Below are 72,089 nucleotides of genomic sequence, written 5' to 3' on the forward strand. Positions count from 1 at the left end.
GCTAACAGCTGCAAATAAAAACATGCTGAAATGCATCCAGAAAGTGTGGGAAAATAAAGAGTGACAAGGTGATGCAAAGAACTCATTATATGATATAAGTCTGATTTCTTTCTTCACAAGGTAGCATGCTTTGTGGATAGGGGATAAGCAATAGTTGTGATATCTTGTGTCAGGTTTTTAACGGTTTGAGACTTTACATTCTGACAGATGACCTTGAAGAGCACAATGCTGAATTTATTATGAATAACGCTGGCTAGAAACCTGTTTGCAGAGATTAATTATTGGTGGTTCATAATCAGAAGTGTGTTGTAGGCACTGATGTTCGATATTTTTCATTAGTACTCTGAAAGATGAAATGCAAACAGTTTATTAAATTCACAAATCAAACTACATTGGGGGAGCTTACAAGCCAGACAAAATTTCATGTTCCAGTCATTACCAAATTACAAAGTCTTGGTTACTCAAGGGAACCCGGACATAGGATGGGAAACAAGTTTGGAATAGCTGTTTCACAGAAGGTATTTGAAGGATTTAAAGGAAATGTACTCTTAACCTGAATCAGAGTTGATACATTGTTGCAGAGCAGCTGGTTGCACTTTGAGGTTCATAGGAATAAAACTATCCTAAGACACAAGTTATTTTTTCACCCTTTACTATTGCTGTGGTTTAAGCTAAAGTCTTGCATAAAGTTTTGGGCTTTTGCAATATAAGAAGGATGCTACGCAGTTGAAGGGTTTCCAGCGGAAACACTGAAACGTACAAAGGGAGCTTACTTATATTTGGTGATGACAGAAGAATTGTCAAATAAATTATAAATGGCTGCAAAAAAAGCAGACCATTGTAGGCTGGTATCTGAGCTGTAAAAGTACAAGTATCTTTCTACCAGCTCACATAGATGATGCAAGAAATAAAGTACTAAACAGCAGTTAAAAGTTTGTAAAGCTTATTCACTGAAATGGAAGAACTACATTGTTTAAACATGAGTTATTTGAGAACTAAGTAGCTTTTCAGTTTGGAAGAGAAATAGGTATTGCTAAAATAGATATCATTAAATGACATGGGTATTTTTAAATTTTCACTGAAGAAAAATGAACTAGGAATGATTTGTTTTCTATCATTTCTGTCAATAGGAACTTTACTCTGGCTGAATTTACTTTGGAAGGAATCATAAGAGATCACTGACAACACTTCATTCTGCAGAAATTCAGTACTTTTTAAAGATGTTTAGAGACCCATTAATTCTGTGCAGTTTTGATTCATAACCATTTTCTAGCAGGAAAAAATATGTTCCAGCCATTCTGACTGAGAAGCACCCTAACCTATGTGCATGAAGTAAAGCTGTGTGAAGGAAACTGTCATCCATAGTATGATGTAAAATCTGTATGTCTGGCCCTTTGGGTGCCATTGTACAGGCAGAAAATCTAAAGGGGAGTTTAAAGCTGTAGTTACATGAAAGGGTAAAAAAAATCTGTCTAAACCTCATTTCTTTGCCATTGCCACTATTTATTCAAGAGACAAAACGGCATCGTTCCAAATATCCTGTTCCAGGTGTCCTCATGGTTTGTGTGATCCAGTTTAAGACATGCTTCACCTTACCAATCTTTGGGTCAAGAAGGATAAGTAAGTGCAGGGAGAAGACTTCTAAGATTTCCCTCTTTTTTGTGTGAAAATTGCAACAAAATTCAGATTTCAATCTTCTGTAAATTTGGTGAGCAAAAAGAAAAACCTTTTTTCTTCAAAAACTGTCAGAAATATGTATCTGCTCTTGAAGTTTCACTTTGATGGTATTTTTCTGACCAAATATCTAGACAGTAGCTGGGTTTGTGATAAGAACATGGGCCTATTATAAATAAATATATATTCAGACTGACAGACTGTGAAATGAAGCAGTTCTTTTAATTTTCGTTTGGTTTTGGACATGGATTATGTTCTATACATTTATGAATTGAGTCAAGAGGCATCTTCATTACCATACCAACTACTTTCTCATGACTTCTTGATTATGTCAGTTTAGATCTTGCTAAAATAATAAAAAATATATCCCAAAGAGAGATAATCCATTTCGTAGCTTTTATATAAGTCAAAATATAAATATCTTAATAAGTAGATTAAGAATTTTTTATAGCTAATTCTTAATCAGCCTTTTTTTTTTGGGCAGTGGGGTGTGAAATTAACCTGGAAGATTGATATTTGCTTGCAATGTTGTAAAAAAAAAAAAGAAAAAGAAAAAGAAACCCCAAAACATTCTATTTAACCTTCTATTTCAATTTTCATTCGAAACAACAACTTATTAGTCATAATGTACCTACAGAAATGGGCAAAAAGAGTTCAGAATGAACAATAAATATGTTTTCTTATGATGATTTGGTGAATGAAAAACTGAGCACAAACTGGTTATGTGCACTTGCAGCCCAGAAAGCCAGCCATACCACTGACTGCATCAAAAGAAGCGTGGCCAGCAGGACATGAGATGTGATTCTCCTACTCTGCCCCACTCTGGTGAGACCCTGCCTGCGGTAATACATCCAGCTCTGAAGTCCTCAGCACAGAAAATATGGACCTTTCAGAGTGAGTCCAGAGGACGGCTACAAAGATGATCAGAGGCATGAATCATCTCTCCTGAGGAAAGGCTGAAAACACCCTGGTTGGAGTTATTCAGCCTGGAGAAGAGAAGGCTCTGAGCAGGTGTGTGGGCTGGAAACCTGTATTTCTCTGGAAAGGACATCGTTCTCTGATGCAAAACTGCCCTGTTCAGGCTCCACAACACCTTGCTTCAAACTCAGACTTACTTTACAGTTCTGGGGCAGCAGCCTTTTTTCTATTTTGGTTTTCTGTCCTGTGTGACCATCTTCTTAGTTTTCCTTTCCAGTCCATTGAAATCCACAAGTCATTGGATCCTTTCAGCATCCTGGACAGGACCCAAAGCTCCCAACGACACCAGGTAACCTTAGTCTCTCCAGATCTTTCCAGCAGAAAGGGACAGCAGCACCAGCAGCCTGACTATGGCAGAGCTGGGACCTCTGCATTTCCAGGCCCTCTGCCCCATGTGGCAGGTTTCGTCCCAGCACTGCCAGAGAGGATGCAACACCATTCCTTAGACTTCTTGTCCACTGTTACCAGTTCACCAGTGTTGCTTACTGGGGGACACACTTTGACCTCCCTCTTCTGATTGACATACCTGTACAAGCCCTTCCTGTTATTCTTTGTGTCCTTTGCCAAGCTCAGCTCCCAATATACCTTGGCCTTCCTTTCTATCTCTGGACTGGGCAGCGTCCTTATATTCTTTCCAGGATACTGTTCCTGCTTCTCAGCTGTTGGAATGCTGTGGACACCATCCTATGCGCCTTGTAATTGTCAAGGTAAGCAACATCCACTCTTTTCCTCTTATCCATTGAAGCAAGTCATCTCATCATGGAATGATGTCAGCTTCCTCAGGTACTATTTTGTATTTATAAGTTCATGTTGGCTGTTCCATATTAATCTCTTGTCCTTAAAAAGCCTGAATGTGACTTCCAAGAGGTTTTGCACAGTGGTCATCCTAGATATTAAGATGAAGCTGACTGGTCAGTAGTTCCCCAGCTCCTTCTTGAAGACAAGCATTACATTTGCTGTTTTCCAGTCACTGGGAACCTTTTCTAGTTTCTGTTCTATTATAAAAATCATAGAGATTAGCCTTGTGATATTATCAGTCATTTCCCTGGGCACCTTTCCAGCCTTACTGCTTGCATATGTCTGATTTAATTATGTGGTCCTTATCTCAGCCTTTCTGTACTCTGGATAATGCTTTGCTAGCTGTCAAAGGTGAGAAATAGCTTTAAACTGTGAACACTGAGACATGGCAGGTAATTGAGGGTAAGGAGGATGGGCACTGAATATCTGAAATTGAAAGTTTAAACTCTTAAAGCAGGAGCCTGCTGCTTGCTAGCTACCAGCAGTATGAACTGGTGGTAAACTTGGTAACACCTGGACTGAGCTAAAATTGTACATTCTGTATGTCCCAGGTGATTAAGAGACAAAAGACAGAACTAGTAGCTGGGGGTCTGATCATGATTTGTGCTTCTGTGCACTGAGTATTTAGACCGGGAAACCTGTGGGTTACAAATAAGGGTTCCCAGAAAAAAAACTGAGGTTGGAAAGAAAAAGTTATCTTAGAGAGAAGGAGTCTCAGGAAGAGAAAGGTGAACACCCTGGTTCGAGGAAAGATGCTGGCAGTGGGGAAGATCCCAGAAACTAGAGATCTACATGAGGATAAGTGCTAGGTGATGTTCTGTGACGATGGCCCGTGACCCATAAGCTGTGCCTGTAGGCAGCTGCACAGCACAAACTCCATGACTTTCTGCCAAGCCTCCTTGTGCCAGCAGTGTTGTCCCTGAGGATATGGGCAGTCAGGACCTTGAAACCGGAGTGCTGGTGGTGGTAAGCAAGGAGCCTGAAGAGCTTGAGGAGCTTGAGGAGACCAGCTAATCTGTGTCATATTGTAATCCAGGTCAATCTTCCATGAGAAGCTGCAAACAATGCCCCTCAACAACAAGAAATCTGCTCTTCTGGCATCCTGGACTGAGATATTGATGTTTGCATTGCTCTTCTCCCACAGGAACTCAAACTCTGCAGTGTCATGGCCACTGCTGCAAAGCTACCCTAGACATTCACATCAGCCACATCTTCCTTCTCCGTGAAGCAGCAAGCTAACTGGCTTTTTGATCACTTATGTCAATAAGCTTTTTCAACACATCTACAATGGACTGATTGCAGTTAGCACTATGCCCTTCTGGGAGATTTCAAGTGATCAAAATTCCCACAACTACCAGGCAGAACATATGACTTCTTTTAGTACTTTTTCAGATTGCTTCTTGAAAATAAATTAATATCTTATTTAAAAAAAAAATTGATAAAAAATTTAAATTAAAATTATTTAGAACCTGTTCCAGTAGTGAGGGAAGCTGAAGTCAGAACTGAAATTCAGAGAACTGTGAAGAAGAAATTATAACTCCTGAAAGGAAATCCTTCTTAAGGAGCTATTTATAATGTAAAAGCACTTGCAAACTTCTGCTGCAGTACATTTTAGGAAGACTTACAGATGTAGAAGACAATAGTCTGTGCCTGAGCCAAGACCATTTACAGCAGAACTAATAATAAATATCGCAGTGCTCTTTCTAAAAGTCAGTGTACCATCCCTCATGTCAAATATTAATATTCCTCTCCAGACTAATACTGCCATAGGTTAAAACACATCAATACAGAAGTTCATGGCTGCATAATGCAGAGTGTAATCCTGAGGACATTCTTTAATAGCATCTTTAGTTTTATAAGTACTTATACTGTACTGCAACTATTTAAAATTTCTGATGAAATTGTATTTTACTGTGAACAATGGAGAGTGTCTCAGGAAGATGTAGTAGGAGAGAACGCACATTGCAGCCTGTGTATATGGAAAGATATCCTTTCGCATGAAAAAACATAATAATAGGGGAAAAGTACTTTTCTCCTTAGTTAATATTTTTTAGAATTTTTTTATCTTTAAAAAAATGCGTTGTGGATTGTATGTATGTCAAATTATTTGAAGAAAATATATTGTATCAATCTGTCCATGATATAGCCTATCAAAATTCCCTTTGGGTAGAACATCTGATATTTTGTTGATGTAAGGTTTTTCAGATGATGGTCATTAAATACAAATATACTTGACAAATAGACTGGGTATTTCCATGCTCAGAAAACAGTACTTTAAGTAATTATCTACCATAATGTGGAGAGGAAAGTCACTTTTTCCTCTGGACTGATTATCAGCAAGTTACATTTTTGCCAACATTTATTTTCTGTGGTGTCGTGGTTTAAACCCAGTCAGGTAGCTTGTTCACTCACACCCAGTGAGTGGTGCCGAGCTGACAACAATCGAGGTCCGTGTCCGTCTCCCCCCCCTGCCTCCCCGCACCGGGGCTCTCCCCTTCCCCGCTCCCGGAGGAACGGGGAGGAGGATCGAGAGAGTGCAACTCCTACGGGTTGAGACAAAAACAGTCCAGCAACAAATCACCACCGCTACTATCAGCTACAACAATGATAAGGGAAAATAACAAGGGAAGAGAATACGATACCACCGGCCAAGAGAAACGAGCTCCACCCGGAAACCCCTGTCCTTCCGGGTCACTCCCAGTTACCCCTCACCCCGGGCATGACGTGCTGTGGTATGGAATACCTCCCCGGCTAGCCCGGGTCAGGCGCCCCGTCTCTGCTTCCTCACAGCCTCCCCTCCTCCCTGGCAGAGCATGAGCCTCACAGAGTCCTTGGTCAGGGTAAACATCACTTAGCAACAACCGAGAACATCGGCTTCACCAACACTGTTCTCAAACTGGAAGTCAAAACACAGCACTGTACCAGTTAACACAAAGGAAAAACATGACTGCTACTACGGAACCCAGGACATTATCCACCCCTTATTCCATACCATTCACGTCGTGCTCAGATCCCACATTTTTCAATACACCATCGCTCTCCCACATATATACATCCATATACATACAGACCAAGAGGAAAAATCATTTTCTTAGTGCATGGACCAATCCCTATAATGCTGCCGAGTCCATTCGGTCCATGATGTTCAAAGTTCATTCTCTGTTGGGATGATGGCTGGAGGGAAGTCAGGGCCAGTCGCTTGTGACCTGGAGACATCTAGTTGATGGGCTATAAAAGCATTACACAGCAGGCAACAGCATACAATTGAGTTCACTGGCTGTTTTCCCCTAAAATCAAATCCCCTTGAGGTATACATCGGACTTCCCCATCTTCCCGCATTACCCACCAAGTATATCCAGGTCCCTGAGCAAAAGCAATCCCACGAGTGGGTTTGCCTTTACCTGAAGCAGGAATTACCCAGACTGTCTTTCCCAGCAAATTCTTCATATACACCACGGGAACTTTGTCCCCCTCTACAATATGTAACAGTTCTGACTGGGCTGGGCCAGCCCTGTTGGCAGATCCTCTGGTGTTGACCAACCAGGTGGCCTTTGGTAAGTGTGTATCCCAATGCTTGAAAGTTCCCCCACCCATCGCTCTCAGTGTAGTTTTTAACAGCCCATTGTACCGTTCGATTTTCCCAGAGGCTGGTGCATGGTAGGGGATGTGATATACCCACTCAATGCCATGCTCTTTGGCCCAAATATCTATAAGGTTATTCCGGAAATGAGTCCCATTGTCTGACTCAATTCTCTCTGGGGTGCCGTGTCGCCACAAAATTTGTTTCTCAAGGCCCAGGATGGTGTTCCGGGCAGTGGCATGGGGCACGGCGTATGTTTCCAGCCACCCGGTGGTTGCTTCCACCATGGTAAGCACATGGCGCTTGCCTTGGCGGGTTGGTGGCAGTGTGATATAGTCAATCTGCCAGGCCTCCCCATATTTATACTTCAACCATCGTCCTCCATACCAAAGAGGCTTTAACCGCTTGGCTTGTTTAATTGCAGCACATGTTTCACACTCATGAATAACCTGGGCAATAGTGTCCATTGTTAAGTCCACCCCTCGGTCACGGGCCCATCTATATGTTGCATCTCTGCCCTGATGGCCTGAAGTGTCATGGGCCCACCGGGCCAAAAATAATTCACCTTTACGTTGCCAATCTAAGTCCATCTGAGCCACTTCAATCTTAGCCGCTTTATCCACTTGTTGGTTGTTCTGGTGTTCCTCAGTGGCCCGACTCTTGGGTACATGGGCATCTACATGACGTACCTTCACCACCAGGTTCTGCACCCTGGCAGCAATATCTTTCCACAGTGCAGCAGCCCAGATGGGTTTACCTCTGCGTTGCCAGTTGCTCTGCTTCCACTGCTTCAACCACCCCCACAGGGCATTTGCCACCATCCATGAGTCAGTATAGAGATAAAGTACTGGCCACTTTTCTCGTTCAGCAATGTCCAGGGCCAGCTGGATGGCTTTCACCTCGGCAAACTGACTCGATTCACCCTCTCCGTCAGCAGTTTCTGCAACTTGTCGTCCAGGACTCCATACAGCTGCCTTCCATCTCCGATGTTTTCCCACAATACGGCAAGAGCCATCAGTAAACAAGGCATACTGCTTTTCACTTTCTGACAGTTTATTATATGGTGGGGCCTCTTCAGCGCGCATCACCTCCTCCTCTGGTGACATTCCGAAATCTTTGCCCTCTGGCCAGTCCATGATGACTTCTAGAATGCCTGGACGACTGGGATTTCCTATTCGAGTTCGTTGTGTAATTAGTGCAGCCCATTTACTCCATGTAGCATCGGTTGCATGATGTGTAGAGGAGACCCTGCCTTTGAACATCCAGCCCAGCACGGGCAGCCGGGGTGCCAGAAGGAGCTGTGCTTCAGTGCCAATCACTTCCGAAGCAGCTCGAACCCCTTCATAGGCTGCCAGTATTTCTTTCTCAGTTGGGGTATAGCTGGCCTCAGATCCTTTATATCCCCGACTCCAAAAGCCGAGGGGTCGACCTCGAGTCTCCCCTGGAGCTTTCTGCCAGAGGCTCCAGGTAGGACCGTTCTCCCCAGCTGCAGTGTACAGTACATTTTTTACATCTGGTCCGGTCCGGACTGGTCCAAGGGCTACTGCATGAACTATCTCGCGTTTAATTTGCTCAAAGGCTTGTTGCTGCTCAGGGCCCCATTTAAAATCATTCTTCTTCCGGGTCACATGATAGAGAGGGCTTACAATCGAACTGTAATTTGGGATGTGCATTCTCCAGAACCCCACTGCACCCAAGAAAGCTTGCGTTTCTTTCTTATTAGTTGGCGGAGACATTGCTGTTATCTTGTTGATCACATCTGTGGGGATCTGTCTACGTCCATCTTGCCATTTTATTCCCAAAAATTGAATCTCCTGTGCAGGTCCCTTGACCTTACTCCGTTTTATGGCAAAACCGGCTTTCAGCAGGATTTGGATTATTTTCCTCCCTTTCTCAAAGACTTCTTCCGCTGTATCGCCCCACACAATAATGTCATCAATGTATTGCAGGTGTTCTGGAGCTTGCCCCTGTTCCAGTGCAGTCTGGATCAGTCCATGGCAGATGGTAGGGCTGTGTTTCCACCCCTGGGGCAGTCGGTTCCAAGTGAACTGGACACCCCTCCAAGTAAAAGCAAACTGTGGCCTGCACTCTGCTGCCAAAGGGATTGAGAAAAATGCATTGGCAATATCAATCGTGGCATACCACTTGGCTGCCTTTGACTCTAGTTCATACTGAAGTTCTAGCATGTCCGGTACGGCAGCACCCAATGGTGGTGTGACTTCATTCAGGCCACGATAGTCTACTGTTAGTCTCCATTCTCCATTAGACTTTCGCACTGGCCATATGGGGCTATTGAAGGGTGAGCGGGTCCTGCTGATCACCCCCTGACTCTCCAGTCTACGGATCAGCTGATGGATGGGAATCAGGGAGTCTCGGTTGGTGCGATATTGCCGCCGGTGCACTGTTGTGGTCGCAATTGGCACTTGTTGTTCTTCAACTTTCAGCAACCCCACAGCAGAGGGATCTTCTGAGAGACCAGGCAAGGTGGACAGCTGCTCAATTTCCTCAGTCTCCAAAGCAGCAATACCAAAAGCCCACCGGTACCCTTTTGGGTCTTTGAAGTACCCTCTCTTGAGGTAGTCTATGCCGAGAATGCATGGAGCCTCTGGACCAGTCACAATAGGGTGCTTTTGCCATTCCCTCCCAGTCAGGCTGATTTCAGCCTCCAGCACAGTCAACTCTTGGGATCCTCCTGTTACTCCAGAAATATAGATGGGTTCCACCCCTTGACAGCTTGATGGCATCAGGGTACACTGTGCACCGGTATCTACTAGAGCCTTATACTTCTGTGGGACTGATGTGCCAGGCCATCTGATCCACACAGTCCAGTAAATCCGATTGTCCCCTACCTCCACCTGGCTGGAGGCAGGGCCCCTCTAACAGTCGTCACAGCATTGGACACTTAAGTCGTGTTGAAAGGGATTATTCTTCTTTATCACAGGAGCTGGAGTAAAATCAGCTCTTCCACTCCATCTGGGAAACTGATCACCAGAGACTGAAGCCGTAGCTCTCATGGGACGATCAGTCTTGGCCCTTGCTCCCCTCTTCAGTTCACTCACCCGTTCCTCCAAAGCTGAAGTAGGTTTTCCATCCCACTTTGTCATGTCTTCTCCGTGATCCAGCAGGTAAAACCATAGGGTACCCCGTGGCGTATACCTCCTGTATCTCCTCTCTTGAATAATAGGACGCCTTTTGTTAATAGCTGAGACGTGTGTTGGTACACGTGAGGAGCCGGATAAATCAGATAGATTGTCCTTCAATTGTTCGATGTCCTGGGACAGTTTTTTCACAGCTGAGATGATGGAAGGGGTGAGATTGTCTTCGAACTCTCGGAGTTTATGAACCATTTCATCCACTGTTAGTGGTACTATGTCATTCCAGGTTACTGTTGCCAATGAATGGGCATATGATGACGGTGCATTCCGTGTAAGTTTTCGCCACATGGGTCGTGTACATTCAACTTCATCTGGATCTATAGGTGTATCCCCGTTATTCGGCTTGATGTGATAGAGCATCTCTACGATGGCCGATTCCCTCAGAGACTGGATGCCTTTGTCTATAGTATTCCACTTGGCCGAACGACTCGTAACATCGTCCTTGTACGGAAACCTTTCTTTCACAGCTGCCAAGAGCCTCCTCCAAAGGCTGAGGGACTTTTTCTCTCTTGCAATTGCTTTGTCAATTCCCCCTTCTCTAGCAAGTGATCCCAGCTGCTTGGCTTCTGTACCTTCTAGTTCGTGACCATCAGCCCCATTGTCCCAGCATCGGAGTAACCAGGTGATGATGTGCTCCCCTGGTTGACGGGTAAAATCTTTTCGCATATTCCGCAGCTCGGTTGAGGTCCGAGGTCGAGAAGTTACCTCTTCTTCTTCTTCTTCGTCATGTGATGATGACTCCTGATCAGATTCTGGACCGGGTGGTGAATTCATTGGTTCTTCATCTCGCTTCACCCTTTTTGCCTCCTTTTTGCTTGTTCTCTTGCGTACAGGGGCAACTGATATTGGTACAAATTGGTCCTCTGGTTTGGCTGCAGTGATTATCACTGTGGTTTGAGTAGCAACTGTACTTGTTACTGGGGGTGGTGTAGCTACTGTGCTTGGAGCTGGGGTAACCGCGCTGTCTGTTGCAGTTGAAGTTTGAGCAGCTGCTGTACTTGCCACTGGGACAGCTGTGCTGTTCATTGCAGCCAAAGTTTGAGTAGCGACTGTTGCTTTGCCCTCAGATCCGCCGACATTCTTTTCCTTTTGAAGGTGCTGGATAGTGTTGAACAAGGCCCTGTAAGCATAGGCCAAGCCCCAGCACGTTGCCATGATTTGTCCATCTCTCGTATGGCCAGAATGACCACACACCTCATTTAAGTGTTTTACTAATTCTTCTGGATTTTGCAGTTGTTCAGTAGTGAAATTCCAAAGTACTGGAGGGGCCCACTGACCTAGATACTTGCCCATACTATCCCACACACCCTGCCACTCATGGCTGTCCAGCCTCAGGGAAAATCTCTCGGTCCTCCTACATCGTCGTTTGACCCCAGACAAGACCCAAACCTGAATCTGCTTAACTCTTGAAATCAGTAGTGGGTAAAACACACTCTGTATGCGTGTTAGCATGGTGATTCCCATCACCATCAGCAAACAAGTCTCAACAGCATTAAAAGGCCATTCAAAAAATTCAAAACTCTCAAATGTAAATGGTCTGGGGGGACGACTAGGAGGGTAAAAGGATGTCTCCTTCCCAGGTTGAGCACCTGAGAAGGAGAAAAAAGATGTGTAATTGCTAAGCACCTCCATCATATACCTCCCAAAGTATAAAGGTGGTGACCACACTGGGAACATAAGCCAGATCAATTTCATGATCAATGATTCTATTGTATTACAAGTCATTACCATAAAGTACAATGGGATAAAAACCTTAGCCCAAGCCCCATACTTGAAAAACACTAATACAGCAAGTACCGGATGGACGTAAGATATCATATACTGAAACTGTGAGATCAAGAGGAACAACCTTGAGAGCCAATAAATCAGCATTGTGACGAGTGACTATCAATCCAGTCAGATCTGTTCTTATCTCAACCCTTCGAGCCCCACGTTGGGCGCCAAAAAAACTGTCGTGGTTTAAACCCAGTCAGGTAGCTTGTTCACTCACACCCAGTGAGTGGTGCCGAGCTGACAACAATCGAGGTCCGTGTCCGTCTCCCCCCCCTGCCTCCCCGCACCGGGGCTCTCCCCTTCCCCGCTCCCGAAGGAACGGGGAGGAGGATCGAGAGAGTGCAACTCCTACGGGTTGAGACAAAAACAGTCCAGCAACAAATCACCACCGCTACTATCAGCTACAACAATGATAAGGGAAAATAACAAGGGAAGAGAATACGATACCACCGGCCAAGAGAAACGAGCTCCACCCGGAAACCCCTGTCCTTCCGGGTCACTCCCAGTTACCCCTCACCCCGGGCATGACGTGCTGTGGTATGGAATACCTCCCCGGCTAGCCCGGGTCAGGCGCCCCGTCTCTGCTTCCTCACAGCCTCCCCTCCTCCCTGGCAGAGCATGAGCCTCACAGAGTCCTTGGTCAGGGTAAACATCACTTAGCAACAACCGAGAACATCGGCTTCACCAACACTGTTCTCAAACTGGAAGTCAAAACACAGCACTGTACCAGTTAACACAAAGGAAAAACATGACTGCTACTACGGAACCCAGGACATGTGGTTATATGAATACTTGCAAGAAGTAAGTAAAACATTATGGTGACCATAACACAAGCATTCCTTGCACTTGCTCTTCATGAGCACCAGCAAAAATGTGGTTGTCTGATCCAGATGTAAACGTACCTGGTAGCAGTAGGGAATGTGTCAGCCACGACTATGATAATAAGTCAACTGCAGTTTTCAGGATAGGTGCTCTGATACATAAAAGGTATAATACCTAAGCTGTGTGTGTTGGGATCATGAGATCACGTGCCATAGTTCAGAATAGCAGAATATAACTTAGATGAGATGAGGAGCAGTTTATTCCATTAGCTGTACAAGAGATCACAAAGCAGCAACATGAAAAAAATTCTGCTAATGTGATCTCTGCACAGATGAGGCAGTTACAGGCTTTATATACCTTTAGGGTTCACAATCTGTTCTTAACCAACCCTGTTGAAAAAGTAAGATATGATAAATAACAACAGTGATTGAAATCCTTCAGGTAAGGAGGTTCCAAACTCCATTGCTTTATTAGTAATACTCCATTCCTTTATTAATAGTGATTCATTGCTTTGTTAATTAAATCATGCTAACTGCTAAGACCATAAGTTGCAAATGTTTCTTAATCAAGAAGGCCTGCAAAGGCCCATGAGACATTAACCGTTTTTTCTTCCACATGTCATTTTGTAGCACCTTCATTTTATTTAAACTCATCCTGTGCTGCAAAAGACTTTGTGTGAGGAAGTAGATATCAGGACAGATGGATCCTAATAAGCTACCTGAACCTGTAACCTTAACAGAGATTAAACAATCACATATGTATACCACACATACATGTTTGCTAGAGGTAATTTCCTTGTGCTTTTATGGTCAGCAGGTAGTAAAGAATATCAAAAGAGTATTCAGACTATTGTTTTTCAGCTTTATCTCTGACTTCCATGTTTCTGCAGATGAGCTGGTAGCACTGGTAATATAAAAAGTCATGACCTGCAGGGACTGTTACCAGTCTGCATCAGTTTGATACAGATACATCTAGAAAATTGTATTTTAACTATATTTCTGATATTTAATGGAGGGTTTTTTTCCCCCTTCCTTAATAATCCATTGCATCTTTTTTCCCTTTGCTCTTCCCCCTTCCTGCTGTAGTGATGGTGCTACCTCTTAATCAGGCAATTCTGGAGCCAAATGCAGATAAATTGGGTTATTCTTAGAAAACGAGATGTTCTTCTCAGGTCAGTGAACTCATGCTTTTGTTTGTATTACACTTATTGACCAAATTACTCAGTGGATATTCTGATGGGAGCTTATATTTATTTACTGCATTTGGAAAGTCAGTTGGCAGCCCACAGTTCATATACTGTCTCCTATATAAAAAATTAACTTGAATCAAACTGCTGTCTGGTTTCAGAAAGAGTGTTTCTTTTGTATCTGACTTGCACATGATATTAGGAACAGAAGTATGGAGTGAGAGGCACTTTCCAACTAAGAAGATCAGAGTGAAGCTTCAGAGCCTGTGGACAGTGTTATTTCCAGGTGCTTTTCAGAGCTCCTTTGCAGAAATTGTTTCTTTGGATAATTTTCATCCTAGCCATTTACTTCTTCTGGAAATTGCAATGTTACTCTGCCTTTGTCCCTGTAAATACATTTAATAGTACTTAAAATAGGTTTAGATGACAAAACGCTAAAAAAAACTTTGAATTTAACAGCAGATCTGTGTTGAAGTCCCCTCAAATTAGGGTCAGTTGCTCTGGGCTTTTGACAAGATTTGCAGCCAGCCAGGAAAATAACAATGGGCAAATACTGTTAACTGGGAATAATTCTAACCATAAAACTGATAATTGGTAATGACAGATATAAATGTGCTATTCTAATATGTTGAAATCAACGTAATAATACCTATGGGGATACCTGGCAACATATTAAAGGATAACAATGATCCTTCTAAAGTCATTGTTAGAGATGTACACTGTGTTCCTTCTCATTCATTTGGCTTTGTAGTTTTCCTTCTGTATTTGTTACACATTATTTTTACATGCATACTTAGCACATTCTGAAGAGTAGCAGAGAATACTTTCCATAGCTGGTGATAATGATTAGGAGATCAAACAAAAAGTGTACAAAGATTAAAAAGACAGAACTCATAAAAGCTCTTCCGAGTGAATAAGGAGGCATATGATTTGCTTTCAAAACTGTGCTACTTACTGAGCTGTCTGCATTATGTCACATTGATACATCTAATGATTAAATATTAAAAAAAAAAATTTTATGTATAAAAGATTTTTTTTTTAATCATCCAAACTGTGAATTCTGTTTAAATAAAAAAGCTCTTTCAAATGCATTACTCACTAAGATTTTACTTTGCTTCACTGTCAAAGTTAGAAATACTAGAAAATGCTAGAAAATAAAGATATTTTCATCTGGCTGACCTTAAAGAAATCGTGTCAACTGTCTCTACATCTACTATCTTCAGTAGTACTGAAACTCTGGGACATTATTTGGGTAACTTACTCATGTGATTCAGGTGACTGTAGTTTCATGTTGAGGGGACTCTAGGTTTACACCCATGGGAAACGATATCTTCCAGTTTGATTTTTTTTTTCCTTCAGTAAGTAACTTCTTTATTCCTTAATGAATACAAGTAAACATATTATCTCACTTTCTTCCCCCTCCCACCCAAGCACTGAGGTAGTAACTTGGTTATCTTTTTCTCTACAATCTACAGTCTCAGTTTTCAAAACCTGTTATTGTCGTTCAGGAAAGTTGGAGGACTCATATCCTTTTTTGTTTCATTCTTCCAGGAGCAGCTAGAAAGGTCATGTATAAAAGCACAAATATCTTTCTGAAATGTTCAAAACATGTTATTTTATTTAATTGAACATACTTAGCCATGTGTATCTACTGAGATTGCTTTTTAACAATAAAAGAACTAAAGTTCAGTTTTGAAATTACTGATGTTTAAATCATTATGCTGAGAGGTAGAGGTACCCATAAAGAAAACTGAAGTTGCCATCAGAGAACACCAGGTAGCATCAGGGGAGAGCAAAGAAATATTAAACACAATATAGTAGGGCTATACAATTAAGCTTCAGACTGAAAGATTCTCGAAGCGCTGTCTTTTACCTGTGTATATTCGGTCTCCATAACAATCATATATACCTTCTAAATTAAGACTGTGTAAAGTTTGAAAAAATGCGTTTGAAATAAGTCTTTAACTTTGAGATCAGAGAGGAAATTCAGGAATTATGTATGACTTCTAGTTTAAATTACAACTATATGTCAAAAAAAAAACAAAAAACAAAACAACCCCAAGCAAATGAACAAGCAAGCAAACAAAACCAAACAAAAAACCACCCACTTAAACCATTACCCTAGATGGTGAGTCCAGTGCTTTAGACATTGAGTGAGGTCTTTATGAATGCAATCATGAGTTTATTCTTATTTTCTTTGTAACAATTTAATTGTCTCTGTTATAGTTCCATGTCCTGCATATTTGAGAGTGATTTCTGTCTCAGTGGCATTCTAAACATAGTGTTAAGATTGCCGGTCTTTGGTGCAATACCCTTCATTTTGTAATCTTTAGCATTGATGTTATATTAATGTACATATGAATTTATTATTTTATGAAAGAAACGGCTACATAAGTGACAATTTACTATCAATTTCTAAAAAGTGAAGGGGTTTTAATTGTTTTAATTTCCACATCAGGTGTCTCCAAAAGCTAAGATATACCAAGTAAAACTATGGAAAAAAAAAAAAAAAAAAACAACAAACCACTACACACAGAATTAATGAATCATAGGTATTTTGGTTGAAAAGGACTCCAGAAGGTCTATGCCAGCCCTCCAATCCAAGCTGCTACTCCCAGTATTGTTTTAAGTCTGCCAGGAATTTATGCAATTGATGCTTGAAAACTTCTCAAGGGTTTCATAACCTCTTTGACAAACTTATTGCACTTTACAACCTTCATAATGAAAGTATTTCTAAGGTTCAACCTGAATTCCCCAAGATGCAACTTTTTGCTGTTGCTTCATGTTGTTTTGTTTGGAACTAGCTAGAACATTTTAGCTCCATTGTCTTTGTAACTGTTTCATAGACATAGGAGTGGAACCAAAGGTCTGTAGAGATGAACCTGAGTGGCAAGCTGTGTTGCAAAGAGACACCAACTTGGGACTGAATGAGTCTGAGGACAATACATAAACAGAATTCAAAAAAAGAATTTCTCCCATTGCCTGGGTATTCAGTGGAAAAGCCAGCAAGAATGTCTTTAAACAGTGAGTTAATCTTAAAGATACTTTGAAAGTTATAGCAAGAATTGTTTCAATGAATTTCTTATGATCTTGTTAGGTGTCCTACAGGAAAATACAGGAGGTTAAAAATATGCTTTAGAGGAGGTCATACGCATATGGTCTTTCTTCATGTTATCTTAAAATATAAGGTATCTTATCTTATATTAGCAGCCTTAAACAAACTTTACAAGAACAGATCTCAATATTCTAAACCACTGTGTATTCATGCAAACTTTTGAGAAAATCAGCTTTCCAGTTCAAAAGCAAGTGCAGCTGCTACCAGTGTTTGCCTGTACCTCTTAGCTTCCAGCTAGTTAAAAAGGTGCACTGATCCATCTTCGCAAGAAAACAAAAAGAATTTAAAAGGAATTTTTAACTAGTATGACAGATGCTTGCTTTCTGATTCACTTTCTGTTCATTTATCTCTGATTCTCATTAGATATTTATGCAAAAAAATTAGAGCTTTGTTCACCACTCATCTTCCTCCTTCCTATTTTCTCCCTTTCTTCTTGAGTTATAGCTGCTTATCTAAAGAGCAACACAGTTTGTTCCCATAGGAACTGACCAACTACATCTCTCTAGAGAAAGAATTTCCAGCAAAAGCTGCCATTTTTCACAGCATATAAACAGTTTCTCTCTGCATAAAAAAAAGCATGATAAAAGAAAAATTTTCACACTTCTTTGGTCTATTATCAGTATTCTGGATTTTGTCAACAATGTGCTTGTAAATCCTTGAAATACCTACGTTTCCAGAGCAGGATGAGAAACGGGTCTATGTATCACGCATTAAATATTACTGGACACAGCTCTTTAAACTCAAGGTTGCAACATAAATAAAATTTGTTAAATATTCATCTGACATGTACACGTTTTTTTCTGCAAGTAGTGAAATTTTATGTGAATAGGCTTGCTCTTAAAGTAAAATGTTGAAACTACTTATGACAATATAACATGAGATTGCTTGAGCATCCTAGAACAGAAAGAACAATTCATGTCTCAGGTGAAATAAGAATAAAAATGTATGTTGTACCTAGGCATTACTTTGCAGGTAAACTAAAAAAAATATGGCAAAATGTATTGACTCATTGAATATTCATAAAATAAATAATCCCTGACTTCTTTTTACTTCACTGTAAGATTGCAACTGATATCTCTGCTTTTCAATATGTTCTATTTCCTGAAAATTTGTCCTCATCTGTATGTGTGCATCTTGAACTTCTGAAAAGATCTACTGCTTTTCATAGTTGACATAGTAAGAGTATCCTCTTGATCTTAAGTGGTGCCTCTGATCATTAACCTTTCTGTCTCTTAACATGAAAAGAGAAAATGACACTCATCAACAGCATATAAATGTAAGGAGTAATGATCTCTTATTTCAGTGTTAACTTTACCATTAAAATCTAGCATTTATTTCAGTGACAGAAGCCACTGTTATAATCTCTGTAATGATAGCATGTTTTCTATTTGGTTTTGAAGTTCAAGCAGAAACAGAAAGCTACCAAATATTTTTGTTAAAAGAGGCTTGGAAATGTGAGCCGGAAAGGCTTTTTTCAGGGACGTATGGAGAAAGGGATCATCAGTGAGCTGTAATGCATTAGGATTACTTGTGTGAAAATGTCTGAAAGTGTAAATAGAAGCCATACTGAATGAGTTCATATGTTCAACTGGTCTGCTTCTGATAGTAGAGAGCCATGAATATTTAGAGAAAAATTATAAAACCTGAAGTGTGTTTAGCCTAATCTAAGCGAAATCCTCATATAATTTTGGTTTCCATGACATGGTATGACAATTAATTTTGCAGTGGATTTATGCACAATGGGAAAACATACCTTTCAGTGTTTTTTTCTGCTAGATAGTTTCACGGACTGCCTCCTATTTCTTCTTTTGCCTTCTTATGAGCAGGTTGAAGGAGGTGATCCTGCCCCTCTACTCTGCTCTCGTCAGACCTCACTTGGATTATTGTGTGCAGTTCTGGTGTCCTCAACATAAAAAGGGCATGGGACTGTTGGAAAAAGTCCAGAGGAGGGCTACGAGGATGATCAGGGGACTGGAGCACCTCCTGTATGAAGACAGGCTGAGAAAGTTGGGGCTGTTCAGTCTGGAGAAGAGAAGGCTGCATGGAGACCTCATAGCAGCCTTCTAGTATCTGAAGGGGGCCTATAGGGGTGCTGGAGAGGGACTCTTCATTAGGGACTGTAATGATAGGACAAGGGGTGATGGTTTAAAACTTAAACGGAGGAAGTTTAGATTGGAGCTAAGGAAGAAGTTGTTTACTGTGAGGATGGTGAGGCACTGTAATGGGTTGCCCAATGAATGCTCCATCCCTGGCGGCATTCAAGGCCAGGTTGGGCAGAGCCCTGGGCAACATGGTTTAGTGTGAGGTGTCCCTGCCCATGGCAGGGGGGCTGGAACTAGATGATCTTAAGGTCCTTTCCAACCCTAACTGTTCTATGATTCTATAAAAGTACAAAAGATTTTTATTAGGATGGTATTCATCAGCAAAGAGGACAAAATAGTACAAATAGGGTATTAAGTATCCTACTTCCACTGTATAAAAATAGAGCACACAATAGAGTGCACAAACTATAAGTAGTGTAAGAGTTAGGAGAATTCATTATAGAACAGAGCATTCTTTGCTCTAAGTAAACTTTGTGGAAGGTGCCCTGCAACATCCAGTCATTTTTAGTGAGGTTAAAAGCATGAATAAGAAATATTTCTCTATGTAGTCTTAACGCTGTCCCTCTTTTAGTTCACTGGATATATAAAAGCACTGTCCAAAAATACTGAAATGCAGCCATTCTCATCCTTATGCAGAGTCTCAGGTTAAATCTACCCATTTCTGGCTGCAGCAGTTCTGCCAGCAGAATACCATACCTGCAGCTACTCCAGGAAGACACAGTGATTTCACTACAGAAAAAGATCTACTGATGCTTAATATATTGTCAGCTAAGAGTGATATAGAGTCTTATTACCTGCAGTCATATCACATCTGACTCCTTTTTAGCAGGTGCCACAGTCAACAGCAGCACACCTGCCTTCACACAAACTAAGCCCCTTAGTATTTTGTTAATGTGACTCATGCATCTTTCACCCTAAGCATTTAGTACTTATAAAGAAATATAAAATTCAGGGGCTAAATATAGAAGAATATTTAGCATGCCTTGACTTCTGCTACTTGTTGTGATTCAAGACAAAACACTTGTCAAGCTAACTTGAAGTCATTTCAGTCGAAAGTCCACTGAGGACTATCTCTTTTTTCTTGCTAGCTAGCATTGTCAGGCATCATAGCAAACTGGCTGTACATAAAATCTAGATTGTTATTAAGTAGAGCAAACGCTGACCCAAATGTCTTTATTTTCTTTTTTTCTTTATCATTCTCTGTTTTTATCTATTCAGATATTTAATTTCATATGGCATGACAGAGAAATTGCCAGACCTATCTACAGCTACAGTTAGAGAAAATAATTCATGGACTCTTCAGGTTGGTTTTTTGGTTTTGGTTTTGTTTTTTTTTTTTTTTTTGTTTGTTTGTTTGTTTTTTTTTTCACTTCTGCTTTACAAAACCTTTGTGGATATTTGCTTTTTTTTTAAGATTTGTATTTTCCAGCTACTCAGGTTCTTGAGTTGCAAGGAACACCTTGCTTACGGTAATTTGCTGTCTACAAATTTTTAAAGGAAATATTGTTCAAATTAGACTTCCAAAGACAAAAAGTTCTGCATGGAATAAATCATCATGAAATCACCATAAGGTGAAGATTACTGAACATTTTAAGTAAACTGCAATCTATTAATTTTCCTTACTTGGACAAAATCATTAGTAGTTGGATCAGCAACAACCTTCATACACAAAGTGATGCAGTAATAAGTTGTCATAAATATCAGAACTCAATCATTAAGTAAGAAACAGCTTAATAATTAATTTTTCAATAGTTATAGCTTTTCCTCCCCCCCTTTTTTTTTTAATTTCTCCTTGGATGCTTGGCTCCTTCTGTAATTGAGGGAAAAGGAGATACTTGTAGAAACTACTGAATTGTTTATCATAAAATAATTTCTCTTTTTTAATAATTTATCTACCATAGTAATGACATAATCATTACAGCAGGACGACGGTGGCTGTAAAAATATACAAGAAAAAAAAACTTTAAACAGTAGATGTTTATCAATATCTGTGATAAATGTACAAAAACCACATTTGAGGTATGTTTATTCCTTTGGCAGGGCCAGATTTCTGTTTTAAAAGCTTTCCTCTAACCCTTGACACTTTGTAAAAGAACTTAGAAATCAATATTGATTCCACCTGTGACTAAGTGAGAAGAAAACATGCTGCTTATTTTCATCTATCTGAACATGACCTATATCTCCTTGCAAGTATAAAAAAACCCTTTAATAGTGGGAACTGGGCAGTACGGAGATATTGGGAAGTGTATGGTGAGTGACAATTTTTTTTTATAACTGCTTGTGGTATTTAAAATTGATATCTTGGTAAACACAAACTGAATTGGCAGCCATTAGAGGAGAGAGTTATTAGAGAAAAGAGAACCATTAGAAAAAAGAAATGAAACTTATTTTCCTCCTTGGGAATTGAAACAGTACAAGTTGTAAACAGTTCCTTTTTTCAAATATATCTTTTAATGAAACTATGTAATTAGAAACACTAAATCATTGCTACTTGAAGGAGTTTGATATTAAGGAGCCATGTTCAGTGAAGCCTGCTTTAAGCAAATACATGTGATTTGAAAATGAGACGCACACACATAGGTTTCAGGCTGGGTATTGATACTCTTTATCATGTTTCTCTGATTTACCTTGTTGTGTGACTACTCACAGCTCCCAGAAGAAGTTTGTATTATAAATTAAATGCAAAAGCCTTCTCTTTTTCATTTACCCCTATACTTAATTACATAATAATTTAATAAGTCAGTTATGGTTTCTTTATCATTGTAAAAATGTTTCTATTACTGCAGTTAGTGTGTTATCAATTAAAAAATAGTCATGGTCACTTTTTCTATGGGAAAAAAAAATTATACAAAGTAGCTTTATTCAATAATGTAGAAGAATTTCACTGTATAATAAATAATACCATATATTTCTCATAAAATAGCCAAAAGAGAGTAATGGCACAGTTTTCTTTCCTCATGGTTCTCATCATTTTCAAATACTCCAAAATACACTTCTCTCAATTAATGTTAAGTATAGACGCCTAACACTTTTTAACAAATAAAATGGTGTCTCTACACCAAACTGTTTTCTGTAATCCCCATTCCAAAAAAAGTAACCAAACCTATAATTTCACAGCTCTGATAGGAGATTACAAATAGTACAGAAAGTTGAATGAAAAAGTATTGCATTCATACTTTGGTCTTTAAAGTATCTCTTTTTCCTCCATAATATTTTATTCCTTCTCTTTTAATGCTTTTGTAAGAGAATTTTATCAAACTGGAAGATTTAACATGAAATTCAAGTTCTTTAAAGAAAAAACAGATAAATAGGCCCTGAAACTTGGGAACTTTAAACTCGTATTTTTAATTAAATTAAATAATTGTGTGAAATAAGAGGCATTATTCATGAAGATGTAATACTTGGATAAGCAAATGTTAGTTTTCCTGTGGTCATATTAGTAGCTATCTTTTCCTTTAGTTCTCTGCTTCGAAGACCGAATAATGTGCCTTCTGAGTGTTTAGTACTAATCCAGTCAAAGTCATATGGTTATCAGCATCTGATGTGAATAAGTTTCTTTGTATTATGACAAGCTACAGTGGGAATGGATGAATCATGTAATGACAGCTGACAGCAAAGTCTGTAAATATGTCTTGGATATACAAACTAAGAGATTATATTCCCTTTATTTATGGACATAGTATCTTATAATGTAGCTTTTCAGTATTACAGTCCTCCCTTAGATATATAACTCCTTAACTCCTTAATATGGCATTTAAGATCTGACACTAAGTACTCTATGAAAAGATAATATGATGTATGTCTTAAGTTTATAAAAATGCAGATGTAATCATAGTTCTGCTGAAGTGCCCCTCTGAAAAGTAACTTTGGGGCAGATAAATAGAATCAGCATCCTTCGTGTAATCTAAGCATTAGCCAAATACCCAGTTTGGATCAGGACTGTTTTTTAAAGTGAATCTCCTAGTCTGCGTCATTGTGAATCTCCTGTGAATGCCTAGTGAATCTCCAGTCTGCCTCATTGATGACAAATGTAAAATTAGCCTTGCTTTATTGAAACAGTGGTTGGTTTCTCTGATCATCTGACCATCTGACAGAGCCTGGCTTGGCCATGATGTTACACGTCAGAACTTCGGCTTCATGTCCCTGGCAGTCACCTGAGTAATAACTTTATTTGAGACATATTTGTTTATCTGTTCACCTGACAGTCTATTTGTTTATTGTCTATATAAAACTCAAAGGATATTCAGAATGAATAAATCAGTTGTCCATCCGGGGTTCTGCTTCTAAGATGTCCTGACTACTCATTCCCTTTCCCTCTGAATGCTCCTGGACCTGGAAGTAGTTCAGATGTTTTTCTTCTTCAGCAACCACTGCTGTTTGCTTTTTTTACAGATGATGGAATCAGATTCAAATGTATTTTGCAGAGCTAAAGATGATACAAAATTTTTTATTTCTTGTTTTGGGAAAGAAAATTATTTACAATCTATTCTCAGTATATTCATGTCTGTATGTTCAATAAGGTTAAACAAAAAATTAGATTTTGTGTAAACCAAGTTGGCAACAAAGTCAGACAATCTGCTGTTCTTCAGAAAAGCTAACTGAATTCTTAGACAAAGTTAATGGAGCTGAATAAATTATTTTTTCTTGTAAACTTAACGTTTCCTTTGTAAAATTTTGTATAAATTAAGTGCAACTAAGTTACTTTATTGCAAAAACACACAAACAAAAAGAAAAATGTAAAAAAATGTTCTACAATGCAAAGACATGCTGGAAATACCTTATCTATATATACATATAGATATTTTTACTAAATATAGTTGGGGTTTGTTGCCAAGCTGTCTTCTTCATTATTTGAATGCTTAGGAAATGTATTATAGAAATACATATTTTAAAGATGAAAACTGAGTTCCAATTTTGCAAGTATACATATTTTCAGCATATTAGATATGCAGTTGAACAAAACTGTTCACAAGTGTGTGGCAGTTCACAAATTAATGTAAAGATTTTTGTTCTTCATTATTATCATGCATTTACCTGTCCATTTCAGCAAGAATGAAACTCCTAGTAAATGAAAAACTTGTCAGTCAAAATTACAGGTTTACATCTATTTCAGGGAATTGCATTTTTTTTCCTTCAGTTTCTACAGACTGGAGTCTATCTACACTGCACAAACACTCAACACAATTAACTTTGGGAACTGGCTTCATTTTCTTTCTGGAAGCTTTTGTTGATGATAAGGCTGAAGATTGCAAACTTATTTCAGATGACTAGTCTTTCTATTTTCAGAGCCTAAGCAATTTGTGCCTTCTTTCCTGGTGATAAGCATCAATAGCCCACACTGTTTTCTTTAGCATGCTAGAACCCAAATCCATAATATTATATTAGATGTAGATTGAGCAATTTGAGAATATGTACCGAGCACAAGGAATCAATTCATCCTCTGCTGGTTTGTGTTTATGTGTGGGGGTTTCTGTTTGTTCTAGAGTTGGGTTGTTTGGGTTTTTTTTGTTGGTTGATTGGTTGGGTTGGGTTAGTTTTGGATTTTTTTTTTTTTTTTTTGCTGGTTGGCTGGGTTTTTTTTTTGAGTTTTGAGGAGGGTGGCATTTTTGGCTTTTTTTTTTTTTTTTTTAGAGGAGGAGATTAATTACAGCAAAATTTAGTGATCAATAAAGAGAAAACCAAAACTAATTAAGCTATCTGGTACCTTTTTCAAAGGACAATTTTCAGATGTGTAATTGCAAGCATTTAATTTCTTTCCCTGAGCTTGTATTTCCTGTAAATTTAATTGAAAACTTCTTGTGAGAGTTTCTCTTTTCTAACCAACTTTTTCTTCTGTACAATATGAAATGTCTTGTGTGTATGTTTGATTGTTTTTAATGAGGTACCTTGGCTGTCAATGAAGATAATATAATAAGTATCATGCGTTAAAGGCACAGTGATTAGTGTCTTTAACTTGAGAAATACAGTGTGACCATTCCATTGAATTAGGAATTATCCAGTTATTTCTCATTAACTTTTTCTTTCTTTTTCATTTGATGTCATTGTTTATACAACCTGAATCTTACCTTAGAACTATTCTAAATGTGACACACTTCAGTAAAAAACTTTCATTCTTGGAAAGCCATAAAATAATTTCCTTCTCTTCTTTTTTTTCCATTTTTTTCTTTTTCTTTTCCTGCTTCATACTTAGCTATTACACCTTGAAAAATGCAAAATCTCTTAATTAAAATATAAACATTTTAAACACTTTGAAAATCATGTAAACATATACTGGCTAGTGAATAAATAAAATTAATTTAGATACTTGACACATTTTGATACATAAATTTAATTTGTGTGGTGGAGGATTTTCTCTGTAGGAAAAAAATTGTTTGAGTTGGGCATAACATGAAACAATGTATTATACACTAACATACCAGCAGGGCCATTAACACTTTGTTCACTTGTTAAATATCTTTCATATAAATAAGCAATTAAGATTGATAAAATGGAAGCTTTCTGGGTTTCGGCTGTGGAATAAAGAGTGTTACACAGAAACAAATAGCTAAAAAGGAAAAGAAGCATTGGAAGAAGGAAAAAGTCACTGTGGAAATGCTTCAACATGCTGTTTACTCATAACACTTCAGATCTCTGTAATAGGAAAGAAAATGGTTAATGGCAATATGTTACTGAACTAGCAATAGATATTGAGTTTCTATATTCTTACTCTTTTTCAACTCATAATAACAATGGGATATTTTTCTACAGGATAAGGTGTCAGAATTTTTGGAAACTGAGAATCCTCAGTTGTCACATTTGCTCCAGTTGTGATATATTCTGTGGTGTATATATCAATGTCTTTACATTAAGAATGAGGTCCAGATTATATACATATAACATTTCAAGCTCTTCTGTGATAAAGACTGCTTATGCAGTATTAGACAATGGTATACATATTCTTTTAGAGAACATCCTCTTGCATGCACATGCATTTGACACTTAGAAAACTCAAGGAACACTGGAAGTACAGTCATCAGTGCTTCCCAGGCCAATAATTATGGTCTGTTTCATGTTGAAAAGGGGAATGCCATTTTAATTAAATCATCTGTGTTTCTATGAAAGTACTCTTGGTTTGCATAATCCAGTTACCCCTGTGGTGGTTGATATATTTCCTTGTTTATACTTTACAGCTCAGCTCACATCTGGTTAGATTGGAAATCATTATTTTCTTTTGCTTTGATGTTTCCAAAGATAAAGAAGAATTTTGCTGTCTTGTGAGTATCACTCAGTTGCTGATAAAGAATTTCACAGCTAGTACTAGTGTTAATTTGAGCCAAGTATGAGTTCATTGACCTGCCTTGGCATTAATTTACCTCATGTAACTCAAATTATGAAAATCTAGCTCTCCTACATATCTCATTTAGGAAAGTCATTCTTGCATAAATCTTCATACAGTGTTCAATCAGATGTGATAATCTACCAAGAGGCAGGAAGAAAAAAGATTTTCCCCAATCAATCTTTTTAATATAGTCCCATTACGATATTTTAATTTATTTTCTGAGAGGAAAAAAAAAAGAATCAAATACAAAATTAAGAACTATTGATATTGAAAACAAGAAATTATAAATGAAAATTATTATTTCTGTTTAAAATTTGAGATTATCATCCTTGCGGTTGTCTTGATAGGACAAGAAATTCATGCTGCCAGTATGCATGACTTGCAAAGGTAGTAAAATACTGCAGAGGGAAAAGACTAAGAGAAGATAGGAACAGCAAAGTCAGGCAGATAAAATTAATTTTATTATTCCTCTACAGAATGTTTGGGAGTGGAAGGGTTATTGTTAGAAAGGATCTAAAGAACTTAGAGCATAAACCATTTTTTTATTCTCTTCATGTCTATTTAATAGGATTTTGAACATATACAAATCCAGCTAAAGACTTTGGAAGTGACCCTGGTTAGAAGGACTTCATTTGAATTATGAAAAATACCTTGTTCAAGATAGGTTCATGCTTACTTATTCAAAAGTTTATTTTCTGTACATTTTTTTCCTAAAGTCTTTTAACTACAGGCATCCTACCCTGAACTTCTAAGTAACATACTCCTCAAGAGCCAGTGAAATAAAGAATTTTGTTATCTGTCATTTCATAAAAGTATTTAATAATGTCAGAAATAAATTTTAAGATTTTTATTTTAAACATACATTCAGAGGGGATTACTTGTTTAGATTTAAGATGAGAATTTAAAGTAGGAGATTTATGCATAAGTGTGGACATCTTCCATTCTTCAGGCTACGAAGGATAGCTTGGAATTTCAGACTGAAATTTCTTTAGTGATAAAGGAATTTATTTAATAGTGTACTTTAGCACCTAAACAAAAACTCAACCAGGGTGAAAAACAGCTAGTGTTTTACTAAAAAAGCTAGTAGTTCATTTTACACTAGCAATAGACATAGCACAATAAATGGAACTTATATACAAGGCTTGTATTTTCAGTCCAGAACCTGAGATAAACTCCTAAATTATGAAAGAAAGGAAAACAAACAAACAAGCAAACAAAACAACACAGTCCTTGAGAGGCAGTAAAGGGGGCTTTGATATCAATTTTTCATGAAAAGGAAGTGTTTAAACCATGCCAGCATCGAGTTCTGAATAGTTTTACATTCATTTGCTCATTACCAGTAAATTGTGTATTGTATTATCTACTACAACAGCTTGAAATACAACTGAGATGGGAACTGATATCAGCTTCTGTCGTGGTTTAAACCCAGTCAGGTAATTCGTTCGCTCACTTCCCCCCCTTTTCTTGCCCTCCCCCTGCTCTCGGAGGGACGGAGAGGAGAATCGAAAAGAATGCAACTCCCACAGGTTGAGATAAGAACAGTTTAGTAACTAAGGTATAACACAGATCACTACTGCTACCACCAATGATAATAATGATAAAGGAAATAACAAGGGAAGAGAATACATCATCTCACCACCAGCCGACCGATAACTCGCCCCCCCCAGCCCGACCAAGCTCCGACCGATACCTCCTCCAACCCCGCAGTCTCCCAGCCCTTCCGGCTAACTCCCCGTTACATCCTGGGCATGACGTGCTGTGGTATGGAATACCTCTTTGGTCAGTTTGGGTCAGGTGTCCTGTCTCTGCTTCCTCCTGGCTTCCCCTCCTCCCTGGCAGAGCATGAGGCTCACAAAGTCCTTGGCCAAACCAAAACATCCTTGTTATCAGCTCTGTTCTCGAGCTGAAAGTCAAAACACTGCACTGCACCAGCTACCAAGAAGGGGAAAAATGACTGCTACTGCTGAACCCAGGACAGCTTCATATATATATATATATTAATCTAAGGAAGATTATAAATCATAGTAATAATTCTCTAGAAAATTCATTATATGGAATGCAGTGAAAACTGTGGCAAAGCCAATAGGATGTGGCACTTATCTTGGATGGTCTATTCTTGTAAGAAAATATACTCAAGATTGGTTTTAAGCAAAATTTGGTATCTTCTGGTTTTGCCTATGATTGCTCGATTTTCCTCTGGCTTTATTGACTTCAGGAAGAATCTGGCTTTAGCTTCCTGAGGGGTTGCCTTAGCTAAACGCTTTCAGCTTATGTACCCACAATACCCACAAGATTAATTAAGAAAAGTTAAAAATGATAATAATAAAAAAAAAGTCTGCATATGATTATTAATCGTATGCTAAGAGAGAGCTCTGCCAGGAAAATCATCCCTTTGTGTAACTACAGAAGTGTAATTATGCTGCATATCTATTTTTCTGCGTTCTCATTGGCAACATATATTACACCATCTTCTGGTTCAGACCAATGACCTCATCTTTCCTCCCTCTCTGACATTTTTTTTCCTCATAAATGTGTCGTATGTTCTTATACCATATGTGCTACTACAAAAAATGTAGTCAAATGTCTTTGCACAGGGGAATATTGCACCCCACACTAAACATGTACTTCAAATTTGTTCAGACCTGAATTAATTTCTTCTAACAAATAGATTTGTGTTCCTGGTTTGTTCTGGGGTTGTTTTGTGGTTTGTTTTTTTTTTTTTCCACAGCTGAAGTTTCCCAATCTATAAGACATTTATTTCTTTGACTTCTTTTTTTCCTACTTTAAATCAAGTTGTTGGGTATTTTTTTCATTTTCATTTCTATTTGTTATCTTATTGGAGTTATGCCTTCAACCCTGCCATTGTTCAAGGCCGGGTTGGACAGAGCCTTGGGTGACATGGTTTTGTGGGAGGTGTCCCTGCCCATGTCAGGGGGGCTGAAACTAGATGATCTTAAGGTCCTTTCCAACCCTAATTATTCTATGATCCTATGATTCACATGAAGGGAAAAATATTTTGGAAATTTATTAGGAATAAATTGTTATTTAGGAAGATAAATCCTAAAGTTTTCAAAAAGAGGTTGCTTTCACTTTAAACTTTGTATATGGGTTTAAGGAGTTCACCTGTCCAGTTTTAAAAATCTTCCCTATTTTAAGAACCGCTGCTCACAAAATATATAGCTAATGTCTAGGTTCTGATAAAATGGCAGTATATCTTTAAAAAGAGAATTTATATTACAGACTTCTATGTTGGGGGTTGCACACATAGACCACCTTCCTAACAGGTCTGGGAAATGGTGTTAGGATGAAGTTGTAAAGAACAATGTGTGCCACAATATATTCGATTTATGGTTCATGCTCAGGTACACTTCCGGGGGAAATTGAGGAATCTCTCTCAAAAAGACAATTTATATTGCAGAGTTCTATGTTGCAAATTGCACACATATACCACCTTCCTAGAAGGTCTGATGAATGGGTGTAAGGATAAAGCTGTAGGGAGCAATGTGTGCCACAATATATTCCATTTATGGTTTGTGCTCAGATACACTTCCAGTGGGAAATTCGGAAGCTCAAAGCATTACTGAAATATTCTGTCTATGAATTTTACACCTTTTTCCTGGGATTTAACAGCAAAGAGTCCTTCTGACTTAGAACTCATCATTTTGACAGGATGAATGACAGAAAACTCTTTTTCTGAATTTTGAAGAGTGTCTCCTTCATCTCTAGTGAAGTGAATCATGGTTCTTTGAAAAATCTGCCACAAAAAAATTAATGAATAGCCCTTTAAACTACAACTTCACATTCTGTTTTTAAGTCTATGACTTCAGATGACTAGGCTAAATGATTTCTCACTTGTTTTAGGAGGTGGAAGACAGAGAAGCAGAAAAATAACGTGTTGAAAATAAACATTCAGAAAAAAAAACAACTGCATTCTCTCAGCTATATTGGGTAGTGGTCTGCACTGTGAATTAGCTCAGACATATGAAAAGCATAATATGAAGAGAAAGCAGGAGAGGGGAATAATAACTCTTTTCTTTTTCTTTTAAGTACAACAGGAATAAAGTTACTGCTAAATTAACAAAAATGCATGTTTCATTACCTTTCAGAGGTTAAGGATAAAGATCATTCCAGACTGCCTATGGCAGCTATTTGAATTGTAAAACCTAAAATCCAGCTGACATGCACCAAGTGTTGGCATAACCCCCATTCTCTATCTCCCTGCACCACCTGGGGAGAGGAGGTAGAGAAAATTGGGAATAAAGTCAAGCATGTGAAGAAGAGAAGGGTAGAGGGAAGGTGTTTTAATTTAAGATTTGGTTTCAATGGTGATTTTCCTACTGTAACCTCTTCTAGGTGATGCTACTTTAGAATCATATAGAATGGTTTCGCTGGAAGGGTCCTTTGAAGAGCATCTCAGTAAAAGTCTTTCTTGTAAGCCCCATTTAAGTATTGAAAGGCTTCATTAAGGTCACACTGGAACCTTCTCTTCCCAAGTTGCACAGACTCAACTCTCCCAGTCTTTCTGTACAAGAGACATGTTCAAGACCTCTGACACCATTTTTGTAGCCTTCCTCTGGATCCACACCAACTGGTCCATGTCTTTCCTATGCTGAGGGCTCTAGAGCTCTGCACAGAAAGTTGAGGAGAGTCTATCATCTCCCTCAGTCTGCTAGCCACGCTTCTTTTCAAGCAGCCCAGGGTACATTTGACTTTCTGGGCTTAAAGCAGATATTGCTAGCTCATGCTGATTTTCATCCAGCAGCATCCCCAAATCCTACTTCTTAAGATTGCTGTCAGTGAACATTCTCCAACCTGTACTGGTATTGGAGATTGCATGAACCAAGGTGCAGGACCTTTCAGTTGGCCTTGCTGAACTTCATGGGGTTCATACAGGCACACTGCCCAAGCCTTTCAAGGTGCTTCTGGATGATATCTGCTCCCTCTAGTGCATAAACCACAATAGTCAGCTTGGTGTCATCTGCAGACTGGCTGATGAAGCACTCAGTCTCACAGTCTGAGTGCTTGATGAAGATATTAAATAGCACTGGTACTAATATGGACCATTAGGGACACCCTCTTTGAGCATGTGGGGGATGGACTCAATGATCTCCAATGGTGCCTCCATCCTCAGGTATGCTATGATTTTTTAATTCTACATTTCTTTGTGTAAGGAAAGGGAAGCTGAAGTTGAAGGGAAGCTGAAGTTGGGGAGGGAAGGGAAGGGAAGGGAAGGGAAGGGAAGGGAAGGGAAGGGAAGGGAAGGGAAGGGAAGGGAAGGGAAGGGAAGGGAAGGGAAGGGAAGGGAAGGGAAGGGAAGGGAAGGGAAGGGAAGGGAAGGGAAGGGAAGGGAAGGGAAGGGAAGGGAAGGGAAGGGAAGGGAAGGGAAGGTGTCCTGGGTTCAGCAGTAGCAGTCATTTTTCTCCTTCTTGGTAGCTGGTGTAGTGCAGTGTTTTGACTTTCAGCTCGGGAACAGAGCTGATAACAAGGATGTTTTGGTTTGGCCAAGGACTTTGTGAGCCTCATGCTCTGCCAGGGAGGAGGGGAAGCTGGGAGGAAGCAGAGACAGGACACCTGACCCAAACTAGCCAAAGAGGTATTCCATACCACAGCACGTCATGCCCAGGATGTAACGGGGAGTTAGCCGGAAGGGCTGGGAGACTGCGGGGTTGGAGGAGGTATCGGTCAGAGCTTGGTCGGGCTGGGGGGGGCGAGTTATCGGTCGGCTGGTGGTGAGATGATGTATTCTCTTCCCTTGTTATTTCCTTTATCATTATTATCATTGGTGGTACCAGTAGTGATTTGTGCTATACCTCAGTTACTAAACTGTTCTTATCTCAACCCGTGGGAGTTGCATTCTTTTCGATTCTCCTCTCCGTCCCTCCGAGAGCAGGGGGAGGGCAAGAAAAGGGGGGGAAGTGAGCGAACGAATTACCTGACTGGGTTTAAACCACGACAGAAGGGAAGGGAAGGGAAGGGAAGGGAAGGGAAGGGAAGGGAAGGGAAGGGAAGGGAAGGGAAGGGAAGGGAAGGGAAGGGAAGGGAAGGGAAGGGAAGGGAAGGGAAGGGAAGGGAAGGGAAGGGAAGGGATGCTGAAGTTAAGGGAAGGGAAGGGAAGGGAAGGGAAGGGAAGGGAAGGGAAGGGAAGGGAAGGGAAGGGAAGGGAAGGGAAGGGAAGGGAAGGGATGCTGAAGCTGATGGGAAGGGAAGGGAAGGGAAGGGAAGGGAAGGGAAGGGAAGGGAAGGGAAGGGAAGGGAAGGGATGCTGAAGTTGAAGGGAAGGGATGCTGAAGTTGAAGGGAAGGGAAGAGAAGGGAAGGGAAGGGAAGGGAAGGGAAGGGAAGGGAAGGGAAGGGAAGGGAAGGGAAGGGAAGGGAAGGGAAGGGGAGGCTGAAGATGGAGGGAAGGGATGCTGAAGTTGAAGGGGAGGGATGCTGAAGTTGAAGGGGAGGGATGCTGAAGTTGAAGGGAAGGGATGCTGAAGCTGAAGGGAAGGGAAGGGATGCTGAAGCTGATGGGAAGGGAAGGGATGCTGAAGTTGAAAGGAAGGGAAGGGATACTGAAGTTAAGAGAAGGGAAGGGGGAAGGGAAGGGATGCTGAAGTTGAAGGGAAGGGAAGAATCCCAAGATACATACATACCCTTTGAACTTCAAAAGAATTAATGATCCAATAAATTTTAGGTAATAGTTAATCAATGTCTTGTAAATGCATGAAGAGTTGCTTTTCTTTCTTCCTTAAGTAATGCTTTTTTTTTTTTTTTTGTGAATTAAAAACCATTATGTTCCTTCAGTTTTCTTTTTATCTATGCCCTAACTCTAACCCTAACCCTAACCTATTCATTCACTTGACCTCTCATACTCTGGCAAAACTAGTTTTGTCTCTTGTTTTGTTTTTTTTTTTTTCTTTTGCTATGAATATGATCAGAACTGTGGTTTCAGAGGACCAAGAAGAAATTTTCTATTTTTCCTCCATGTCAGTAGACAGAGACAAGAGATTTATTCCTTTGTGACTTATTTGCAACTGAATTTGCTATCATGAAGTGAAAGTACTAAGAATGAAAGAAAAAATAAAAATTTGTAGGTGGGACTTCATGTGTTCAGGCATCATGTTATGAAAAGCTGTTTGTTTTGTAAAGCAGGAAGAGGAAAAGCTGCAGTTCCTGTACCCCGGTTCACTGTTGCACCTTTCTTCCTTTTCACTGCCGTCATTCTTCTTCAGTCTGTGACTTCATCCTTTGTTACTGCTGACAAACAGAATTGTGTGGAGGTGTGAGACTGATGTCAAACCATCATCTGTGTGAAATTCTTCATGGTCTTTGTCACTTTAATATTTCATAGGCCCATATATAGCTGCTAAATTATTCAAACAGAGTTTATTTTCAGATCGTAATATCTCTTTTACGGAGGTTTTTTCAAAAGGACTGAAATGTGATCTACTACAAGAAATTTGATACTGCATAAACATTAAATGGGTTTTGCAAACTAATTCAAAACATGAAGATTAGTCTGGATTGTTAGCCATTGCTAAGAATATTCTTGAGACAGTGAGACATACGTTTTCATAAAAAAAAACACCACAAAAAACAGTTTAACAGCCTGAATTTCCTATTATGTAAGTATGAAGATATTTGCTGTATACAGTCCTGTTACTTGTAATATTTCCTGTGTTTTTCTGCTTTGTCTTACTGATGTTGTATTAAAAATGATGTCTGCTTTGAAATACTTTCAATTTAAATTCTGCAGACAATCTTACAAGACAAAATAATACTTTCTGAGCTAGTAAAGTTTAGTCTAGTTTTGTATTTATCTAGCGTGATTTAAGAGATAGCATAAAAAATCATGCAGAGATAGCTGCTCTGAATGTTTTTTGAATGAAATTAAATTATCTCTTAATACAAATTGTGCTTAACAGCTGATATAGACATGCCAAGAAATAGAGCATTCTATTTAGCTGATGATAAATTTATTTTCTGTGGAAAATTTAGATATGCTTATCAAAGATCTTGGGGAAATGAATTCAAGTTAGTTCTACTGAATACAATGGACATTGGATCTGGTCCACAATTTGCACTTTCAAATGACTACTACTGATGGTGGTAGATTAATTGACAGGCATGAAAAAGGTCCCCTATGACATCCTTGCCTCTAAATTGGAGAGACATCAATTTGATAGGTGGACCACTCAGTGAATAAAGAACTGTCTGGATGGACCCAAAGAGTTGTGGTCAACAGCTTAATGTCCAATTGGAAGACAATAAACAGTGGTGCCCCTTAGGGCACCCAGTTTGGGACCTGTCTTGTTCAACATCTTTGTTGGTGACGTGGACAGTGGGATTGAGTGCGCCCTCAGCAAGTTTGCTGACAACACCAAGCTGTGTGGTTTGGCTGATACACTGGAGGGAAGGAATGCTATCCACAGGGACCTTCACATGCTTGTGAAGTGGGCTGATGCCAACCTCATGAAGTTTAACCATGCCAAGTGCAAGGTCCTACACCTGGGTCGGAGCAATCCCAGGCACAGCTACAGGCTGGGCAGAGAAGAGATTCAGAGCAGCCCTGCGGACAAGGACTTGGCTGATAAGAAACTTAACCAGGCTTTGGTCTGTGCTCACAGACCAGAAAGCCAACTGTATCCTGGGCTACATCAAAAGGAGCATGACCAGAAGGTCAAAGAAGGTGATCCTGCTCCTCTACTCTGCTCATGTCAGGACATGGAACTGTTGAAACAAGTCCAGAGGAGGACCACAAGGATGATCAGGGGACTGGAGCACCTTCTGTATGAAGACAAGCTGAGAAAGCTGGGGCTATTCAGCCTAGAGAAGAGGAGGCTGCGTGGAGACCTCATGGAAGCATTTCAACACCTGAAGCGGGCCTAAAAGAATGCTGGAGAGGGACTCTTCATTAGGGACTGTAGTGGTAGGACAACGGGTAATGAGTTAAAACTTAAACAAGGGAAGTTTTGATATAGGGAAGAAGTTCTTCACTGTAAGGTTGGTGAGACACTGGAATGGGCTGCCCAAGGAAACTGTGAATGCTCCATCCCTGGCGGTGTTCAAGACCATGTTGGACAGGGCCTTGGGCGACATGGTTTAGTGAGAGGTGTCCCTGCCTATGGCAGCGGGGTTGGAACCAGATGATCTTAAGGTCCTTTCCAACCTTAACTATTCTATGATTTTGTAAGTCTATATTTTGGTCTAGTTGAAAACAAGCTTCTATTTGAGGTGCAGTAGAAAATTGATGGCAGTACCAATCGTACTGAAGCACTACTCAGTTGCTCCTGAGGTACCTGCATTTTATATAGCAATACTGTTGAAAGGAGCACTCCAGATGGGGTCTCATGATAGTGGAGTAGAGGGGCAGAATCACCTCCCTCAACCTGCTGATTATTATCATACCTCCTATGGGCTTATCTCTCTGGTGAGTGTTTGTGACTATCTGCCATGATATTTTAATTCTTGGTACTATCCATTCGAATGAGGGGGCACTTTCATGACCACTGTTTCACACAGGCAACAAAATGCCACCAGCAGGATCTGCAGGGGACTGTGCCATCTGAATAGTGTGACAGCTTCTTGGGGTGGACACAGCATGTCTTAGTTCTTAAATACAATGGTGACAAGCACTTCTGATTAAATTGAACATAAATAATTTTTAAATAAAAACTAGAATTCTTCTTTAATTTATAAATAAATACATTATTTCCAAAATAATTTACTTGGCATACGTACATAAATGTTAGGAAATCAAGAATTGTTTGCATCAGTGACTTAGCTATGAGACAAACCTAGTGTAGAAAAATTTCACTTTTCTAGAAGTATTGTGGTACTATATAAAATGTTGTACTCTTCATATGTTTGAGAATATCGTTGTAAAAATATAAATACATATCTGAGGTAAAAGCGTTTTTAACTTATATTTGTTTGTGAAGTTTGCCCATATGCCATGTCCTTCATCATGGATCAGAAAAAAAAAAAAATCAAATTTATTTATATTAAAAAAGGGTTTGTAATTTTTCCCATTTCAGTTTCACATTGATTTTTATTTCAATTTTCTTGGAATTACTTCTTAATTGTAAATTTAGTTACCTAAGAAGATATATGTAAAAGGCAGAAAAATGGATTTTAAAAGTGTTCAAATTTTTACTACAGTTTAAAGTTAATAAATATTTTTCCTTGATACACTGCTCAGTCTTGCACTTCAAGTTCAAATTATGTCAGATCTCATACCCATCCATACAAATTTTATTTATGTATCATGACCATTAGTGCCTTCTCTGAGTAAATGTTAGCAGGACAAAACCCATTTTTTTTGTAAGAATCACCAATTTGGAAGTTTTCAATAATTCTGTCTTTATGACAGAGGCTGCCTAAAGTAATTGAAAGGTACTTAGATTATTCATGGAATCACAGAATCATTAGGGTTGGTCTTTAACAACCTTAGTTCCTAATTTTTTTTCTGTGAGTGTAGAAATACAGATATTCTGCAGTCCTCAGAAAAAGCTAAACAAAGACAGCAAAAGAAAGTTTCTCATTTTCTTATAAAAATACTTGGAAACAGTATGAGGACTTAAAACAGATGTCTTAACTCGAAATCCTTTTCCTTTGCATTTCATTCCTGTCTTTGTTTTGAAACTTATGAAAAATTTTATGTAAGACAGATACTTTATTGGCATATGATAAACCAAAACCATTGCATTCCACTGAAATATCACTTATCTTGCCAAAGCACCAACAGATTTGGTGGGATGAATCAGAGACATACTCTGAAATAACAGTAACTGTATCAAATGTGTATTTTTCTAAGTGTTTTCCTTATCTTTTAATTAGATTTGCATACAGGAGAGAAAACTAAGAACTAACAATAGGATCTAAGGAAATGAATACATGAGTGCAGGAACACATGAAGTATTAATTATATGGGAAAAATTGTAAGTATGGATTCACACATTTGGATTTTTGTCTCATTTGCCCAAAATTTTGCTAAAGCTTTCATGTTCTATGTAATGTGATATAGCCCTCCAAATATAGACATATTTATAAAGATTCATGGAAAGTGCAATAAGGTAAAACACTGTAAATATTTTTATGTCAGTATAGCATTTTCTACTGAAACATACCAACATTCTTCATAATAGAAAACTGTCCTTTAGATGCAAAATTCAATTTGGCACAGAATATTCCAAAATTCCAGAGCTTATGATCTCTATGTGTTATGACTTAAAATGATCGATTAAGCTCTCAGCTGAACAATTTCAGATGGGTCATGTTTTGTTTCACACTTGCATATTAAGAAAGCCTTTTACAAATTAGCATGTTCTAGGGAACTAAATTATTACTGTTATATTTTAAAATTTATAATACCTGTTTAGAAAAACAACCCTGAAAAAGATGAATTGCTAAAAATAGTTGCAGTTTTACCATAATAACAACATAATTTAGCAGCAACATCAGGCAGTTTGATTATACAGTGCTGTTCCACATTTTGACTTGGAGCCAGGTCTACAGGGAAACTAAGTATTCTGGGGAGGCAGAATCTCTTCTACTAGTGAAGCCTTGCACTACTATTGCTCTGGAGCAAAGATTTATTTGACATGGTCACTGGAATCCCACAAGAAGTCAGTCAATAGTAGAACTTCTCTCCACAGCACAGTACTTGATCATAGAGCTGTTGTGGTTTAAGCCCAGCCGGTAACTCAGAACCATGCAGCTGCTCACTCACTCCTCCCCCCCCCCCAGTAGCTAAGGTATAACACTGATATGGGAAATAACAAGGGAAGAGGATACAACAGATCATCACCCACCAACCAATACCCAGCCCGACCTGAGCAGTGATCTAGCCCTTCCGGTTAACTATCCCCAGTTTATATACTGGGCAGGACGTGCTGTGGTATGGAATACCTCTTTGGCTAGTTTGGGTCAGGTGTCCTGTCTCTGCTTCCTCCTGGCTTCCCCTCCTCCTGGCAGAGCATGAGACTCACAAAGTCCTTGGTCAGAGTAAACATTACTGAGCAACAGCTAAAAACATCAGTGTTATCAGCATTGTTCCCAGGCTGAAAGTCAAAAGCACAGCACTGCACCAGCTACTAAGGAGAAAAACGACTGCTACTGCTGAACCCAGAACAAGCTGCTATTTAATCACTGGTGTAGGGAGTTCTGAGGAATTCTGTGCATTCACCTTTGTACCCAGTCAGCCCTATTGGGTGTCCACTAACACGTGTGGACATCTTTGGAGAATATGTAAACATTTTAGAGGTTTTTTTAATCTGGTTTTAGATATTTGCCCATATTCTTTATTGCCACCAATATTATTCTTTCTAGTTTAAAACTTCTTTGGGTATATATTTGTCATCTTCATAACTTTTTCTCATGGAGAATGCTTTTGTATAAAAATTCAGGACCGTGTAAGTATTTTCACAATAACAAATTACTGTTGTATAGCCACAGAATAATTTTAGCTGGTGTGAACCACTGCTAGCACCTCAAATAACCTTCTACAAGGCCACCTTAAATCAGGTTGCTCGGGGTCAGTCAAATTTCTGAGGACGGAGATCCCATAGACTCTGCGAGCAACATATTTATTATTTCCTGCTTAACGTTCTTCCTCACTAAATATTTATGGAGATAAACTGTCAGTATTTTCTCTCTTTATATCTTAACTTGGACACACAGTGCACCCAGTCAGTGCCTGGACATGGATATCAATTACTCTTTTAAATATGGTCAAAGTAACAGAGAATTTTGCCCTCTTTTCTCTGAAGACAAATACTTTGGTTTCTACTCTGAGTTTTACATTGTGACAGAAACCCCAAAGAAACCCCGTTCCAGGCAATAGCACCTGAAAAAAGTAAAGAATTTTTTCAATATGAAGCCATTCACTTATATAATTAGATGTTCAAAGAAACACATATTTTTCCTCAGAAGGGCATGACTTCATGCCAATGAAAAGTTGATGTTACTTTAAATACTGACTAACAGGCAGTCTGGTTTAATGAGCTATATATATGCCTCATCATCTCAACACTGTTACTGGAGTGCTGAATGAAAATAATTGTTATGTGCACTTCAATTGTCTGTTAGAGAAGCATTGCCAACTTAGGACAGGATATTATGTATTTAGGGTATACGCCATTGCTTCTGTGTGCTTGATAGCAACTTATTTTACAATTCTATCTCAGATATTTTTCCTCCTCTAAACTCCTACCTGGCATCCTGAATAAAGCTACATAAAATATTTCCTCCTCATTTTTTAAGTACATGTGATTTTTTTTGGTACTTCTATTTTATACGACTTCCTTCATATTTAAAACTTTGTTCTCAAATAATCACCAGCATTTCCTTTCCACAATGATACCCAGCACTATAATCCTTTTACATGTCAAGTTTTGACTAAATCATTTTAAACTTGTTTCTTCCATATTTCTTTGCTCTGCCTTAAAGAGTTTGTTTATAATGTTGCTCATAAGGTGAATTTTTTTCCTACTCCTATAGTCACTTCATTTGTATGATGAATCCATTGCTTTTTTCTTGACTTTACAACATCAAACTGCTTATTTTGATCTTAGAACTCTACATATGCTTTAGGTAACCCATATCACAGTCTTTCTTTTACCCACTTTCCTCCAATTTTGTTTTTCAGATACTTTTTCTCCAGCTTTCTTCTTTTTTTTTTTTTTCATTGTATTCAGTTTGGCTAGAATGCATTATTTTTGTCTTTGAACATTTTCTATATATGAAATTGTTTGGTTTATGATAATTTTGTTTTCCATTTCAAAATAAGTTTTTGATAATGTAAGTGGCTTATTCATTCTTTCCTTTTGAAGTGTCTTTTTAACCTAAGATTGTATGGAGTGATTTAGATTTTAGATCTCTAAAAAGATTTAAATTTGTCATCCTCTGGTAGACTGAGTCTACGTTCTATTCTTAGTGTTAACACTTTCCCTTTAAAAGTCCTTTCAGGTAGTTTTGAGCTCATTTGTGAAAAGAGCTTATTTACAGCTTTAGCATTTGCTGCATAAAGAGCTGCTATTTTAGCATTTCCTCCATTTTATTTTGGTGTTTAATAACCCACAAATCCCGTTAATTGCCTTGTATAGGCAGATGGCACAATCTTCTAGTATTTTACCTGTGGAGTACATCTTGGAAGCAAGAGAATCTTTTAAATTGTATGTGGAAATGAAATTTTCTGTCAGACAGCAACACTTTTCTACTACTCAAAAATGCATCAGAAGGCTTCTTTCAAGCAGAAGGGTGGTATAAAAATTGATGTAAAAGGTTTCATAAAATTGGACAGAGAACCTGCATGGAAAAAGAGTTAAAATTACTGTTAAAGACTGGGACTCCCTGGTGGCTGCCAGCCAAACAAAATCATGTTAAATAACATCAGTGTTAACATCGAGAGATCATGCTGAACCTAAAAGAGTTGGTCTGTCACTAAAAAACTTTGACAGTGACATCTTTATAATATCTGGATGGAAATTCTCCTTCTTATTAGAGGTTTTGGGATTTTTAAATATTTTAGTTCCAAATGGGAACACGAATTCAATGCCTCACTTGTGTTTTGAGGCAAAACAGAAAACAAATATTTCACAAGTGATAACTTTTATGTTACGTCTGGGAACTTAAAGTATTCCCACTGCTCTCAGATTTTTGGTTGCGTTTACGGCTCCCCTGACAAACCACACTATGAATTTTAGAAGCCTGCATTTTCTCCTCTGACCAGTGCTTCTGAGGATCTGTGATATTTTTAAGACATTTATACTTGATTTTCGTCACTGAATTTTTATTTTAATCTTTTTCGGCCTCAGATCTTTATTTCTTTCACTCAGCATTGTTGGTTTGTATCATATAACACATAATTGTGTAACCCATATAATAATACAACATATAGTCATCAATATCAGTGGGACAAATGCAGTCTTTACTGTAAATAAAAAACAACCTCATTGTAATAGAACTGGACATTTTTATATTTGCACATTATATATGTTGTACATTAGATACACTTATGTATCTTTATATACAAATTATCTGTAGTTACAAAATAATATATATACTATAAATATATTTTGACAGTCTACCATCTATTTTTCTATTAAAGCATAAAAGCATTCCTCAGTGGCTGGGGAGCAAGGACATTAAAGTCTGAATTTTCAGTGTTTAAAAAAAAAAAGTCTATACTATATATTTAATTATGACAGTATGGCAAAAAATCTTCCTTCAATACTTATAGTCTGAAGTTTGGTGTTTTTTTTTGTCTAAATTACTATCTGAAACTTAGATTTTATATACGTTGTCAAGACAGACATTGGAGAAATAGGTTAAAGAAAGTAGTAAGTAATCAAGTAATTTCGGGAAATTATCTGTTTATGCAGGATCTTGGGCAAGAACTGAATTTAGCAGCATGCTGATTCAAACTTCCTGCCTGGTTAGCAAGAAGTCCAAACCCACATCATGGTTGTGCATCTCTTTAAAGAGATGAGAAGTACTTAACAAGGGCATAGCTTGTAACTACAAATTTGCAAGTTCTGCATTTCATCAGTCATGACACTAAATATTTCTTAAATATGCAAGAAAAACAGATTTCCCAGTTTTTCCTTAAGACAGTGATTTCCAGAGCCTTAAATATAATTAAATATTCCCATTCAGACTTAGAAGACGTAATTTTTGAAGTGGACCTGAAAGAGACAAGATTATGAATTTTAAAAACTAAGTATTCTATTTAACTTTTTAATAGCATTTAACAAGGTTCAATATCTCATATGAACCAGCAGAACCTTCAAATTTGTGATCATAAGTATTTTAGTGTGTGTGAATTTTGTACATATTATTTTGGTGAAATTATGAATATATTCTTCCTTATCTAAGAAGTCCCTTATAAGTGTTAGAAAAATTATTAAGGACACATGCATGCCCAAGAACAAGCATTTAACACATGTGTGTTTGTGTGTGTATATATATGTGTGTGTGTGTGTGTGCGTATATATGTATATATGCATATGTATGTGTATATATATATATATATACACACACACACACGTGTATATATAGGCTTCTACAGTTGCGGGGGGTTAATATTTTTAAGTTTCAGGGTATAATTCCATTTTCCTTTTTTGATAAGAAACTTTCACCAGGGATAGACTCATAAATGGCAGAAGCCTGAAATAATTGAAGACTTCTGGATACCATTTAGTTTATCCTGCCCAAAGCAGGGTCAGCTATGAAGTCAGATCAGGCTACCCAGTCTAGGACTCCATGACTGCTCATTTTATGTTTTCTTCTACCTTCTCTGAAGCCATTTCAAAAGATCAGTCTATGTGTAACGCTTGTTTACTTTGGTAATTTTTCTGTCCTCATAAATTATGACATTCTTACCTGAGAAGTCAGAGAGAGTCTTAGACCTAGCATATTTTAATGTTGCTGCTTGAGTCTGAAACAAATTCTGTATTTATTATAATATTTTGAAAAGAGGTTTATGGTAGAAATGCTTTGCAGCTGATGAACTTAGCCTGCTTCTAGAAGTATAAAATAATACTTCTGAAATAAATATATTTTTTTTAGTTTTAGAAAGATCCTTGTTAGTTACCATATTCTATGACATGAAACCTCATGTCACCTGTGAAATTGAAGAAAGCAACAATTAACAAGTATTTGAAGAAGGGGATTAAGAAATAAAATGGAGGACCAGATTATGAGGTGAGATGACGATAAGCATAAAGAGACTTGAAGATGAGGATAAGCAGGGGTTTTAATGCCAGTATTGACAAGGATGTGCATGGGAACAGGAGTGAAAGGAATGATTTTAGCTACAACTTTTGGAGTTTCCTAAAGGAGGAAGGCATTAATGACATGCAGAGGTGGGATAAATAGATATGGTGTATAAAGCTGTATTTAAAACAGGTTGCATATGTGTGACTGTGTGTGTTGAAATATCATGTCTGTTGTTAGTTGTTCTTCATATGTGAAGATGAGTTTTACTGAAAATTTAAATAAATAGAATGTCTGAAAGGGTGTTTCAATTGTAGCAGGGTTCAGGAATAGTTTTATTTTCACAAATAACTATGGTGAGATTATTTGTATTGTTTTATATATAGTTATTTTTCCAGACCATGCATGCCATTCATTCGTAAGAATTTGTGCAAAAAGGGAAACTATAAAAACACATATTTATATAAAAAATTTATATAAGAAATTATAGAAAAACAGGGATTCTAGTGATATGGTGGAAAGTGACAAGACCAATTGCTGAAAAAGAGTAGTGGAACAATTAAATTGTGGAACAAATTAAGGTACAGTTTTATGGTATGTCTTGCTTACTGGTAAGTAGGAGGTAAATATCAGTAAATTAGAGTTTAAAGATGAAACTGCTTGTTCATTTACAGAAAAGAAAGGCCACAGTCTTTTTCCATAGCCTGGGGAAATGTAAATTTGATGTTACATAATAAATAGTAGGTAAGAATTTTTTAACTACCTTTGGATAGTTATGCATAGTTAGAGCATAAAAAACACGATCACAAGACTCTTTCAGACAACTGAACCACTGGGTATCTCAGTGTGGTGTGTCTGTATACACTTGTATCTTTGCATATAATGCTTGTTTGTCATTCCGAAAAGCTCTATTGTCATCCTAATGGGCTTTGCTAAGGCTATGTTTTGAGCTGATCATGACTGTAAGTTTATATTTTATAATAATTTTCTTATGTAACTTATTTATTAAGTAATTTTATCAAGTAATTTTATAAAATAACTGTATCAGAATTTACTTTCTGTACGTGCATTTTTTTTTTTTTCCACTTCTTTTATTTATTGACAAACATCTGCATTCAGGGCCTTCTGTTTTCTGCAATGGTCTTACATTATGGCATATGACCTAAACCCACATAACACCCTGAAAGCAAAAATTATAATCAAGAATATTTTTTGAAAGAATAAATAGACAGATATATCTTTAATATGCCTCTTTTTCTCCATTAAACTTGCCACAGTCTCCACTGAACCCAAAACAATCCCTTTTTCTTTCCCACAGCGATCTTAGTGAAACCAAATTTAACGTTCTTATGAAAATTTGAATGTAATATACTTCCTTTGCTATTTATAGAAAACTGGGAAAAACTACTTTCCAGATAGCTGGGTTATCTTAGATACAAATTAAATTTGGACAGCTAACAAAATATCCTTGGAGAGCTCAGACACTTGCCAGTAGGATTAAAGAAAATCTCCTTTCCTCAGAAACTTTGTGGAGATAGTAAAAACCTGAAAGTATAAAAATAAAAAATAGATTCTGTTGTGAGGAAAAAATGCATCTTAGTCTCCATTATTTCATCTACAAATTACAGTAATAACGGCTTAATATTCTAGGAATAAGCCGTTATTACTAGAAATCATTTAAGCAATTATTTTAACCCTGTGTAAGTGATGAACTATTAAAGATATAATGAGTCTAAATGAAAAAGGCTCAAGGTACATTTCAGAACCTAAACTATATCTGATCACAGGCAGTCTGCTTTGAAGTCTAGATCCTGGCTAATCATATATTGAGTTATGAAAAGATGACTTTTCTTCAGTTTGTGATGCCTGAGATCCATGGTTAAACTGAGCAATTTTTCCTTTTTTTAGAATTTATTTAACTTGAATGCTATTATTTCTGAACTCTGTTACTTTAAAAAGGTACTCAAGAGTCAAAGCAAGCAGTGACAGCCATCCTAGTCAGGTATTGTGAATAGACAGCTCTCTTTATCTGTCTGTGAAAAACATTTGCCTTCCCTGTTTTCACTTTTTCTTTTTCTTTTTTTTTTTCCTATGCTACTGTTAGGAACCCCATATGCAAGAAAGGATGAATGAAATAGCATGAGAACAAAAATTTGCTGAACAGAACCATCCTTTCTTTTCTCTCTGTGCATTGTACTTTGCCCAGCGGAAGTGATAAACCCACTACTTTTTCATTGAGGTTTCTACAGAGTTTAAAGATGGATGCATATAGTAGAAGGTTCAAGCAGTGCCATGAAAGCAGAGGAACTCAGCAGTGTTATAGGAGACCAAATTCATTTCCTCAGGTTTAGCAGATTGTACAGTAAGGACTTCAAAAGAGCAGAGAGAAAAGCATGTCTGTTCCTTTCAGAGAATGAAAAAATCAGGTACCTTCTCCCTTCGGTAGTCTGCCCTCTGCCGTGAGGATTGCCTGTAATAGGAAGGTGTTAAATACATTTTTTCCCCAGATACCTGTAACTCCCAGATTGACTCAGAATGTACACAATACGGTTTGGAATACTTTTGAGACTGAAATAAATGTTCTTAGTCTCTTGACTAAAACTCAGGCAAAGTTATGATTTTGTTTCATAAATTTTTACCTCTGATCACTGTAATACTTCTGGTCATATTAATCCTTGACAGGTTCATTGTAATTTTATTCAGTGACAATGCAGGAAAATTACTGGTGAGCTTAAAATGATTGTGACATAAACTTTCTTTGAGTGCTATTTTTATTCACAGCAAAAAACATACAAGGAAAATATTTGAAAAATGTTTAATATTTTTTCCCATCTTTGGAAAAGATAACAGACATTTAGGCTTAACCATTTGTTATTTTTGATTGGGTGAGGTGTTTGTTGTTGCTGAGTTTGGTTATTTTTTGGTTGAGTTTGTGGGTGGTTTTGTTTTTTCTTTTAATTAATTTACAGTGATGTTCTGAATAAAAAAAAAAAACAACGCCATACCAAATTTTGGAACTATTTATACCATACTGGCCTCAGTGAATCTTGGTTTTATATAGAGGAAAATGATAAATACAAAGACTTCTCTTGTGAAAATTTATAATTTCATTTTCAATTACGCAAAGCTGAAGTGATCTCCTTAAGTTTGGGGAAATGCAGCTTCTAAGATGAAATAAGACCAGAACTGACTTCTTGTTTAGTTTATAAACCACTTGGATAATCATTTGCAAGTCAAAGGTACAAAAAAGTAAGATTTGAATTGGTAAAGATTATAAGTAATTTTTAGTACAATCATTCCTTCTGTTTAGTCAAAGTTCCATTTGAGAGGAGCTCTTCTTGATTCTTTTCACCATTTGCAGTGGCTTCATTCACAGCTTGAATGAAAACCTCAGGGAATAGATACATAAAAGAGAAAAAGCACAGACTTCACTGTCTGTTTATGAAAGGATTTATCTTACTTCTTTATTGTTTAAAGACAGACTATAGTAAAGTTATGGAGCAGTTCTTTATGTGCTAAATATATAAGAACAGGTATTCAAGATCAGAAAAGGTCCATTGAGCTTGATATCCTCCATTTATAAATGTAGTGAAAAGTATAAGATCAAGAGAAGTATAAGTTCAACAGAAGTGTATATAATACTCTGTGACAGGGCCTTCCAAGCTGACAGTGATAGGTTTACAAGGACTTTCTAAGGCAAAGTCACTTCTTGCAGGGACTTTTGCTCCAAAAGATTGTCTACCTGAATGGTATGGAATAAGAGGTGGATAATGTCCTGGGGTCAGCAATAGCAGCCATTTTTCTCCTTGGTAGCTGGTGCAGTGCTGTGTTTTGACGTTCGGCCTGAGAACAGAGCTGATAACAAGGATGTTTTGGTTTGGCCAAGGACTTTGTGAGGCTCATGCTCTGCCAGGGAGGAGGGGAAGCCGGGAGGAAGCAAAGACAGGACCCCTGACCCAAACTGACCAAAGAGGTATTCCATACCACAGCATGTCATGCCCAGGAGGTAACTGGGAGTTAGATGGAAGGGCTGGTAGACTGCGGGGTTAGAGGAGGTATTGGTCAGAGCTTGGTTGGGCTGGGGGGGCGAGTTATCGATCGGCTGGTGGTGAGATGTTGTATTCTCTTCCTTTGTTATTTTCTTTATCATTGTTATTATTGGTGGTAGCAGTAGTGATTTGTGTCATACCTTAGTTACCAGGGGAGGGCAAGAAGACGGGGGGACACGGAGTGAAGGAGCTCTGCCTGGTTTTAAACCACGACACAGAATCATAAATATTTAACTTAATCATATAATACAGTCTATATAACAAAGGAGCAGCAGAGAGGATCAAGAGGGTCTTTGCAAGTCTGATTAGGGAGAATGGGAGTGGAATTACAAAGATAACTGTGACACAGTAGGTCTGGCAGTAGAAATGAGCACCCAGTTCTGGCATCACATCTTTAAAAGGATGATAGAAAATTAGGTAGATCACAATGGAAAGCTACGAAATCCTTTTGAAGCTATGAAAAAAAAAAATGTTCTTGGAGTCTGTTAGCAGACTGTCTAGCAATGCTCTAGACAGAAAAAGATTTATTTGCTTTGTCAGTGCTCCAAGCCCAGTAGCAGCAGTTGGTCTGGTGTTTAGCCAAGCTAATAATTCTGAAAAGGCAGCACTAAAGTTTTATTAAGGATATTTATTTACTATAAATTAAATTTAGTTAGTTAGCTAGCATTAGTCAATGCATTCAAAATACTTGAGTTTGCTTCCATTATCCTTCTCCCATTGTGATCACATCACAATACCAAATAATGCAATATGTTATGAGACACTGAGGTCCTTTTACTACCAGTTTTCCAAGAGGGAAATGGCTTGTAGAAAAGAGAGCTGCAGATGTCATGGATTAGATTTATAAAAGGATTTTAGGCTCTGAAAATAATACAGGCATAAGTAGGTTTTATCCTCATCATTTAAGTCATTTGGTTATTTGCAGGAAGGATTCAGTCTTTGTAAAAATGTACATGTAGAAGCACATGCATCATTTTAGGATGGAGGTGATGGCTTAAAAGGCTAGCATTGTGATTTATATTTGGTCTCCTGATTTACTAGTTAGCAAAGTTTTCCTCACTCAAAACAACTGAAAATGGATAGGAAATGTCTGACAACACGGGGCAAGGACGCATTTGCAAACTAGCTTGCTGTTCTAATGAAGGGGGCTAGAAACATGTGAGAGAGCGCTCCCACAAGCAGAGGAGAAGCAAGGACCCAAGGGTTTTAAGGTCCAGAGGACAACATGACCAGAGAGGCTCTCACACTTCACCTGCAAAACCTGCACAACTCGGGACCTATCGCAAATGCTCCTGCACAAATGCAGGTTGCCCATGGGGCAAAAAGGAAGCATCAGCAGCACAGCAACTGAGCTGCGATCCCAGAGGGTTTGCGGTGAAGGAGGATACAGCTCTTGCAACTGCAGAACTGCAGTGCATTGGTACAGGTGATTCAGGAAGAGCAGGGTTATCAAGTACAGAAAAGGGTTGATCTGTGCAAAGGCGGAGCTCAGAGACATGGAACTTCACCCTGGGGAAGATGAGCCTACGGGTAAGAGTAAGGGGACAGAGCAGCACCATTGATGCAGAGGCACACAGATGCTAACAACCCGAGGACAAATTCTTGATGCAGGTGGTTGATGAATCATCAAGGGAACATGCTTTTTGAAGCTGGTATTCACAAGTAAGGAAAAACTAATTGAAGACATGAATGTCAAGGGTGATCTTGGCTATGGTGACTGTGAGACTCTGGAGATTTAGATCCTTAGATAAACAAGCAAGAAGAGCAGCAGGATTTCACAAAGGCATTTTGGCATTCACCCTACGTTTTGGAAGAACAGATTTTTGGCTTGCTCCAAGACTTGCTTGGCAAGATCCTATGAGAAACTGCCTGTTGGAGGCAAAGATATGGAACAGGACTGAACTTGGCCCTGGAACAGGACCAGGTGGGGCTGATGGCTGTGAGCCGCTCTGTAGAAATGTCCTGGAGGACCTGGGACCAATAAATTGCCAGGAGACAGCAGTGTACCTATGTAGAAAAACAGCCCCCACAGCTGGGGCTGAACCACCAAGGTGAAGGGATCCTGACCAATTGCTTAGCACTGGTAAGACTGCCCTGTAAGCCCTGAGCTCCTGACACAAGACAGACCCTGAAATACAGGAGTGAGTGGAGTCGAAGGCTCCAATGATGGTTTGGGCTGGAGCACAGTAGGTATTGGGAGAGGCAGAGGGCACTGAGCAGTTTCAGCCTGAGAAAAATGAGGGCAAAGGGAGACCTCACTAATTTCTGCAGTGGGTACAGAGAAAATAAAAAAAATCTTCTTGGTCATATACAGCAGTAGGACAAGAGTCAGTAAGTAGAAGTTAAAATATAAGAAAATGTGATTTTTATTTTTTTCTTTTAGTTCAAGAGGGTTCAAATATAGGAGTGAAGGACTAGAGATACTGTGGAGTCTCTGTGGTTGGAGGTGTTCAATGCTCAAAATGAACTGAACAACCTGGTCTAAGCAGAGTTACTTTGAGCAGAGATGTCTGGAGGTCCCTTCTACACTTAATTTTTCAACCCAGCTGTGATTCTCTGATGATGCTCATCATAAGACTGGTTAACAGGTCGAACCATTTCCGCAAAAATTACTACAGGGTAGTAATATTTCAAGGTGCACAGCTTCAGAATGCACAGATTTTATGTTCTGTTTTGATGAATAATGGCAGTGTGTTATTTTGTCCAAGTGACAAATCCATTGAACAAAAATCACTAAATTCTGCTTTAGAAAAGTGAACCAACACAACATGTTAAGAAGATATGTTAAGAGTACAGAAAGAATTATTTTGTTGTTTCTTTATTGTTTGCCTGTTATTTTAATAGAAGTGTTTCTACTGTATGGACTCAAGTTAATGTTCTAGCTGTCCTTGGAACTTAGAAACTATAGGTACTATTAGCCACTAGAGGCAATTCAGATCTACACTCATGCTGGCTTGTTAAAATCACAGCAATGAAATCCTGGACAACATAAAGGAAGTTAGCAATAGCTATTTGGGTTCCTTCTGAGGCCTCTAAAACTGCAATGTCCACAAGCATTCAGTAATAGAAGCTTACAAGACTGCTTTCCTTCTCCATACATCACCACAAAACTCTGCCAAAGCAGCAGCCTCTATGCCATTGCTTCGATATTATATTTTTACAGTCATCAATAGCGTGATGCTACATCCTCAGTTTGATGTAAAGAATAAGCCCTGACTGCTGGGAAGTGTCATCTGAACATGGCATTAGGAGGGTTATTTGGCCCTTCTACTCGCTTCTCTCTTATGTGAGGCAAAAGGTGCCTTGATTTGCCCAGCTGACAAATGTTCTATGACATTGCTCTTCCCAAGAAACATCCTGCTCCTGTCCTGTGCATGCACGCTCTGATTTCACACTCTCAGCTACCCATACCCTGAATGTCAAGCTGGGCAGTTACAAAGCCACAAATCATTGCCAGAGCAATTTCTGCTCATGCTTAGCAGTCCATATGGGTACAGTGGAGGGCATAAACAGAAGACAGATGGGTTGTCTCCTATGTTATTAACATCGTAACTGGTTATAAAGTTCCATTACAGTTTTTGTGAGCAACTTGGTACTGTTATAGCAAGGGATCCATTTCTAGCAGAAGTGTCATAATACTTAAACGAGGTCAAACAGTCAGACTTCATGGTTATGTGGTAATTCCAGACTTCCTTCTCTTAGAAGATATTATGAGAATGGATTGCAACATTCCCAGGTTTGCAGCACACATTTCACCACAGTCCTAGCTGAGAAATTGTAATCTTTCAACAGTCAAATGAGAATAGTCTCTCAGTATAAGTTGCTGCCTACAGGCTGAAGTTTGTAAAGCATTTAATTTTAATTGTTGCTCTTCATTTTTTGTTTTACTTTTTTTTTTTTTATTTCAGAATGTTGTGTTATAAAAACTAAGCGCATCAGAGGGAAAAGGCTTGTATTTTGGCACTGTATTTTTAAGTTCAGGTTCCTAAAATTAGCAAATAACAGGATGTGATGATTTCTCATGGGCTGCTTAGAGTTTATAATTTCAGACTTTCTGGTTAGAAAATTATAGTATCAATCTTCATGTCATATTATTCCAGTGTTCACTGTTCCAGTCCTGGTGATCAAGACAGCTTTGCTGTAAAGTTGCATCAGGGAACTGCTGAGATGTTCCTGTAAATTTAACATTAATAGCAGAAACAATAACTCTTTGTCAAAACCATAAATTTAGACAGAAAATTGTTGCAGTCAATCAAGTCAATCAAAATCAGAACTGAATCTTTTTCAGTGCAAACCCTAGGTTCTGATGAGATGTTTCTTTTTTTGTGTGTGTTCTGTTAAAAAAGAAAAGAATAGTAGAATATGGTTTTTCATTTGGATTTTGTCAGAAGATATTCTTGTCTTTATTTTCAGAAAAAAAAAGGAATATACAAACTTTACAAAGGACATGCAAGATACATGCAAGATAGTGTTAAAAAAGTGAAGAGTTTATATATTTTTTATTGGTTTTAATTGGATGTTTCATACTAGTCACTTCAATATGGCAGGATGGAATGCCAAGAAATAAAATCAAGCTTATCTTTTCCTTTCCTGATTTAATGCAAATCTCTGAGCATCTGCCTGCTTTTCACTCCAAGTGCAAAAGCAGAGGCATTTATAGAAGGACAGATACTACTTATATTAAAAAAAAATAGTTTTTAAAAACTTATTTTTATTTCCTCCTTTTTCTAATGTGCAAAATCTTCTCCTAGGCTCTTGTTACTATTTCTCCTCTGATGTACTGATTAATATTTAACACTGGTTTTCTTACTGCCAAGTCTGTTACATATGGTAACAGTTTTCTGCTCTGTATTGCCTTGTGGGTAATTTTCATATATACAACTATCTTCTTTCATATCAAGTTTTAAAATGGTTAATATTGACAGGGATTAAACTAGTGTAATTCTGGAAATAAGTAGATCAACTTTAATCAAAACATCAGAATGAAAATTCTTTTTATGATTACAGTAAAGTTATTGGGAGATCTTATGGAAATACCTTAAATATTAAGTTAAACTCTAATTCAGCTAATCTCAAATTATTCTGGGCTCTGCCTCTCTCCATGTGACAGCTCATTTTTCATATAGTGCAGCCACATAGATATTTGAAACTCTCAAAAAGATATATCAATATCAACAGTAAAATGACAAATGATAACATCAGAAAGAATAACTTGAAGCCAAGTTCTCCCTCAGGACTTCATTTTTATGTATGTCCTGTGGTGTTTATTGGTTTAGGGATTTTTTTTGCTGCAGGGAGAAAAGTTTCTATTTAGTGTGTCTATAAATTAATTCATATACTCTGTGATGAAATATTGTCTGAATATGCAAACCTGTTCTTACTTCTACAAATTTTTTTTTGCTAATTATTAAAAAAAGAAATTTTATGGTTTTATTTATATTTTAATTTTAATTTTCTATTTGACAGTGATTATACACTAATTTAATTAATCAAAATGTTTTTATCACAAGAGTATTTAAGTGGCAAGGAATTTAAAAGTTGGGAGGTGGAAAAGATGAGTTTGAAAGCAAAATCAAAAATTTACTCCATTTGTGTATTCTGAATAGAACAATCCGAGTTCTTGCAGTACCCAAAATGTACCATAACATAATATAATCTCTTTATAACTCGAAGTACTAAAACAGAAATGGATGTCACAGTGCATTGTAGTCTATGAAATTTCTGCTTACAAGTACCTGGTGTAAAAGTTACAATTGCAGTCCTGGGTTGTTTGCAAGTGTGAGTCAGTGTTTAAATGGCTAACTAGGAAGATAAAAAAAAAAAGGTTTTCAGATACTTCCACCTATTGCTTCTTTCTTTTTCCCAAGACTAAGATGAAAATTAAGTTTATCATTCATCTGAATTGCTTCCTTTCCTAAGCAGGGGGAGGCAGAATATCAACCATCCTGTGGTTATATATGACCCTAGATTTCTCTCCAGTGTGCTCTTCCTCAGAATAGTCAGGTTCCTCCGGGTAAAAAATAAGATGTAAGCTTTTCTTTTCCTTTTGTTGTTGTGGTGGTGGTGGTGGTGTTGTTTTGTGAAAAGAAAGATTAAAATACTGGATTCAGCTGTAACAGGAAATTTCCACTGTCTGACCAGCTCACATCTGAATAACCGCCCAGATGTTTTTTTCAAGAGCGTTGTCTACCTGGTCATTTGGGGAAGTGCTGTCAAGGCAGCTCTTCCAGAGGGCTGCAATGTAAGGAAATGTCTCAGATTTAATGCTTTCTGCGAATAGACAGTGATACTTCAGAGCTGCAAGTTCTTCTGGTGAGCTGCAGATAAGTCTGGCTCCCAGGACAATTTGTCTCTTTCACAGGTCCCAAACTGTGAAGGAGCCTGTACATTCCCAGGAAGCATTTTCTCGTTAGCACGCTGCTAAAAGTGTGCTGACTTGGATGCTTTTTTTACAAGAAGTGATTTCCAGAGAAAAAAGATTTGGTGAAGCTCCAGAACCAGTGGTAGGTTCCTCACCTGAAGTCTTACTGTGAGTCTTATTTTAGTCATTTCACTGAATTGGAGATGGCTGGTAGAGCCTAACTGCTGCCTCTTGACATCAGGTGATAGCAGTGAAATATCACACAGTGGAAAGAGCACAACTATGTAAAACAAAACTATGCACAGCCCCTCTCCAGGCCAGGAGATAATGATCCAGACCTGCACTGCCCTTAAGTCCCCAAAGATTCCTAATTATAAGATCACCTGCAGCATCAGATCATACAGTATGATCCTCCACACAAGTGATATACAGTTGTATATGGATATCTTCCAGCCGAGTCCTGTGTAGAAATTAATTTGAGTTGAAAGACTCTACAATGGAAAAGCTCAATACTTTTCATGGTGGTTTGTCTAAATGATTAGTCATTCTCAGTATTAAAAGTATTACAGAACCACAGAATCACAGAATTGTTACATTCCCTTATTTCTAATCAATTCAGCTGAATCTAAAAATTCTGGCATTGGTTCTTATTACAGTTTAAAGATGCTTTTAATAATATTTCCTCTGTATGACTTTTTTACCATATGGCCCACAGTAATGGAAAAGACAGTATTTGCTGTTGAAACTGAAGGAAGTTTCAAAAAGTGAAGAGAGAAGAAAAGGGGAAAGGAAATATTGCACTGCTTTTCATGTTCACAGTCTGATTACATATGTTACTTGAAATGGAAAATTAAAAAAGTAATACTCTACGACTCTTCAAAAAAAATTATTATTTTTTTCTCTTGGAAAATATTATTATCTCCTAAGGCTTAAGTTTTCTTTAACCTGTTTCTCATTAAAGCTCTCCCTAAAATGTTATTCTTCATCTTTCCCAGAAAACTACTTTATTATTTTTTACTATATATAATGATTTTTGGCTCCATGTCTTTTTTAACTAGGAGAAAGAGCAATCCAAGCTGATGAAAGCATCATCTCGTCTACCAAAATGGTCAGATGTTGCCTCCTATGGGCTACTATAAATATTTTTTTATACATAATTGTCTCATGAAAATGAGCTATAATAGAAAATTGACTTTCTCTTGTGAAATACTTTAGAAATTGCACTATTACGTATTTGAAGCTATTTTTAAGGTTGACAGTCTAATGTTTTGACACTCTTGAGACTGACAGCTGTCATAACATTTCATCTTTCACTAAATTTTTTGAAAGAAGTTATTATGGGTATGTTTAATAAATTATATCCACAATTTCACTTAATTATGCTGCTCAAGACATTTTATTTCTGCAGAATATCTATAGGCAATTCAAGACATGAAGAACAGGAACAACTCATTCACAGAAATCACTGATATAATTACCATTGTTTGCGCTAATGTCGTGACTAAGTAAATACTCAAATATATTTTATGTATGTGTATGTGTATATGTTTATGAATACCGATATGTCTTTTCATAATGTCAGAGGATCAGAGCTTACTGTTTAAGAGACATGCAAACCTACCCAATGTTAAACTTTAAAATTGATTAGTTAACAAAACAGTTTGTGCTAAATCTCACATAGTATTAATCGCTGTCTATACACATAGAAATCTGTTAGTTGTTGACACTTATGTCCCAATGGGCTATGAGGATACAATGCCTATGGTCTAGTGCTCTGGAGTTAGGGTTGATAACTAGGGTAGTTGGTGGGTTTTAGTCATGGAGTTCTGATGATCAGGCCTGAGAGCTGCTGGGTAGGAGAAACCAGAGGCAAAGCAAGTTTGTTCTCTCTCTTCTCTAGCTTTCTTCACCGAGGTCTGATAAATTTATGTCATTTCTCCTTCCAGAAAGCCGGTGTCCTTTGCTTTTACTGCTGCTTATCTTGGGTTGTTTTGATCTTGCTAGTCACCCTTCTGGTGTATTCAGCAGGATATCCCTCTGCAGTCCCCTCTGCTTATCTTAACCCTTGTCTGGCAACTTTTTTACTTGGTTGCCTTTCAAGTGCAAGTACACCAATCTTCATCTGCCTCTTCGGTGATCACATTCATCTTAATCTTACTTGGAATGCTTTCACACAGTGTTTGACAACACCGTCACAGTGTTACAACATACTGTTGTTAGCTGCACTATTTTAATAACATATATATTTTCAAGGTTTTAAGCATTGTACTACAGATTGAGTTTGTACCTCAGGCAGGATGGAAATTCAGCACTGAACATTTTGAGTTACACCAGTTTGGTCTTGAACTCTCCACTGATGAGATAGGTACTTAGGATAAATTAGGACTGACCACAGACCATATTCAATATATAAAGCCAAGAAGGAATGAAGTGATGCAGCTTAAGTTTCATTTCTTCTCAGAACCCCATATATAATCTCCACCCTAACTCTGCTGTTGAGGTCAAAAACAGAATGCTTTGTGAATCATATAGCTTTCCACTAGATTTATTTTTTAAAAAAGTCTGATTTATTTAATTGCTTCACATTTTGAATCCTGTATTATTTGTCAGTCAGCTATCTCTACCTCTGAAATACAATTTTTTTCAGTCAGCTTAGTATAAATATTGGCACACTGAAAATGAGAAATAAAAATCTTAATGTAACTGAAAAGCAAAAGCACTATCACATATAGAGAGTCACTTGCCTGTATTTCTTGGTTGGCACAAGGTACTTGTTCAGACTTGCAGGGAATTGCAGGATGGTCAGAGGTTTCATCTGGTGGGGGAACCATGGAGGACAAAGTGTTATATTGTAAATGGCATGAATCTGACCACTAGAATCAAGAAAACTCTTTTTCTACCCACAGGTGTTCATTTGGAAAACAGAGGTAGGACCTTGGAAACAAGAAAGAAGCAGAAAGGTTTGGCATGAGAAGCATCTATTTTTACTGCTCCTGATTGACGGATCCAAGCCAACTGCACAAAGAAGAAACCAGTGGTAGCTAGAAATTCTCTCCTGGCAGGACACAGAGGCACCCATCTGCAGACTGGAAGGTTTGCTGGGGCAGTTGGTACAGGCCCAGGGCCCAGAGCACTGATGCTGTGGAAAGACTGTCAAGTCTTTTTGACACTATGACCGTTGTGCTTTGTCACCAATTCAAAAGCTCAGAACAAAACTATTCAAGGATACTTTGAACTGACCTAGAGTAGCATAGTGTTGTGGTTTAAGGCCAGTCAGTAACACAGAACCACATAGTCGCTCTCTCACTTCCCCCCGCTTCCTCCCCCCTCCTCTTCTGGAGGGGTGGGGAGGAGAACCAAAAGAATGTAACTCCCATGGGTTGACATAAGAACAGTCCAGTAACTAAGGTATAACACAAACCCACTGCTGCTGCCACCAGTAATAATAATGATAAGTGAAATAGCAATGGAAGAGAATACAATACCACCCGTCAATACCCAGCCAGACTCGAGCAGCGATCTAGCCCTTCCTGGTAACTGCCTCCAGTTTACATAGTGGGCATGACATGCTGTGGTATGGAATACCCTTTGGCTGGTTTGGGTCAGGTGTCCTGTCTCTGCTTCCTCCCGGCTTTCCCTCCTCCCTGGCAGAGCATGAGACTCAGAAACTCCTTGGTCAAAGTAAACATGACTTAGCAACAACTAAAATCATTGGTGCTATCAGCACTCTTCCCAGGCCAAAAGTCAAAGGCACAGCACTGCACCAGCTACTAAGAAGGAGAAAAATGTCTGCTACTGCTGAACCCAACATAGGCTGCTGGAGCTGCAGTGAAGGGGACAAAGTGCAGTTTTCCCAACAGTAAAAGGGAATAGCTTGGGCTAGAGTAGAGGCTTCTAGTAGATCAATGCCTGTCTGCATGACTGGTGTTGTTGACAAGTCATTGGTTTGTATCACCCTCTTCAAAATACAGGATCGCTAGGGAGTGTATTAGTCCACTTGACAAAGACAGAAGCATCTTTGCCAAAGAGCTTGTTGACCTGCTGATGAAGGCTTAGAACTAGATTCATAATGGGACAGAAGTCAAAACCTGCAGGTAACTGGGAAAACAAAGAAAGGGGAGTCGCATGTAGGGTGATTCATAGGTCATTTTAAGTCTTCCCTGAGAAGAGGGACAACAAGACAATGGGATGACCCATCTCGGAAGTCATTATATTAACACATAACTATGGGCATGAATTGGAGAAAATGTAATATTGTGTGCAGACAGAACAATGTTGGAAATGCAGAGATATGGTGGGATCACTTGTGGCAGGACTGCTGCAAAGGACAGGTACAGGTTTCAGAGAAAACAGGGGAGGAATGATGGAGCAGAGGGATAAGGAGGTGCACAAGGAATCAGTTGGAACGTATACGTCTCAAGACATCATAAGTAAATATCAGAAGACAGACAGAATTTCAGTCAGGTCTTAGAAGCCAGAAGGGGATTTAAAGAAAGGTTTTTTTAGATACTGGAGGAAGCTCCAGAATTGCAGATGCAAGCTTCCATGAGAACTTTAAATATCCTGCTCTTCTCTGGATGTGGTTCAGCACTAGCCATCCAGAAAATTTCTGGAGTTCATCAAAGGACACTTTTTTCTGAGGTGTCTTCAGGGGCTCTAGATGTTTCAAATCTGGAGATTACCCTTCAAAGTCACCTTTATAATAAACTGTAAAAGCATTGAAGAGTGCTCATTTTCATTCACTTTTGTGTTAGAAGTAGGTACCCATTTTTAAAATGTTTGTGGGCCCTGTTTGGAAACACCAGAATATTTTGCATCAATGGGAATTCTATAAAACTTCCACAAGAGTTTTGAAATATCAAATTGATTTTTTTTTTATAACTTTCTTTGCCATAAAATCTTGCAAAAATCTTTGGTTCCTAATACTTTTGCCTAACATATATTTTGAAATTTACTTTTTTGATCATTCATTGTAATTGATGATTCATGGTAACATTTTTAAATGTTTTTCATATCTGAAATTCACAAAAGATCAATATGTTCCTCGAAGCTTTACATGTAAAGAAGTGTTGGAGAGGAAAGCAGAAGGGGAGGGAAGGGAAGGGAAGGGAAGGGAAGGGAAGGGAAGGGAAGGGAAGGGAAGGGAAGGGAAGGGAAGGGAAGGGAAGGGAAGGGAAGGGAAGGGAAGGGAAGGGAAGGGAAGGGAAGGGAAGGGAAGGGAAGGGAAGGGAAGGGAAGGGAAGGGAAGGGAAGGGAAGGGAAGGGAAGGGAAAACTTGTTGAACAAGTAAAAAAAAAAATCCATTCATTACCTTTTCTAAAAATATTAAGGGTCAGTTTGCAATTCATTTTGACATTATTTCCACCTGTAAAATCAGTTTTCATGTTCATGTCACATTCAAGTAGCAACACTAAGAACAAACAAAATAATACCTGCTTATAACACCTCTCCTTATTTGCCAAGGATCCATGACTCTGGAGAAACCGGAAGATCCAATTAAAAGTTCATCTGGCATTTTCTTTTTTACTTGTAAGTTAAAGAATTCAATTCAGTGCATAGATCTACAAGTATTTAAGTCATTGCAAGAAAACACATGGAGGTTTTGAGATATGACCTTTTTATTGTTTCTTCCGTAAGCTGCTGAATATATCTGCTGCTACCAGGTGCTGCGATGTCAAGAAGTAGTTTAAATTCCTGATTAGGTAACCTTTCAGAAGTATATTGATTGTATCCTGGTAATCACAGTATCACACAGTACCACAGTATGCTAGAGATTGGAAGGGACCTCGAAAGATCACCAGGGGAAATCATGTTTGACCAATCTCTTAGCCTTTTATGAGGAAATAACACGGTGGATGGATGATGGCAGAGCGGTGGATGTGGTCTACCTTGACTTCAGCAAAGCATTTGACACAGTCTCCCACAGCATCCTCACAGCTAAATTGAGGAAGTGTGAACTGGATGATCAGGTAGTGAGGTGGACTGCGAAGTGGCTGAAGGAGAGAAGCCAGAGAGTGGTAGTCTATGGGGCTGAGTCTAGTTGGAGGCCTGTAACTAGTGGAGTGCCTCAAGGGTCAGTACTGGGACCGGTATTATTTAATATATTCATCAACGATTTAGATGAGGGAATTGAGTGTACTATCAGCAAGTTTGCTGATGACACTAAGCTGGGAGGAGTGGCTGACACGCCAGAAGGCTGTGCTGCCGTCCAGCGAGACCTGGACAGGCTGGAGAGTTGGGCAGGGAATAACTTGATGAAATATAACAAGGGAAAGTAATATTCAGGAGTTTGTGACAGAGTGCCTTTGTGAAGCTGTGCCACTTTCCCTCCTAACATGCTTTCTTATATCTTGACTGTACTAAAACTTGCAATGCACAATTTCTGTAAACTCATTACTTCTTTAGCTGGAAGGTCTTTAAGCCACAGACTTTGACAGAAGACTGCTCATGGTTGGTGCCTGAACTCTGGAAGATCCACAGTAGATGACAAGTAAACAAAACTTTGCATCACATTTCACTTCCCAAACAGTACAACCACATTTAACTTTCAGGAGAGCTCTGTGAAAATCAGCAGTGGTGTGTAATATTATAGCTGTGAAGAATGAGATATTGAGAGATTCTGAACCATTAATGGTTTTGTAAAGGTTTTCGGAAGACTTTGTTTAAGACCAAACTGCAAGACAGTAAGGAGGATCAAAATTTTGTACAACAAGCAGTAAAGATTTATCATAAAAGATTTATGAGTCCACTCATAAAAGAAATTGAATATCTAAGCTTCATTTATGTTTAGAGATATCTCCTGAAAGGAGGAGTTTGAATAATTTGTCTTTCCAAATCAGGAAATCTGAGAGCATAATTACTCTTAAATTCTGGTACTGAGTCAGATGAAAAGAATTAAAGAGGCAGCTTTCCAGAACCCTGAGTTCCACTGACTTTAAATCCACTTATGTACGAGCAGTAACATGCACTAAACACATATACGTCTGTAATACTCAGCTAAACCAACACAAAGAATCAACATAGTAATTCACATTATCAAATATGTAAAACGTAAACGTAAAATGTAGAAACTATACTCCTTTATTACAGCAGTTACCTCACTAGCATAATAGGAACAGTCAGTAGGTATTTTTCTTTGTTTATGTTTTTTGCTTGTTTGGATATTCTTGCTTTTGTGGGGTACTTTTTGTTGTTTGTTTTGAGGATGGTTTTGGGAGGACTGGGTTGTTTTTTTTTTTCCAATTTTCATATTTTCACATGGGAAAATGTAAATTACACCACAAATTCTTTATATAGATTGTAATGCAGTATGCAGTAGCTAAATTGTGTAGTTTCTGATTTTTTAACTACACAATACAATTTCAATTTCAAAACTCTTCCAAAGAAGCAGTTTAGCACTTCAATTTGTCATTAAAACAATCAATTTACTTGGAACAAAGTTATCACCTTGAGGTGTGCTTTCATTGTAATTTGTTACTTATCCAGATGATAACTAAACACTGCATCCTGATGTTCACACTCGGCTCTCTAGCTGCTATATTGTTGCCCTGCTTAGGTACCTATTGCTCTTGGAACAGACTAAAATGAAGATTATTTGCACTCTTTACAGCTAGGCAGAGTATTCTCTATGAAACAGTGTCACCTATTTCATTCTTTATATGATATGATGACTTAAACACAAGTGGCCACTTTCCATTACCATTTTAATAAAATGTGTGAAACAGAGAAGGGAGGACAATGTTAATTCCAGTTATATTCTTTTTGTAAGTTTCCTTATTTTCTCTAAGGAGAAAATCTATAAAACAAGGATGTCATTGAGTGAAACAGCTATGATTACTAACTAAAGAGATTCAACATTGTAAATGGTAGAAATAAAATACTATTAGGAATAATAATAATAATTTAACAGCCTTTTATTGAAGTCCATATTATATCTTTCACAGGTGAAGTACCAGAGTAAAGGGTGGAAAACACGTCTTGGTAAAGTTCATAGGCAATTTACCAAACCAGTTTTATCTGCTAATCATTTCATAAGTTCTTCTGGAAAAAAAAAAAATTGCATAGCTCTTTATACATAGATACATATTTATATGCTTATATATGGTTATATAGATTTTTAATATATACATTTGTATATATGTATGTATATAGGGGTTTTAAAGCAGCTTGGTATACTCTTCCTCTTCTTGCTTAAATGTGAGGGATCATTATGATCAGCCTCATAATGGCTGGAGGTCAGAAGTCAGCCATGCACAACCCAAGACCTTGTGCTTGGAGTGACTGCAAAAGATGCACGATTTCACATTTTGATGGAGTCACTTTTCCTGACCTCTCTTCAGAGCGCCCTCCACACACATCTCCCAGCTGCATAGGTGACATCTGTCTTTGTGCCCTCTAGCCTCAGGTACCTAACAGCACTTCTTCAGGTAATAACGGTGAGGACAACATTTGTCCTCTCTCATTTCTAGGATTATAGCTCAGAGCACTGTCCAACCTTTGCAATGTCTTTTGTTGACAGATTATTTCTATATACTGGGTGATTGCAAATTTGAAAACCTGCCAAGTGGAGAGGATGAGTTCAAAGATTTTTCCAGCTTAAAGTGCAGGTGGTATGACACTTGTCATTTTCAAACGAAATTGTGATAAAGCTGTGTGGAAAAGTTAGCTACCATTTAATTTTCTTTTTCTTTGAGGGAGGAGAATACAGAGTGTTTTGACCCAGTCAGGGAAACATAAAACTCCCCAAAATTCAAAATGTAATTTTGAGAGTCCTCTACTCATCTTTGTCCCTTCACCTTGTGTCTTTGCCTTTGTATATGTGCTGGAGTACGCCTGGGCAGCAGTCTGCCTGCTGGAAGGCTTTCCGAGTCATTTAGTTACAGAAGCAAATACTTTATTTGGTGATATTTTATCATTCTTAAGATGTTTCCTTCTTTTGCCATGGGTCAGGTGTGAAATAGAAAAAAGCAAGAAATATGAGATAATGAGATAATGTAACTTTTTAGCTTTGGTGGTAACAGAAGTAGGCATCTGTGGGAATTGTTTGGAGTGCATTATTATACTGGGGAACAGAGTGTGGCAGTACCAATTGCAAAATATTGAATCATAGAATCACAGAATAATTAGGGTTGGAAAGGAACATAAGATCAAGTTCCAACCCCCCTGCCATAAAATCTAATTTCTCATTTAGGAGATTAAATTTTCTTTTTTGCTTAGTTAAATTGGAGCAATTACAGGTATTTTCTCTTTCTACTTTTCCAATTGGTCTTGAGCTACAAAAAGTAGTTACCACAATTGAGTACTTATAAAGAAAATTACCTGTGTTTGTGGACAGCTGATAACTAATGTTGGACATCTCCACTTCTGAGCCCCAAATTTGAGACAACTTTTTTGTTGTATTATTATTGAAAATAAGATCTAACACTTTGAATAAGTCAGACCTAAAAAAAGTCTTGTATTGATCACATAAAAGTATAGGGACTCCTTGTCCTATTAGGCCAATATATTGACTTCTCATGTCATTACCAAAATTAAAATCCTAAAACGCAGACTAAGAATAGTAGTGTGATGAAGAAAAAGGTCCAGGATCATTCAGCTCTAAGGATTTTTGGAATGAACAGATCAAGACTAATAATAAGTACTCTTTCCTATGTTACGATGTAGTATTGATGCAATAATGGAAACTGCAAACTGTGAATTGGAGCTCATAACTGAAATTAAATTTCTGAAAAATTAAACCAATATTAAAGTGAAGGAAGACCTTTATGCAAATGAAAGTGATCCACCTGTTTCACTTCTGGAATTACAGTTTAACAACAATATTTTAGTAATTCAGTTTCTTATAAAGTAGCTACAATTTGTGAACTATTCCAATCTTTATTCCATAAAATAAATAATTAATGTTCCTACAAGTACATCCTTCTTTTGAGTTATGAAAATTCAGTGAAATGAATACACTTTGGGTTTTGGTTTGAGTGGGTTTAGATATTTTTTTTATCAGCTGGGTGTTTCTTTTTTTTTTAGGGAAAGGGAGGTCAGAAACCAAAAGCTTCCAAACTTTCAGTAACTGCTAATTCAACAAGGAAAATTAAAATTGCCAAATGGTTATCTGAAGGTGTTTTAGGTTATAGATTACATCAACACCAGAATGGAATAGTGGTCTGTAATGTCAGAGAATTTTCTTTTAGAATTCCTACAATTATAAGTACTTACATCTCTTGTATGAAACATTTATCTCCCATTAGTGTTACTAAGAGCAAAGTAAATGTGAGAATATATTTATGACATTGAATTTTACCATCATGGTAACACTTGGATGTTAGATTAGAAAGCCCTGAAAAGCAGGGATCTTTTTCAGTATCTTATGTTCCCACACACTGTAACCAGACCCCTTTTCCCCAGATCAAACATGGAGAAAATTCAGAAGTTTCTTCAGTTCTTATGCAAACTCTCATGCCTTATATGAATTCTCTGTAAAACACTGGCTGAGGAAGATCACAGATACAGCTGGTCAACCTGCTGCCAGCTCTGAGAATAAGATTTTCAAGGGACATAATTATTTGCATTTCATAATTATTAATGCTCTTTTACACGTTCCCTTCAAATACAAGTTAATTGTATCAGTGATTGTCGTGGTTTAAACCCAGTCAGGTAACTCGTTCACTCACTTCCCCCCTTTCTTGCCCTCCCCCTGCTCTCGGAGGGACGGAGAGGAGAATCGAAAAGAATGCAACTCCCACGGGTTGAGATAAGAACAGTTTAGTAACTAAGGTATAACACAGATCACTACTGCTACCACCAATGATAATAATGATAAAGGAAATAACAAGGGAAGAGAATACATCATCTCACCACCAGCCGACCGATAACTCGCCCCCCCCCCCCCCAGCCCGACCAAGCTCTGACCGATACCTCCTCCAACCCTGCAGTCTCCGGCCCTTCCGGCTAACTCCCAGTTACCTCCTGGGCATGACGTGCTGTGGTATGGAATACCTCTTTGGTCAGTTTGGGTCAGCTGTCCTGTCTCTGCTTCCTCCTGGCTCCCCTTCCTCCCTGGCAGAGCATGAGGCTCACAAAGTCCTTGGCCAAACCAAAACATCACCTATCAGCTCTGTTCCCAAGCTGAAAGTCAAAACACTGCACTGCACCAGCTACCAAGAAGGGGAAAAATGACTGCTACTGCTGAACCCAGGACATTATCCACCCCTTATTCCATACCATTCACGTCATGCTCAGATCCCACATTTTCAATATACTCTTATCTTAGTGCATGGACCAGTCCCTATAAAGCTGCTGAGTCCATCTGGTCCATGACGTCAGGCTCCATCTCTTGTAACAGTCTTCCAGAGCAGGAGAGACCGTGTGCAGTGTTCACACTCGTGAATAACCTGGGCAATAGTGTCCATTGCTAAGTCCACCCCTCGATCATGAGTCCATCTCTATGTTGCACCTCTGCTCCGATGGCCTGAAGCGCCATGGGCCCACCAGGCTCAAAATAATTCACTGTCCCCTTCAGCAGTTTCTGCAGCTTGTTGCTGGGGACTCCATACAGCTGCCTTCCATCTCCGGTGCTTCCAAAGCACTGGAGGGGCCCAGTGGACTAGATACTTGCCCATACTCTCCCACACACCCTGCCACTCCTGGCTGTCCAGCCTTGGGGAAAACCTCTTGGTCCCCCCATATCCTCGTCTAACCCCAGACAAGACCCAAACCTGACTCTGCTTAACTTTTGAGATCAGACAAAATGGTTGTGGGTAGAACACAGTCTGTGTGTGTGCCAACATGCTGATCCCCATCACAATCAGCAGGCAGGTCCCAAGGACACCCAAAGGCCATTCAAAACCTTCAGAACTCTCAGTTGATGCTGCTGTACTTGTCACTGGGGCCGGTGCAGCCGCTGTGCTTGCCGGCTCTCCCACCGCCAGCTTCTCTTTTCCTGAGTCCAGCTCTTCCTCCTCTGCCTTGCTGGGAAATGCTGCGTGGTCTCCTGCGTCCTCCTGGGGCTCGACGGGCGGCTTCCGTGGAATGCTCTCGGCCGTCGCGGGGCTCGGCTCCTCCGCGGGGCTGGGCTCCTCCGCCGCCTTCTCCCGCTGCTCGGCAGCCGCCTCCTTCCGCTCCTCGAGCGCTCCGACCTCCTCCACCGGCAGCCGTCCCCTCGCGGCCTCCGGCCCCGCTCCCGCCGCCGCTTGGTCCCCGGGGCCGTTCTCCCGGGCCGCTTCGGCTGCCGCCGGCTCCCGGGGCCGCTCCCCCTCGGCTCCCCGCAGCCCCACGAAGATGGAGAGTAGGGCGAGGGCCAGGACGGTGAAGAGCAGCCGGACGGCCAGGTACAAGTCCACGGCCACGTCCGTCCCGCCCTGCTGCTGGAGCCCGCCCGTATTACAAGCCATTGCCATAAAGCACAGTGAGACAAGAACCTTAGCCCAAGCCCCATACTTGATAAACACTATCACAGCAAATACCGGCTCTACGTAAGTTACAACATTCTGAAGCTGTGAGATCAACAAGAACAACTCTGAGAGCCAATAAATCAGCATTGTGACGAGCAACTATTAATCTGGTCAGATCTGTCGTTATCTCAACCCTTCGTGCCCCACGTTGGGCGCCAAAAAGAACTGTCGTGGTTTAAACCCAGTCAGGTAACTCGTTCACTCACTTCCCCCCTTTCTTGCCCTCCCCCTGCTCTCGGAGGGACGGAGAGGAGAATCGAAAAGAATGCAACTCCCACGGGTTGAGATAAGAACAGTTTAGTAACTAAGGTATAACACAGATCACTACTGCTACCACCAATGATAATAATGATAAAGGAAATAACAAGGGAAGAGAATACATCATCTCACCACCAGCCGACCGATAACTCGCCCCCCCCCCCCCAGCCCGACCAAGCTCTGACCGATACCTCCTCCAACCCTGCAGTCTCCGGCCCTTCCGGCTAACTCCCAGTTACCTCCTGGGCATGACGTGCTGTGGTATGGAATACCTCTTTGGTCAGTTTGGGTCAGCTGTCCTGTCTCTGCTTCCTCCTGGCTCCCCTTCCTCCCTGGCAGAGCATGAGGCTCACAAAGTCCTTGGCCAAACCAAAACATCACCTATCAGCTCTGTTCCCAAGCTGAAAGTCAAAACACTGCACTGCACCAGCTACCAAGAAGGGGAAAAATGACTGCTACTGCTGAACCCAGGACAGTGATGCAGTAATTTATGGTGTGTTTGGTTTTTCTTTTCCTAGTAGCGTCTGCTTCTTGGCTGCCAATCTCCTGTTTGTAACTTAGAAGGACAAAGAAATCCTTCTGCTTAGACTAGTGCAGTTATTGTAAAATTACGGCAATATTTTTATAAATACTTTGAACCATGGCATCCTCAATTAATGACATCTCTTTGGAGCATGTTTATCAGTCAAATATGATTGCTAATACCACTGTTACCTCTTGGAGAGAACACGCATCTTTTGCCAAGAAATGGTTTCAAAAGATTTCTGTGACAAGATCCCAGAACCTTGAGATGGAGCTATTCCAAGTTTTTCTTTGAAACAAGAAAATCAACACCAAAAAAAAAAAAAAAAAAGGTTTTCTTAAAACAACAAAGTAATATGTTTGGATGAGGGAAATTGTAGCACAGAATGTAAGTCTTCTGGGTAAATTAAAGTAGGTAAAAGCCTTCAGTCTCACTGCACAGAAGAAAAAGGTAGAGAAACAAGATAGCCCTTTCTCCATTCTACCTTCACAGTTGAGCATCTCTCTGTAGTGCCCTGAATTGCTCTCCGCATGAAAAACAGGAAAGCTTCCTTTTCACACCCCTCTCTGGTACTTCTCTTTGAGTTTGCTCTCTGCTGCAGGCAGATTTTAAAATCTTCTGCTCTTCCTCCTCACTGCTGTGAGCTGTGGACTTCCTTGCTGTCTGTCTTCACACGTTCGCTTCACACTCTGGGAAGCTCTTCAATCTGACCATTTTGGTTAATCTAGGAGAAGGGTTAATTAATCCCTCCCTCCAGATTGCTCAATCTGCCTCTGTGTTAGATGCAAAGTTAGTAACACAGATATGTTCTTGTCTACCCAGGTGCCATGAGACACTCCCCTTTTAAAGCAAGATGGAGTTCTCAGAAAACTTGTGATGAGAAAACTAAGGAGATACTGCTTGTTAGACTGTGCTATGGCATGGCACAGCTACATGTGACACTAAGTTTTTACATCTAATTATTATTGACCTACAGCCACTGCAGCAACAAACAGTAAAAGCAAAAGAAATGAAGGCACCTGTAACACTTGAAACTGGAAAATTACTAGACTTTTAAATAAACATTTTCTCATCAATTCCACTGTATCACAGAGGCTGGAATATCTGTTTAAAAACAAACAAACAAACACAAAACTTGAGAGTGCAGGCTACTTGATCAAGTTGTCATTGCTTCAAAAGTCATTGAGCATTAACCGAACTGCGGTACCAATTCATGTGTGTGCTCTTAGCTTGCAGCAGAGGGGAGGAAATGCCCACTTTCTTGCCTTAGACAATCATCTAATTCACCAAAGTTACACCATTCATTCAGATGATGTAAGAAAAAGCCAAAAAAAAAAAACCCCAAACCCAACCAACCAATGCAAAGGAAACACTTAAGAAGAGATTTAATCTCATTATGTTTAAACTTTGAATACAAGCATCAGATATTTCAAAGCATAGCCACTTTGTTTAAGCAGTGGCTCCACTTTTATCTATTGGTAAACATTTTCTGCTTGCTCATGTGTTCAGGATCCAGTGACCTAGAAGATGCCCACAAGATTTTTTTTAACTTATACGTATTATTTTCTTCCTCAAACCTTGCATATTTCAAAGAGCATCTTTAAATTACAGACAAACTTTTTTGGAGGTTTGAAGTTCACTGCTCCACACTGCACTTGAAAAACAGACAAAAAAAAACAAATCCACCAGAGACTGCCCATAGATTTGTCAATCACTATGTTGATACTTTTTTGACAAAGTGGAGAAGCGAGTTCTTGTCCACTGGACAAAGGATGAAAACAGTTCGTGGAAAAGACCACGTTTCACCTTTTCTTTGGAGATTTTCACTCATCACTGCAAAAATCACAGTCTGAAATGGCGGTACTCTTCCTTCTTCAGCAAGAAGGCCCCAGGTAGAGTAACAGCAATCCAAATCATGTTGCATGGGGACAGATGGAGGCATAACCAAAAAGGGAAGTTTATCTGTATCATCCCACTGCACCATGAAGCCCAGCGTGGGCTGCTGGCCAAGGAGGAAAACACTTGGTTTGTTACTCAGGAGGGATTTTACTGAAAATACTCCTTACACAAAACAAACAACTGAATGTAAGTCATTAAAGCAAAATTGATGTTCTGATGTCCAGCAATGTAAAATCAAAAGTTATGTTGAACTGGGCCATGAAAATGTGCAGACCACGTGTAACCCTGGAGATCACTTCTAAAACTGAAACTGGTTGTTTTAAGTTGCATTTAGGATTTTAGATACACAAGGTACCAACTATTTTCTCTCTTAACTGCTCCTGAGACTGCAAGTATTTGAAATCACATGTAGGTCAGCCTATTGAGAAAAGCTCAGCTGATGTCAGCAGGGCTTCCTTGCAGGACATGGAGTCATCAGGTTCACAAATATTTGAAGGGTCAGAACTGGTATTTTCATGTTGGATCATCTTGTGTCAGTATTTCCTGCTCCCTCTAAAGTTCTGCCTATATAGTTATAGTTAATCAATGGCTTGAGTGCCAAAAAGTATTATCAAAAATATTATGTGATGAATAGTGATATCTTAATACAAACAAATCTAAAGGAAAACAATGGTAAAATGTGATATTTTAGGTCAGTCAGTTGGGCTTTCCTGATTTGCTAGAAATATATAGGTTCAGAGAACTGGAGTATTACTAAAGAAAAGGTAGTATTAATATTGGAAAATGAAATTATTTTTAATTGTGGAACTCAGCACTTGTTTTTCATTACTATTCATAATCCTATATGAGGTGAAATTATTTTTTTGTACGTTTTTTCCTTCTCAGACAAATACAGCATAATCAGAAATTCCTGCACACACATAATTAAGGCAGCTGTCAATTTTGGATACTGTATAAATTTCAAAAAGAAACAAAAAAAAATAAGTCAAATTTGTATCACATTTTTGGTCCTGTTTCTAGTACATTTATTTGTTCCTTTATTTCCTTTTTTCTCTCTAGCTGTAGCTATTTTTACTTTAAGCTCAAACATTTCAGTCCAAAATAAGTCATAATGGCATGCCACATTTTCAGGCAGTGTCACAGACCTAATCTGGGTACCTATAACAGTGTCATGGTTTAAGCCCAGCCACTTGTTCGCTTCCTCCAGAACCATGCAGCCACTTGTTCACTTCCTCCTTTTCTCCCCCACACTCTGGGTGGGATGGGGAGGAGAATCTAAAGAATGTAAACCTGGTTGAGATAAGAACAGTCCAATAACTAAAGTATAATATAAAACTGCTACTGTATAATAAGACAAATTATCTTTTGCTTTAGAAGTGTGTATTACAAGTGGATTATTTGTGATCAGGCCCAATGGATGCAGAACAATTGGTTGGCTTTCAGTTCTAGAAAGATTGGGTTTTAGCACATACTTCTGCACTGCAACACTGTTTTTTGTTCATATATGAACCTGCTCCTGTAAGGGCTAAATATTCTGAATTGGAATTTAAAAATCTGACTGAATCAAGTTTCAAAGTTATTTCTGTTTCAAGTGCAGTCACAGTTTGCATGTTAAAAAAATATATAGCAGATTCTGGGTTTTTGTTAACTTCCATCCCAAATATTTTACCACATTTGATAATATTAATATATATTCCTAAATTTATTAGTGTATATACAAGGAGTATAATAATTTTATTTCCAGTAACAAAAGATAAAGTAATGCTACTTTCTTGCTGAAGTTTCCTTTTCTGCACCTAAAGATATTGAATAAAATATTCCTGTTGAATATATTAAATTGTACAATATTACTATGTAGAATAGCATTACTGGATAAATGTGAAATGCATGAATTATGAAGTTATAGATACAAGTCCCCAGCTTCAAAACAACAATCACTTTTTTTAAGTTGCATTTAGAAAACTCTAGTTTCAAGCAATGTATTTTCTTTTTTTCATTACAATAACATATGGGTGTCATCTCTGCACTTAGGAAATTATGCCAGTTAGAGTCATTGCTTATAAGATGCAGTATCTTTTGTGGTGAAAAAATGCGTGACCAGCAAAGTACATTTTCACAGAGTTTAAACTATACATATATACAAAATAAAACTTGTAGGACTGTTGATAATTGCACCATCTGGTGACTGACAACGGATTTCATTTACCATTCATTTATTAATCTATCCAAGGGAAAGGAATTACTTCCACTTAATCTTGAAGTCTACATTATAGAAATGGCTAATGGCCACCTTTAGCATTATTATACTAATTGAAACTCTGGAGCAAAGTCATACTTAATCATCCTTTGAAAAAGAAGTATTAAAATCTTGGTTAAAAAAAAATAAAACACAAACACAAAAAGTGAGTTACCACTTTCAATTACGATTTAGATTTTGTTCTTAAAGCAAGGTTTTCCTTTGCCAGGCATGAGTTCCTCAGTTTAAAAAAGTAATACATGAGCTTTAACCTCAATGTCAGATCACATAAAATCTGTGCTGTTTACAGTGTGTACTGATAATGTAGGTCTGTCAGGTGTACTGGGAGCTGTACGTGCTGTGTAAAGGCTCAGGTTTTGCCTGGAGGAGCTTCCCATTGAAGTACTAAAAAGACCCGTACAGATAGTATGGGAAAGAAATTCCAGTTTACATGTCTGAGGCACAGACTCAGAATTTTCTCAGATTTTGTGGAAGTGGTCTGGCATAAAGAGATCCCCACAAAATTCAACCAATACTGTAACTGCAAAGCAGACCTTGGAGTTTACTTTCATTTTGACTTCTTTCAGAAGCTCTACTCTCCCTGTCAAAGTATCCTATTGCCTAAAATCCCTTCCCTGCTTATTGAGGTGTGTCTGAGAAGTTCCAAATAGATATTCCTGTTTTCTAGCCAACCACTTCAAAATTATTTGGAGAGAGAGAAGGGTCCTGTGATCCAAATCATATGGCTCTTCAGACTCATCCATCATTATTGCTTATTAATTTTTTCTTCCATAGTTAGAGTAATCAGGAAACAGTTCCTAGTTTTTTCTGAAAAAATATTTATGATTGGAGAAAATCCTGAAAAAACTTGCTTATATAGTAAAACAGCTGACGCAAACCTACAGCAGTCTGAATCTCCATGTGTAGAATGAGAAATGAAGATTGAAAAGTAACAGAAATTGGACAATTCATTTTAATTTGAATGCAAGTGGGTTGGACTTGTTCAATCATGTACAAACTTATTTTCACAACTGACAGTCCAGTTTGTGGTAGTGTGTCAGCTGCAAATGCATTTACTGGCATACAAACTAGAGCTCTGTCTCCTGTGTGAAATTT

This window comes from Pezoporus occidentalis, unplaced genomic scaffold, assembly GCF_034315485.1.
Source record: "Pezoporus occidentalis ecotype Australia unplaced genomic scaffold, CSIRO_AGI_Poc_V1 ctg86, whole genome shotgun sequence".
In the NCBI taxonomy this organism is placed as follows: domain Eukaryota; kingdom Metazoa; phylum Chordata; class Aves; order Psittaciformes; family Psittacidae; genus Pezoporus; species Pezoporus occidentalis.